Source organism: Acomys minous, assembly GCF_964271855.1.
Source record: "Acomys minous genome assembly, chromosome: 4".
In the NCBI taxonomy this organism is placed as follows: domain Eukaryota; kingdom Metazoa; phylum Chordata; class Mammalia; order Rodentia; family Muridae; genus Acomys; species Acomys minous.
This window is the reverse complement of record NC_140486.1, coordinates 31204701-31276789: the sequence shown is the minus strand read 5'-3', so window position 1 is coordinate 31276789 and position 72089 is coordinate 31204701.

The window sequence follows — 72089 nt, the reverse complement described above, 5'->3', positions numbered from 1 at the left end:
ACTACCTTTTTCTCAAGAGTGAATACAGATAGCTCCATTATTAAGCTTGCTATAAAAAAGAAATCTAAGCTATCAAGGCCAAACCCTAAGTACAGAGTATAGGCTTAGGTTTGTACTAAGATAGTTAAAGAAAAATATAATTCAATGTTACTGAAGCTTCCCCAGGAGATGCCATCAAAATAAACACAAAGAACTAGAAGATGGAATTAAACCCAGAGAGCAAAAAGAAATACTTAGACCCACAAGTAGGCTAAAGGGCTAAATTTCATTTTTTTTTTACAAACGGATATATTTTATTTTTAGTTGTATACAGGGGGTATATGTAAATGTGAATGCAGGTGCCCGTGGAGTTCAGGAAAAGGCAACAGATCCCTCAGAACTAAAATTATAGGCCGTTGTGAGTCATCGTCTGCTGTGAGTGTTGGGGACTGAACTCTGGTCCTCCAGAAGACCAGTGCCAGATCATAACTTCTGTGCCGACTCTCCAATCCCAAGTTAAACTTCTCTTGAAGACAGAAACTGAGGGAAAAAGCATGTTCGATCTTGAAGTGAGAATAAAGCTAGGAGTATGTTTCAGCAAGAGACTCTGGAAAGGGTAGGATTCAGTGCTTTTTGGTCCTTCTCTGGAGACTCCAGGAATAGCAGAAATGAGAAAGCGACTATAACGATGAAATCACACATCATGAACCATACACTTCACGACATGACCTACACACAGACACATAGCAACAACATGATAGTAGTTCAATCAAAATAGCAAACAGCCATCTCCTCATGGGGATGGGGAACGGGGGAACCCTCAGCTGCTTGTCTGACCGCTGCTCTGGTTGGTGGCAAGCCTCTGGGAGAGTGGGGTCCAAATATGAGGTGGACTGAAGTCTCATGCAATAGCCAGCTTTATTCAGATCATCAGACAATTTATTCCCTGAGAGTTAACAAGAGTCACCTGAGTAAAGTGTATAAGGACAAGCCACACATGATTTTAAAAAATGCTTTTCCGTAAAGGCCTGTGAACAACAACAGCTGAAGTAACTATCACTATCAACTACACCTAGGGGAAGCACCCAAGCAAATTCCAAGAACAATACTGTGTTTTGAAGAAACTGAGGTCACAAGATTCTTGTCTTGTTTTCTTGGCGTTTTCTCACAAACACGCAGAATTCACCTCACACAACTTCAATTTTGAACTATGTCCTAACATTTGTCCAAGTATTAGCTCTGCACTATATTTTTACATGAAGAAAAAAGAATAGGGGAGGAAAAAATGATCTGAAATCTCAAAGAGCCATAAATCTTTGGAATAAAGGGGCTTAACTGGGTGCCAGTCGGGTTCACGAAAAACAAGCATGTATCTTGCTTTTCGAATAAAAACTAATAAATAGAGGCCAGAGAAGTGACTCAGCAATTAAGAGCAGATACTCCTCTTCCAAAAGACCTGAGTTGGGTTCCCAGCGTTCACACCAAGTGGGTCACAACTACCTGTAAATCCATCTCAGGAGGGAAAAAAAGGCTCCAAAGAACAAAGTATCTGATACCCACTTTTTACTAACTTACTTAGCACAGTGAGGATGATCAGTTTACAGTGTCCAATGCAGAATGCTGGGCCATCTGTCAGATGATACTTACAACCTACTGCTTCCAAACCATGACAGATTTAGGCTGATGGGAAATTTTCAAGCAAAGATCAAAAATTAAATTTAAATTGTTTCAAGCGGCAGAAAATCAAGGGTAAAGATAATCGAGTGTCAAAAAGTTTTAAGCATTTGGGGAAAGAAAGGCGCTACGTGCACACAGGCATTGCCTTTGTGCATAAAGCTTTTTTAAACAAGCCTCATTCTTTTTTTTTTTTTTTTTTTTTTTTTTTTTTTTTTGGTTTTTTGAGACAGGGTTTCTCTGTGTAGCCTTGGCCATCCTGGACTCACTTTGTAGACCAGGCTGGCCTCGAGCTCACAGCAATCTGCCTGTCTCTGCCTCCCGAGTGCTGGGATTAAAGGCGTGCTCCACCACGCCCGGCTCTCAAGCCTCATTCTTGTTTGTTGCTTTCTGGGTGCCGTAAGGTGAGCAGCTTTCTGTTGGCATACGTCACCACCGAGTTCTGCCTCCACACCAGAAACAATGAAACTGAAACCGGGAACCAAAATGAATCATTCCTCCTCTGACTTGATCCTGTCAAGCATCCTACCATAGTAATGTAAAACATTTATTTTCTTTCACACCAGGAAACGTGAGGTAATTATCTATGCCAAGAAAATATAGGCATGCATGTGCACACATATAGCCTATAAAACACCATACACAGATTCTAATGGTGTGAAAGATACTCCGCTTGGACTTTGAAGCTAAACACATTCTCTATTGCTTTCTTTTCTCATTGCTGTGATCAAATACTTCACAGAAGCTGCTTAATGGAAAAGATTGTTCTAGCTCAGGTAACCAGCCTCAATGAGAATGTTGCCAAGAAACTCATATATTTGAATAACTGCTCCCCATGCAGTAGAATTATATGGGATGGATTAGTACATGCGACCTTGTTGGAGTAGTTGTGTCCCTGGTGATGGGCTTTAAGCATACAACAGACCCAGTCTCTTGCTCTGTCTCTCTGTTCACAACTTGCAAACCTTGTGAGCTTAGCTGCTGCACCAGTGCCATGCCTGCCCAGCACCATGCTCTCCTCCATGAAACTGTAAGCAAGCCCCCCAATTAAACGACATCTTTTAAAAGAATTGCCTTTGTCATGGTGTCTCGTCACAGCAATAGAACAGGAACTAGTACAGAAGTTGGTACCAGGGAGTGGAACACTGCTGTGACAGCACTGGCTATGCTGTTGTTTAGAAGATAAAAGACTTGATACTTTGGGCTAGAAAACTGGTTGAGTGGTTTAAGTAAGGCTTAAGGGGGGCATGCTAATAGGATAATGGAAGGTGATAGTGCTGGGAGCAATATGGACTATGGAGGCTACACTCAAGAGGTTTCAGAGGGCAATAATATTAGAGACCATTCTTCTCAGATTTTGGCAAATAATATGGTCATTTTATGCCCTTGTCCAAAAAGTCTTAAAAGCTAAATTCGAGTTTTAGAGTAAGGTCATCGGCAAAGAATATTTCAAGAGCCTACTATTGACTGTGTCACATCACTCTTATACGGATCTACAATGAAAAGGAGCAAGCAGTACAAAAAGAACTATAAAAAGTACAATTGGCAGAGGAAAGGAACCCCAGGAAATGTAACATTGGGGCCAAGTCTTGCGCTAAAAAGAGTGAAAACTTTTAAGAAAAGCCTGATGCTAAATGGAATAAGGGGAGTGGTACCCTCAGAGCAATACTTGACCCAGCTTATCCAGCAACCTGTGAAAAGGAAAGGGCCAGAAGGTTTCTTAGGCCTAACCAACAGCAAAAAAAGTTTGTGCAAATGTAATTCAAGGAAGAGATCAAGTCCCAGCCCTAGCCAAAAAAAAAAAAAAAAAAAACTGAAAGTTTTGGCCACAAGGTTGTGGACTTAATGATACAGGAATAAAGCAAGCAATTGTGAAATCTTTTTCCATGACTAAAGGAAGTCACTGAGTCCAGATGTGTGACAGGGGAGTTCCTGCATGGAGACCCAGAGAAATGTCACTGGGTTGGATTGTGTTGGAAATGCCAAGATGTTGGAGATGCCAGAGCCATGGGATATCTGCCAAGAAGAGATACAGCCAGGGTATGGAACCAACCCAAGTGAGAGAAGAATATTACAGTCAACAAGACTGAAAGGAAAGAGACATCTAAGTCCTTTTAAGTGTGCCCTGCTGGGTTTCATTCTTGCTTTGGTCCAGTATTTCCTCCCTCTGCACACGGTCCAAGATTGGAGTCATATGAGAGGAATTCTGAGAGCTCCTCAGGAAGGGTCAAGATAAAACAGAAGAAAAAGAAATAACAAATAAACAATACCAAGAATCTGTGACCTCAGTTTCTTCACAAACACAGATTTGTTCTTAGAATGTGGAGGGGGGGCTTCTATGCCCCCTTCAGATGTAGGGGACAGAAGTGAGTTTAGTTTAGATTATTCATTACAGCTGGTTATTTTTTATTTGTTATATTCCTCTATGGAAAAACATGACTTGTTTGTTAGTTTGTTTGTTTGTGGTTGTTTGGTTGGGTATTTGGTTGGTTTTTGACAAACACAGCTTGTCCTTGTGATTATATTCAGCTTGAACTCATGAGAACTTTACTTAGGTGACTTTTCTTAACCTGATTCTCTGAATAAAGTTGGACATTGCGTAAGACTTTAGTCTGCCTCATTGTTAGTCTCGATTCTCCCAGGTTTCACCTCATTTCTAGGCTCTATGCTCCCAGGTTTCACCACTTCTAGAGAGGGAAACTAGCGACTTCTGAAGTTGGCTATGAGATAAGAGAATGGTAACACTATTTAGAATAGCATGCCGCATATGCTGATACCCTATGAGCATATACAGGGGGAGGAGGTCCCCCTCAGGCACAGTCATAGGGGAGGGGAGTAAGGGGAAAATGGGAGGGAGGGAGGAATGAGAGGATACAAGGGAGGGGATAACCATTGAGATGTAATATGAATAAATTAATAAAAAATTTTAATTAAAAAGAAAAGAATAAAGACAAAGGTAATTAAATAAGGGTTTTACTCACTGGCAACTGCATCTGACGTCTCCTTCCACAGGCCAGCAGGACTCCAGCTTCACCTTTGCTCACAGCTATGCCAAAGGTGATCATTTTGTGCAGGCTTCAATTTATTTCACAATGGCTCTGTAGGTCAGGTGTGAGCTCCCCCTGGTAGCTCTCCATCTATGCCTCAGGACCCCTCTGACACCAGTATGAGGTGACCCAAAACACGGTGTCTGCAAAGCAACAAAGGAATATAGAAGTCAGTGGTCAAATGTATTTCTCACGCCAATTTTTGAACAGATCGTTTTCAGAGTATCCTATACACTAATGGTAAGATCCGTAATTGCCCACAGTGGGACCAATTCAACAGTGCCCCTTCGTAAATCTTTACGTTGTCACTCCTCATACTCTTTCCCCCTCTCTGTATGAACATTTCTCAAATAGGCTATTTTCTGCATGTCTTCATCTCAGAAACTACTTACAGGGAAATCGGATGAGGACATTTCGTCTGCATCCTTCAGTTTGGGGGTGTTCATATTAACACATCAATTTCCTTCCCAGCTACAGAATATTCACATTATTTATCACAGATCACACAATCCTCGAATAATTATTACATGCAAAACCAAGTCTTGACTTTCTCTTTCCTGGATCAATAATAACTGTCACTATACACTAGACATTCACAGTGTAGTTAAGATGATTTCTCATGCCAAAGAAAAATTCTGCATTTAGAACTACAACAGGGAATAACAATAATCCTACACAATTCTAGTCAGTAGAGTGTCACACTGGTAAATACAAAGACAAGAAATATCATTTGAAGCTGACAACACTCCCCTGAGGATTGAGCCCAAATCCCCTGCCCTCTTTTTTTACAAAACAGCACAATAATGTTTGCTTCTCAGAAAACTGAAATGGGTTTTTAATGATTCTTAAGTCCTTTTTAAGGGCTTTCCTGCTGAGATTTCACAATATTATAGATTTAAACTATCCACAGGTCGCAAAAGACTGATGGAAATAGGAAGTGCTCTGGGCAAAGAGTAGGAAGCTGCAACTCCTTGATCCCCCTCTGCTTCCTTCTTTTGTTTGTTTGTTTGTTGTACCTTTCAGGAACATCTCTTAGGCTTCAGTTTCCTTGTATATAAAAACAGTGGTGATTCTGTCGAGCTTCAGGAGTTATTATTTAAGGTTAATAAGCCAGTATGTATAAAAACCCTCAGAGGATTATGAGACACTGTGGAAAATCAGGGCATTCTTCCACCAGGTGAAGCCGACAGTAGCAGTCCCTGGATGGCTGAGTAATGTCTATTAGAAAAATAACAGCTGTGGATAGCTTTAAAGATTCGTCCCCACCAGTTTTTCCCAGCTGGTCTAAGGCCAGGTTTGTAAAATGCCTGTCCCCAAGGAAGCCAGTGAGAATACATCGCATGCTATCATATTGATTTTAAAAGTATGTCACTCATTGACACTTAAAGATCAAGGAAAGCTAACCTTAAGAAGTCAAACTTGCAGGTAGCTAATATAAAAAGTAAATGTCGTCAGACAGCCTGGGATGTAGGATGGCCATTATTCCCAGATTACAGTAGGGTTTTTCTCCTCAGTGACAGAGCATGTGCCCTATAATCTGCCACAGTCCCATTGCATCCCTGGCTTACTTTACATGTTTAGACTATCGGGTGGACACCAGTGATGTTTGGGTTTGAAGGCATTCTCCTCAAACAGAACACATATAGGGAGATTGGTTCCCTAATGATGAAAAGGGAAATTTTGAGTGTTGAAGAAAGGATGTCGAACTAAGGGAGACAAGAGTAAGGCAGTGTTGCTAAAAATATGGTTGGAGCCTAATGTGAAGAAAGAATGGAAGAACAGAAAAATCCCCATGCTTGGTAGGATCCTAAGGGCAGCTATTACTGTAACTGTTGGATGGCTTCTCTTCTGTACTGTGAGGTAATGTAACCCTGCACTATATGCAGCTGTATAGAAACCACCTTTCTAGGTAGCTCTTCTGGCACTGAAAAGAGCCCTTCAGGTTTGTTTTCATTTCTTGTTTTTGTTTTTAATGCCTACATGGCAATAAAAAATTCTTTTCAATTCTATTTGCAGCAAGGAATGTCATGAGACTGAGTTCTAACCAATGGGATGTGAGCATGTGTACTTCAGCTTTGTGTCACTATAACAAAGCACCTGGCACAAGCTACACAGATTTTTTTTGGCTCGGAGTTCTGGAGGTCCAAAGACAAGACTGTGTAATCTCTTTTGTGTGTGTCTAGTGAAGGATGTATACAGGTGTGTGGTAGAGTGAGCACTAACAAGTGTTCCTTCCTGACAAGACAGGAACAGAGTGTGTGTGAGTGTATATGAGACACAGAGAGAGAGAGAATGGAAGATTCAAAGACAGGGATAGAAACAGAGAATTGAGCTTCTATGATCTCTTCTTGCAAGGTATAAAGAGAAGAGCTGAAGGGCTTCCTGCTATTTGCCACCTCACCAAGTTACACAGCTCTTCACAGCACTGTCACCTTGGGCCTGTTGTGGTAACCTATCTAATCAGAGCAGAGGGGAAGTGACTGGTATTAGTCTGAAGACAAAGATTTGGAAAAAAGGAATATAGCCCATCCCCCTATTGTTCCTTCATGCTGATGCCTGTATTGTGTAAATAAGAGCAAGCTGTGTTTACCAGCATCAATAAGGCTAACAAAGCAGGAATGACTGAGTCACAATATAGACACTGGATCCTTGGACCCACTGAGGCATGAATAGTCAGAATGCCAAAATCAGACCACAATGATCAGACACACATAAATCAAGGGAAATACATTTTACCTAATATCTAGGTAATTGTGAATAAGAGGATCTCTTATATACAGCAAAATATATGCCCCAAGTAATATTTTTAAGTTTTTTTTTTCAATAAATACTGGTTACACCATAGGATTGACTTAGTGACTGTCTTGGTTTCTTTTCTGTTGCTGTGATGACATACCCTGACAAAAACAACTTCAGGGAGAAAGGATTTATCTTATTTCACAATTCAAGCTACAGTCCATTTTATCAGGGAAGTCAAGATATCAAGAGTTTGAAGCATCTGATCACATCACATCTACATGACTTTAAAAAAGACAAGCAAGCAAACCAACAGACAAAGAGAAAAGGATGTATGCACACTGCTGCCTGTCAACTGCTGCTCTTTGAGATTCCAGCCAGGGAATGATGCCACACACCATGGGTAGGTCTTCTTCCCTCAACTAATAGGGGTAGGATAATTACGCACAGGCATACCCAGAAGCCCACATCCTATATGATTTATGATCCTGTCGAGGCGACAATATGAGTATCCAAATATAAAACAAAACCAATTTATAACAGAAAAAAATCTTATTTAACAATCTTATATTCACTAGAATAGTCTCAGAAAAAGAATTCTGTCCACAAAATGGTAACTTCCCAATACAACAACTTTTTTTATTTAACTTATCTTTTGAGTTCTATATTTAAATACAAAATTTTCTGACCTTAAAAACAAAACAGTATCCTAGCCCAATAATCTTTTATAATTTTTCTTGAAAATAATGCTTTGGTGCCTTTCCAGAGAAAACACTTAAAGTAACAAATTGAAGTTCACTGCATCTTGTTAATTTGTTTTGCAAGGACAATGAAAACTGATACATTAAATTATTCATTAAATACATCTTTATGCATTTTCGATCTATATTACTTCTTGGGATGTTATCACTTTAATTATTAAAAATGTTCCTATGAAGTTCGTAGTAATTATTATTACCCTGGCATCATTATATAGAATGGAAATTAAAGTTCAGTAAATAGAGGGTGATAATAATGCACTTTATAATATTGAAACTAGAATGGCCTGCTAATGCTAATCAGCTAAAACATGCTTGCAGGCTGGCATCACTTCCTACTGCGTTGAGCATTCCATGGAAAAACAACATGATGAGACCAGGCAATGGCTGTCACATAGCCTAGATTGTCTTTGTACTGGCTGGGTTTGTGTCAACTTGACACAAGCTAGAGTCATCAGAAAGGAGGAAGCTTCAAATGAGAAAATGTTTCCAAAAGATAGAGCTTTAAGACAATTTCTTAGTGACTGATGGGGGAGGGCCCAGCCCATTGTGGATGGTGTCATGCCTTGGCTGGCTGTCCTGGGTTCTCTAACCCATGGTGAGAGAGCTATGAGAGCAAGCCAGTATGCAGCATTCCTCCATGGCCTCTGCATCAGCATCATTGCCCTGCTTGAGTTCCTGTCCTGACTCCCTTCTCTGAGAAACATTAATATAAAAGTATAAGCCACATAAACTCTTTTCTTTTCAACTAGCTTTTGGGTCATGGTGATTCACCATAGCAATAGAAACCTTAACTAAGACAGCATTTAGCCTTGAAAATTCATGCTTTTGTTTTGTTTTGTTTTCTTCTCTTATCATCTCACTAGGTCATTCCATCTACTCCAATACAACTACTTTGCAGACATGAACCATGACTGAATATTCATGAATATATTACCATAATATAATAATATTAGTGGAGAGCTAACAGGAGCAGACTAGAGAACACAAAGGAGATGCCCTGGACTTGAGAGTCTAACAAAGTGGATCAAGATGTTCGTTGCACCTGATCTGTGAAGGCACAAAACAAGGCAAACCCCTAACAGGAGACTTTCCAAGACTGAGAATCATTCATCTGATGAAAAATTTCTGTGTCATTTTTTTTCCAGAAACCAAAGTTAAATAGAATACAGAGCAATAAATCTTGCCAGTTAGTGGTTCTAAGTGCCCTGGAAATCTTAATTCAAACAAGAATTCACATGCCTTGGTACAGAAAGTATTTAGATGATAAATGTATTTATACTAATATGTTTACCAAAATATATGCATGCTTTTAAAAAGTAAGCTATAATTACATAGAAAAAAGAATTCTGAAATAACTTTGTACAGAATAATGACAGTTGACTAATAATAATATAATTTTTCTACCATCTTGTTTCTTATTTCTTCCAAATATGCTTGGTAAACCTTTGCTTCATCTAGGATCTTAGCTACTGTTCCATTGCTGTGAAGAGACACTATGAGCAAGGCAACCCTTCTAAAGAAGGCATTTCTAGGCTTGCTTACAGTTTCAGAGGGGCAATCAGAGGGATCATCAAGGCAGGGAGCACACAGGCATGTCACTGCAGCACTAGCTGAGAGCTTTACATTCTGGTCCACAGGCAGGCGGCAGAGAGAGAGAACCACACTGGGCTGCCACGGGCTTTTGAAACTTCAAAGCCCATGCCCAGTGACGTGCTTCTTCCAGCAAGGACACACCTCCACATCCTTTCCAAACAGTTTCACTACCAGGGAACCAAGCACTTAAGTATATGAACCTATGAAGGTCAATCTCATTCAAACCACAGCATCTGGGCAGTTTGATTTTTCAAAACTAACTCATACCTCCCTTCAAAAGATAAAGGGAAAGGACTGGCAGTGTCTCCTCAGGTAAAAGTGCTTTCTACTAAGCCTGATAACCAAGTTTTATCCCCAGGGCATGGCAGAAGGAAAAAAGTGAACCCTGGAGGTTGTTCTTGACCTTCACATGTACATGCATACACACATACATGCACATATACAAAGTAAGTGAATAAAATACGAAAAATGATTTTAGGTTGAGGAAAAAATTAGTATGTTACACTGTGTTACTTCTCAGTTGCATGTTATGGGGCTGATCTGTCTATGAAAGAGATACCAGCTAAACAACCTTCCTGACAAACATACAGAATTGAGAAGACTGTGTTTAGAGTTTGCCTTCCCTGAAAGGAGCTAATAGGCAATTAAATGATATCCATGGAGGTGGAAGAAATGGTTACTTACATAGAAATACTGATGATGGGTAATCGAGCCTATCTTTGAGTGATGCTGATGTTTCTACTCAGGGAAAGTGGGCATAGAGACTGGACATTAAAAAACTATATTAATCCTCCATGATTCGTGGATCAGCTTTGCTCTCCTGTTCACAGTTACCTGGTGTTTTCCTGGTGTGCTAACAGGCATATTCAGAACCCTGCTTACTCCCCTCCTCCCCTCTGGAGCAGTTTCTTTTTGTTGTTTTGTTGTTGTTGTTGTTGTTGTTGTTGTTGTTGTTCTTTTGTATTTTCCTTAAGCTGTAATTCTCTTTCAGATAGGAGCTTTGGAAATAATTATTTCTCACATTAAATGTTCCTTATTCCAAAAGAGCTCAAAGGAGAAACACATCAGGAAAATGCAATTCTGTATGTCTTCTGGTGACAGCCAGACCTTTTCTTAATTTCCCTTTAGGTCATAGCAACCTTGAGAACAAGAACAATGTCTTCCCCACTCACATCAGATCCCTTGAGTAACAGCATGATGTCACCCTCTCAATGGATGAATTCTTATCACTTAGGAGTTTTCTCAGAATCTTGCCTTTTTTCCCCTAACAGTATTATAGTAATTTCTGTCCTCAATGCTGAGAGAGAAAAACATCATTTTAAAGCTTCTTCTAAATGACTTTTAGAGAAAATATAAACTAACCAAAGCACAAACAATAGACGCAATGCTGTGCAGAATGATCCAGTTCTTTTCTTTGTTACTTTCAAGAGAATGTTTAGAGATTTTTTCCCCACCACATTCTTTAAAAGACAGGAAAGGAAAAGGGGAGTAAACACCAATCCAGAGATTGTGGTTTACTCTGATGTTTGTACTACATAACTGTATGAACCCAAGAAGAGCAAGTCTCATAAGTGCTAAGTCTTTTAGAGAAGTGAAATTCCAGCTAACACTGTTGAAATATATATGTATAATTTAGAATATATATGTAGAGAGAGTGTGTTATATATACATACATATATGTGTGTATGTGTGTATATATATATACATACATCATACATACATACATACAATTTTTGTTGGTATAATAACCTTATACTATTTTCCTTTGAGTCTACTCCACCATTGTATTTCTTTTTGGAGTTTCCTTCTGTGTTTTACCACATCCTCAGAACAGAATCATCAGTACAGGTTTATGGGTCTCTTGTTTTATTTCTGTTTTGTTTTCCAGCCCACTAAGTCTTGCTTTTAAACTCACAGTCAAAATGAGAGTAGTCAGCCTCTGGAACCAGGTGTCCTTGATACTCTGACGGCAGCACACGGGAGAGCCTACTTGTTACTGAAACTCAGGGCTCTGTTTATGTATCTGACACTGTGTCCTCAGTTTGCCAAGATTTGCATACCGAAATTAAAGTGTTGTGAGATTCTATCTCAGGTTTTAATGGTTTATTGAGATGTGAGTTTTCACTTCAAAGCTCTTCAAAAAAAAGCACTTTTTTTTTTTGCACTTCAAAAAAAAAAAAAGTACCACGTCAGGTACTATTGCTTGAGTATTACCATCAGCCGCTGGCACCATCGCTTTGGGTGACTTACCTCATTTAACGTACAGTATCACTTAACCTGTGTTGCAGATGGGGCAGTGCTCGCATAACTTAAATGACTTCTCCAAGATCACACGTGACCAGTAACTGTTAGGCCTGGGATTGAAATACAGACATTCTGGGCCCACCCTCAACGTTTAGAATGATTTTATTCTCTTCCCCTTTGTGGTGCTTTTGCAGGGGGGAGGGGGAGAGGGCGCAGACTTTTTACTGTGCTCCGATATTTCATCTTAACAAATCACAAAAGGACCTGGATTTCCCATAATACCCATGGCTTCCCGCTGCTGCCCTTTGAATTGCCACAGTTCCTATCACACTCAGCCTCTGACAGAGACTGTCTTGGTCTTCTTGATGATGGGATAATGATGTGCTGTGCCTTATTCCTAGTCTGCATAGGATGCCTTGAATGTAGGAGCCCGATCAGGACAGATGTTGGGACTCCCTGTTGGACTCCGGCTGGAGCACTGAGAGTGATATGGAAGAACAGGGGGATGGAAGGACCCAGAGAGTTCAGGAGCACCTTCGGGAGACCATCAAGGCTGGCGGATCTGGACCCAGGAGGGACTGAACAAACTGTTACACCAACCAAGAACAATGCATGCAGTGAACGTAGACCCCCCTGCTCAGATCTGCCAACGGACAAGCTCATTCTTCACTGTTGTGGGGAGAGCGGGACTGCCTCTGACACGATCGCTTCCCCTGCAGGCACACAGAGGAAGGGGAAGGAGGCTATAGGGATGAGACCTGATAGGCTGTGGTCACATGGTGGAGGAAGAGGTCCCCTTCTATCAGAGGTCTAGGTGAGGGGAATAGGGTGGGAGAGGGAGGGAGGGTGGGAACGGAAAGATAAGAGTGACGGGGTAACAATCAAGACGTAATATGACTAAACTAAAACAATTTTTACAAAAAAGAAAGAAAGAAAGATAGTAGGAGCCCTCCTTCCTGTGTTCTCAGCCCCCCGCAAGGGCATTGGTTCACTTGCTGAACCCAATTTGAATGTTCAAAGTCACTTTGGCTTTTTGCTTTGTTTTGTTTTCCCAAATATTGCTGTGATGGTTTAATAAAAACAAAACTTGACACTTCAATGGGGAAAAGATTTAATTTGAATTATTCTACTAAAAAGTACTTTTCTGTTGTGCTGTATTTGGGGTTTTGTTTTGTTTTGTTTCAGCTCAACATGGCTGGAACCCTCCTGCCTCAGGCTCAAGTGCTAGGATTACAAGTGTAAGCAACCTCACCTAGCTCTCCATGGTAACTTTCCATTTACAGTTATATCGATGTGGGCCTATATGGAGTCCTCTGGGAATGTTGCATCCACCAGTGACAGAGGAAAGCTTTCTGTGGACAAATTGCACCCTCCCTTTCTTTCTGTTGCTCCTCCCCTCTCTGAGGATTCCTTTCTGAATTCCAGCATCCCAATTCCAAGGCCGAGTTGGCAGGGTTTTGTTTGTTTGTTTGTTTGTTTTTATAGACAAGGACTATCTAAAAACTAACTAAATAAAAAAATAACAAGTATAGTCTTAATTACTTGAGGTTCTACCTAAGATGCTGAATAGGATCCCCAAAACAAAATAGTTTAGACAAAATAAAAGCTGTTTCCTTCTTATCTAAAAGTCCAGAGCAAGAAGACAAAATGTAAGTAGGGGTCCCGTGACCTGTCCTACTCCCTACACAATTTCAGATTGCTCTACTTGTGACTTTGTGGCTAGTGGTAAGATGACAGGAAAGCAAGAATAAAATAAGTCATTTCATCCTTCACGTACAACACAGAAATTGTACGCATTTCATGACTTGGCCATATTATTGGTGCAAACTTAATTATATCACAATTTGAGACTTATCAATGTCACCTTTACCTGGGCAAGCTTACCCACAACAAATAATCAGGGTTTGTTTGTAAAGAAAGAGTTGTGAATAGATGGGAATAATGTCTCCACCAGAGCCAGAAGGACGGTGTCTCAATGGAATGCAGTACCAGGTATCCCAGTGAGGCTTTGGTGTTTCCCGCTTAGGCAGGTTTTCTTCTCCACAGAATAGGGAACCTGAGTTTTCAACCCCAAATATAACATACTACCCAAGCTGTAATAGATATACGTAGTCATCCTTTCAAGTTCTCATGAGGAGAACATAAAGCCTCAAAACAAGGCACTAAACCAAGAAACAAAGAAGATGGTCGTGATCTCAGTGTCAAGGGCATCAACACTTAGAACCAGTCAACAAAAACAGTCAACGGAGATTAGTACATAGCAGATTTGGAGAGTAAGTGAGTCAGACCAAAGCATGTCTGTGATCTCTGAGAGAAGTTTCTTCCAGAAAAAAAAAGTAAACTGAGAGGACATTAGAATGTTTAATCATACAAAAAGTAACACCAAAGTCCTGAGGTTTACTTTGTGATATATACACCCAGACCAAAACAAAACAAAACAAAACAAACAAACAAACAAACAAAAAATACCACCTACCTAGGTCTCTAGATTTAGTAATAAACACAGAAAATGCCTTGGATCTGTAGTGCATTAACATTGTAATCAATGTTAACTTTTAATATGGATTTAAAAGAATTATTGAAATAACAGATGGGGGCTGGAGAGAAACCTCAGCAGTGGGAGAGTGCACTGTTCTCCCAGAGGACTAGAGCTCAGCTCCCAGCACCCATGGCTCACAGCCCTTTGTATCTCCAGCTTCAGGAAGATATGACATCTCTGGCTTCCTTGAGCACCTGCACTTACGTGAACACACTACACAGAGGCATGCATACACATGCACAATTTAAAGGTAGCGCCATCGTGTGGTTTTAAAAGAAAAAGAAAAGAATATATAACAGAGAAGCAGAGAAGCTAGAATTATGGGTAGGCAGTGGAGGGCAGAATACACCTAGGGAACAGGCTCACATGCTACAACTTCAATAACTAAATTTGCAGCATGCATGTGCTATTTAGGGTTAATAAGTTCCTACATTAATAGGTAGCAATTGGTGGTGATTGCTGTTACCAGAATTTGGGGTCACAGCCTGTGCCCCAACAAGGCAGGTTCAGCCACCTGTCTTCAATAAGCCCATTCAAAGAGCCAAATCAATAGTGAAAAGCAGAAAAGAGATTTGTTGGAAAGGATGGAGAGATCCAATTTCAACCCCCTCAACTCATCACTGGGGCACTGAGATGAGGGAAGGTTTTAAAGGGAAGCCAGGAGTCCTTCATAACTGGCCCCTGGGCACCACTGTTTCAGTTCCGAATCTCTCCTGCAAAGTCACCTACAAATTGTAAACCTTTCTCCAGGGGATAAGTTCCTCTGCCGGTTGTCCCTCGAGCTTCAGCCATTTCTTCTCCCACAAAGAGATTCCTGGGCAAATTGTAATTTCTTAGAGTCCGTTCTTTCAACTGTCTAATAGCCCATGGAAAATGTGCACATGTGTTTCTTTGTGTGCAAGGTAGTCCAGCTACACTGTCTCTTCCTGTTTAAGAGTAAACTGCAAATCAAATGACAGCAGTTGTGCCCTTAAGAGAGAAATTAATAAATACCACTGAACTTTGACTCCAGAGTCTGTGACTGTGTAACACTGAAGGAAAATAAAGAGAATATCACAAACACTTCTCAAGGTACCCTGCAGGATGACGCTTGATTAAAGCCACCAGAATCCCTTATATAAAACAAAATAATGAGCTCATCGGTTTTTTCTAGTGAAGGCATAACTCTGTGTGTCCTGACATAAATCAACAAAGTTTTTCCCAGAGCTGAAGGGCCTTCTTCAGCCTTCACTGCAGAAAAAGCTTTGCCTCTGAGTACCTGTGCCTGTCCCAAGTCCCCCACCAAACCCAGAGACATTTGGAAGAAGCCAATTCAAGCATCTTTTTGGAATAGTTTTTTGTTTGAGAGAAGTGATGCTTGCTTTGGAGTTTGAATGTGTCTTTTTGTCTTCATTTATGGTGACTTGCATCTTTCTCACTGAGCCACCTTGCTTTACTTGTATATATTTGACTATAATAAACATACTTATTGATAACTCCAAAAATAAGTAAATAGATGGAGAAAAAAAGAGAAATGTGTGGGAAGATCCAAATGAGTTGGGCCAGGGATAGCACCCAGATTCCATCTTTAGTCCAGGAAATAGATTTCCCTCGGTAGTACTTGGCAAAGCCCTCCTCCTACCTCCAGGTTTGAAAATGATATTTTAATCTTAAGGTGGGAAGGACCACTGTAAACCTTCCTTTCTAGTCTCACCAGGGGAGCAGGAGGTGGGTCCAAAGCCAAGCATGAGGAAAGGGACCATCCTTGACAGCTTCTGGGCTTCTGGTACCCGCCTAGCTACCTAACATACATAGAGTCACCAAGTTTTAAAATGAGTCATCAAATTTTTATGGCTCCCTCCTTAAATCTCTGCTGTAAATTCTTGCCCCTGGTGAAGGAAAGAATCAGCCACCAATCTGCCTCCTTCTCTCCCTGGCTCTGTTTCTGCCTCTAATCAATTAAGGTGGGGGTGTGCTAATGCATGTCTTTAACAGCAGTAGTTGGGAGGCAGGTGGATTTCCATGAGTTGGAGGCCTGTCTGGTCTACGTAGCAAGTTCCAGGCCAGACAGGCATGTATAGAAAGACCTGGTTTCAAAAGAGAAAAGTAACGACTAATAAATTTCTTTATTTCAAGAGACCAAAACCACCCCAAGCCATGGTGAGCTTCACAGGACACACCTTACCATAACAAGTTCCCTCCTCCAATGATCAGGACAGGAACTGTGGCTACACCCAGAAGCAAGACTGACTACTCAACCCTGGGTGGCCACACCGGAAGCAAGACTACTCAACCCTGGGTGCAGACCGCTCTCCTTCGGTGATGACAATGACATTTGCAGAACCAAAACTGCGGTGCTCACTGGTCAGACCACCAGCCTGACCAACATCACAAGCCCGGGCAGCTGCACGATTTCATCCTTTCTGCGTTTCTCTTTTCCATAAAATATCAAAATTCCCTATTGCCTCTCAAAGGTAGACTTGGAATGGCTGAACTTCCTGGTCTGGATTTCCTATCACAGTGATACTGATTAAATATGCCTTCTCTATCACGATGTGTCTGTTTGATTGGCGTACTGGGACAGGTGGCCAAGCTCACTACACTGGGAAGTCTCAGAGCCAGAGCTGTTGCCCTGAAACTTCTGGGGCAATAGAATTTGGGGGTGACACTTGTGGGAACTGACTAGGCTATAAGAGTAGAGTCCTTGTGAGTGGGCCTAGTTTTCTTGTCAAAGAGATCTACTACTACATGAGGGTAGAGTGGGGTATATGGATGGGATTAGCACCACCATTGTCAAAGAGGCCCATTGCTACATGAAAATAGAGAATATGACAGTGATGAAAATGTCCTACCCAGACAAATCACATGTGTTGTTTTTAATAAGAATAAAAACCCAGACGTTTCAATTTTTTTTAACCTTCCTTAAGAACGTCAGTGGTAAATTACTGACATTTTGACATTTTCAAAAAGATTTTTCAAAAAATAGTGACACAAATGTGTTCTCTCGGGGGTAAAGGAGACATTTTTTAAGTGGGTAAAAAAATAAATATATACTCAAAGGATTTTAAAGCTATATAGAAAGCATTTTGAAAATAGATGTCTGGGAACAAAAGAGACCTATCAACTTGCCACCAAAATTAGACTTGTCAACCTGTTTTTAAAATTTCATATCTATATTTTTAGAAACAGGGAAATATAATTTTCAATTCTGTTTTAAAGTCATCTACACAATGAGTTTTTCTGGAATTTTTCATTTTTTATTAGGCTGACACACTGTACTCTAGGCTGAGGAAGTGCATTCACTTTGAGTTAATGTAAAAAGGAAGCGTGTGTGCTAGCTCACTGACATCACAGACACAGAAATGAGTCAGAATTAATTTAAACAAAATAAGTTAACCAAAACCAGATCTGTGAAAAGTGGCTAGAATTCATGAACAGTATCAGGTAGGTATACACTCCAAGTATCTGAAACTACTTGTCTTCACAGATTACTTTTCAACCAAAATTTTTGAAGGCAATAAAATATATTCAACCAAGCTTTGTTCACTAGTCACTTGAAGAACAATCACAGCAAAGGTTTATTTCATTAATGATGAAATTAAAATGTGGTTAAGATGGTTGTTTTTACATAGGCCTTTTTTGCATGTATTTAAATAAATGCATTAGAATTGAACTGTCTTTTTTTTTTACATTTTTTATTAATTTATTCATATTACATCTCAGTTGTTAGCCCATCCCTTGTATCCTCCCATCCCTCCCTTCCTCCCACTTCCCCCCTACTCCCCTCCCCTCCCCTAAGTCTGTGTCTGAGGTGGACCTCCTCCCCCTGAATATGCTCATACGATATCAAGTCTCTCCTTGGTGACCTATTATCTTTCCTCTGAGTGCCACCAGGCATCTCCATCCAAGGGACATTGAACCTTCTTTTTTTTTTTTTTAAACTGGTTTTTTTCTAGACAGGATTTCTCTGTGTTGCCCAGGCTGTCCTGAACTGGCTTTTAGACTAGGCTGGCCTTGAACTCACAGATCTGCCTGCCTCTGCCTCCCAAGTGCTGGGGTTAAAGGTGTGCACCATCACCACTCGGCTGCTCTCGACCTTCTAATGCTGTGACCTTTTAATATAGTTCCTCATTTTGTACTGACCCCCAACCAAAAAAATATTTTTGTTGTTACTTCATAACTGTAATTCTGCTACTGTTATGAATTGTAATGTAAACATCCGTGTATTCTGATGTTCTTAGGTGACCCTGTAAAAGAGTCATTTGACCCCTCCAAAGGGGTTGCCACCCACAGCTTGAGAACCACCGTTTTAGCAATTACTTTTCTAAATCACTGAAGAACACTGAGACAGAAAAATTTTAAGAGTCAGATTACAACTTTAAAGAGTAGATTTCTTATCCCCTTTTTACCTAGAAGGTCTGGGTTGCATTTACTCAGATTTATTTTTAAAATCATGTGTTTCTTTTCATCAAAAATTGTGGAGAAATTTTTGCATACTGTACTGGCTCTGCTATGAACAGTTTTTCATTGTAACTATCTGGATAGAAATCCAAAGATGGAATTTGTTCGTTTTTACACAAAGACAACACATCGTGTCCTTGAGTGAATCCATATTAAACCCAGCAAACATTTATTTCTATTTTCCCTAACTCATTTGAAACTCTTAAGTCCGTCACCTGCATGAACATGGAAAAGGGAGATGCGCAAAGGCGTCAAGACTCAGCCCAGTGAAGCAAGTATGATCCCCGTCAGGAACGGCATTTTGGGCAGGATGGTCTCATGAGGAAACAAAACCTGAGCAGCCAGAGAAAAGAACTCTCCACGGAAGAGGACCAGTGTCCAGTGCTGCTTCCTCTCCTTCTCCACAATGTCTCCGTGTCGGCCTTCCCTGCACACAGCTTCTAAATACTCAGGCACTAACCTCATTCACTGCCTCAGCCACCAACAAAGCCATCTTCCAAAAGACGGACTCCCACCTCCACCACATGATGTCCCGCCCAGGGCACTGTGCAGCTATTCACTCGCAGCAGCGGAGTTAGCAGAAAGGATCGGTGAAGAGGAATTACCTTCCTCTCGTCTGCAGATAATCATTCCCCTTGCTAAAGCATAAATTTTGATTACCCAAATTATTTTAGCTTTCAGAGCCACCAGGGTTATTAGTGGTAATAAAAATCATTCAGACTTATAAAAAAAATTTTAAGATTCTAACCACAGTATTTAAGGATCTGGCCTCATACATATTATCCACCCACTGTGTAATTTTCTCTTTCTGTCGGTGTGGTCCTTCCCGCCCCACCCCCAACCCCAGAAGTTCAAATGACGTACCAAGTGATAGAAGGACCTCAACAGTGCTGAGATGGTTACAGCAAAAAGGGAGAGGGGTTTTATTTTATTTCCTGCCCAGAGCTTGGTCTACACACACAACAAAATCTGCAGTTTGCCTTCATTCTCAGAGTCCTTATAGACTCCTCAGTTTAATGATCTGGCTGCGTGGGACACTTCTGCTCACTATAAAGGAGAGAAAGTGAAAGCTTACAGCCCAGCTAGCTCTGTCATCCTAATCACTGATGAATCTAGAAAGGAGGCATCTTCTTAGGGACTCCATCCTCACGATCTAAATTTTGGTCTGCAGATCTTCAACAGTTGTTCGCTTCTAACACCTAAGCCTTCACCAATCAGTGGATACAGTTAACGTTTTGAAGAAGCAGCCCACATTCCTCAAAGGATGTGTTTGGTGTGTCACTGACACAGCAACGTTACTGTGGGTTGGTGTCTGTCTCCAGAAAGGAAAGAGAGGTCTTCAAAGAGTCCTGAGAAGTCCAGAACACCAGCAGGCACTGGGAGGAAACAACATATTCTTAGAACAGCCTAGGAAATTGTATGTACATGATGTCACTTTTTATACATACAGAAAGTGAACATTTAAGGAACAAAATATTTCCCAGCACTCTGACTTATATTTTTCATCTGCTTTCCTTACATGGGTTTTTCTTCCTCTCATTTTCTCCCTGAAATATCTTTCCACAATTTTGCTCTTTTTATAATCAGATTATTTTTAACACAGAGTACTGAGGAAGAATTGTCTCCCATTACAACATACATTGTCTAGATTTTAAAAATTTTTGTCCAGAATGAGCCTCTTCTTTCCTCAAAGTAAGTCTGTAGTGTAAGCAAAAGGAAATTACATCAGCTTCATGTGAGGATTTGCCTTAACTAAGCCATACTGAAAACCACTTGCACTTAGAGTCAACAAATCACTTTTGTGCTTGAATTTCTCTTTTGTTGACCGTTCATACTTGTATGCGACAAAAAAAAGATATAGCAAAGAATAGCATACCACTATTGCCTTGAATATTTTGTTTAATAGGAACTTAGGGAAATGCAATTTTTTTTATAATTAAATCATTCCTAGATTTTTTATAATTACAGAAAATGATGATGCATTTATGACACAAAATAATAAATAAAACTTCCTGAGGGAAACAAAGAGTTTAATAGGAAGGGAGAGGGAGGGGCAGAAAGAGTATGGGAGGCACACTCAGTGTACAAAACATTCTTGTATGAAATTGAACATAAAGCAAAAAATATAAACATATAGTTAATGTACACCTAAGCTGCTTAGTATTTATGGTCATACACTACATAGAACAAGTAGATGATGCTATTGTATTTTCTTCAGCTAAATATGCTGGGAATGTTCCAGAGATGGTAGATTGAGGACATAAAAGAAAACAGGGAGCTAGCTACCTGTGATCACACGTGTCACATACACTGAGGACAACAGGGTAAGGAAGGTTGGTTTGGTTGAGAAAAACAGGAACATAAATAACCAGAGTTGTTTTGTTGCTTTCAAAAAAAATGGGATCTATTCAACAGCTGAATTTGAAAAGCAGTTTACCAGTTGTTACAGTAAATACGCTCAAAGTGAATCATATAACCACTAATTAGGTTTGAATCACTCAAGTGTACATTTGCTGTGACAACAGTTTTCCCTCTACAGATCATCCCTCTATTTATAAACGAGCTGAAAATTAACATTTCCTGCTTTTGTCAAGCTGAAGCATCCTTCAATAGCTCTCAGCAAACATCTGAAGGATTCTTGCATCCTGAGATCATCTGGTCTCATGTTTTCAAGTGCTGTCTCTTTTTAAGAACTGGGTGAGACACACGGAATAAAGTGACTGCAAATTCTTTGTAAAATAGCAACAAGAACACAACAAAAATCCCCAACACAGAAGAGATCAGAGGTTACCATTCACGGCAGATGGGAATCAACGTAAATTGACAGTGGAGGTTTCATTCTGTTTTGCACATGACTAACCACAAGTAAAGCCTAAGCCCCGGGGAAATAAAAGGCAAGATTGTGAAGCTGTGTTTGTTATATAATGATTATTAGTAGGCCCAGATTTAAACAGATGTTTTTCCTGCTAATTAAAATCGCTTCCTGAGGAACATAGTTTTAAGAGCCTGTACTGTCCCTAAACCACATAAAGTCTAACACCCACTCATGCTCACAAGTGAAAGGAAACCCATCTGCGTGCAAGTATCAATGTCTTAGTCCTTAACCAAACTTCACTCACACTGCAATGCACAGCTATCAGAGAGGGGTGCTGGCTTTCACTGGGTACTCTTCCTTGAAGACAAGGGCAAAACAAGAATGGCTTTGTTCCACCCCGAATCTTAAGTTTTCTGCTCTCTGATGTGCACATGTGCTATTCATGGGGCCAAAATTCGCTGCACTTTAAAGAATATGTTAAGGTCTGTAGTGCACTCTAGCTCCTAAAGGATTGAGTAAGGACCTGTTTATCACCGGTCTTTGCTCATGTTAGGTAGAAGACACACAGGTGCCTGTAAATGCCAACAACATGACATGTGAATATTTCCTACTTTTTTTTTTCTTGAGCAACTTCTTGGCTCCACCATCACTCTCATTCTTTCTTCCAAGTTTTCGTTTACTTGCTGTTTTCCCCCTTGTTTCCAGCCTTCATTGTCACCCTATAAACTCTCTGTGGCTGCAAATTCCACAAATTAACTTCTCGCCTATGAATTATTCCAAAATTCTTTAAAAATTGACACATTCCCGTAGTGAGAATTTGGGAGCTTTGGTTTCTTTAAAAACACAAAAAATATTATCAGAGTGTAGTTTTTGTTTTCATCCCAAGTGTGGAGATATGAAACTGCTTTGCAGCAGTTGACTATGATTTGCCTCATGCTCTAGCAGAGGGATGATTTTGCCAGCTATAGATAGTTTCTGCTATTATGTGACCTTTGGAATTCTGGGGGCTTTTCAGGGGGTATTTAAATGCTAGGGCATCGAGAGGCTGGGTAGGTTGTTAGTTGGTGGTTGGTGATTGTTGGTTGGTTGTTGGTTGTTGCTGTTTGGATGTTTTTGATGTTGGTCTCTGTTAGTCTTGGTTTGTTAAACAGTCATATGCAAAGAAGACACAAGAAGAAGAACTTGGATATTCTGATGGTCACAATCAAATTTTCCCCAAGGAATGCGACACCCATGATCAGCTAATGATAACATTTTCCCCTTTCTGACTCCTGACTTTATTCAGAGATCTCTTTCTTTCCTTCTCTATCCTTTTTCTTCTTATATCTAGTGTTAGGTGATAGAAGGGATGAAAGAAAAGGGCTGGAAAGGGTGGGAGAATAGAGAACCCACAAAGTAGCTAAGGTTGGCCACACATTTTTATGTCACTTCTTAATAAAATGATGCCACAGTCATTTCTACCACTTAAACAGTTTCACCTTCTGAAATCCTTTGTAACCTCCTACTGAGCCTCTGCTGCCCTTTGTACATGGAAACTTTTATCCATGGCTTCATCTTTCCCAGTCAAAATTGCTTCAAAGCTTCTGATTCAAAGATTTTTCTCAAGTAACTTTCCTTGGTCTGACCTTACAATACCTTATTAGAAATTAGATGTCTGTCTTATGAGTAGCCTTATTCTAATTAGAAGGTTTGTCATTTGTGATAAGACTCTAAAGGCACAGGAGCTGGAAGGTGAAGGGGAATACTACCCTACTCAACTAGTCCAGTCACACCAATTAATGGGCTGATCAACACTGTCACTAAAATGCCCTACAGTTAGTGCCTCTCCACAGCCTTGTAGTTTCAAGTCTACTCTCCTACTGTCATGTGTATTTTCAGAGCTCATTCCAAGTTTTAACTCTGAGCACCAAGGCAAGACCCACTGTTTATCAGTGTTCAGCAAATATGTGTTGAAACTGGCTGCATTTATGAACTTCATATATTGAATACAAAAGAATATTTTGCCTCAAAGTGTATACAAATAAATATGGGGAGTTAAGAAAAGTAACAGGAAAGAGAGTGGTCTTAAGCTCTAGGTTGTGTAGCATTGAGCATATAACTGTGAGGAAAAATACTTCTTCACTGCTCAAATAAAACCAACAGTAATATGAAGCTTACCCAAGCGTTCTGTAAGAGAAAATCTAATTTTGTATATTAATGCAAAATAAGTTTAATTTTGATACATTGGTATAGAATTCAAGTTTAAGATTATTCTTCACATACAATATATATTTTGTATACACACATACAATTGTGTACATATTGTGTATATATATATACACCTACTCTAATATGAGGTACTGCATCCATACAAATCAAGTAGAATACAAGGTTTACCTCCAATACTTTGAAAGTGCTATTGCAGGCTGTTTAGGATAAGTAAGTTATACAAGTTAATTGTTAGTTGATAAAATCATGGTCATGTCAATTACTTGTCTATTTATATTACAAGAATATACATCCTAGGTTTAACAGATAGATATGATTCTATAGATAGATAAGGTAAAATAGTTAAGATAAGGTCTTCAAAAACCCCAGAGACCTACAGAATAACATTTAAAGATGTTTTCACTATTTTAAAGAGTCATTGACAATAAGACAGGTTAACTCCTGGCAACACCCAGCCTACCTCAAAGAAGATGATGAGCATCAAAGAACCTCCTTACAGAGATGGCTTCAAATGTGGCAAACCAGCCACTTGGTAAAATGTTCTCATTTCAGTCACTGACAGAATTCTGCCTAAAAATGGGCAAACTTGGAGGCAGGCAGAGTCGATGGCCAAACTCTAATAAAACAGGGTAAGCAAGTCCTCAATAGTTCCTGCCTCACAAATATGTATGTCAGATATACTGGGTCAGAAGGATGAAGATGATGCTCCAACATTATAGAGTTTTGAGTGATTGTTCAGGCAGCAAATTGTCTCTGTCATTTTTTTTCACTTTGGAAGCTGCTAACCTGCACTCTCAGGTAATTATTTGTATTCCTTCTCAAGTCTCTGATGGAGTTGAAGACCAGATAGTTTAGTTTTACTAAGCCTAGTTGTTTAGAGGGTTAAGATGTTTTAAGGTCTATATCAATGTTTTAAGTTGATAGAGATGAGATATGATAGATATTGATTTACATTCAGAATTTTAGTCTCACCAAAATAGGAAAGATGTTTTCTTCAGGGTTACCAAATACAAATACCCAAAACACAGTGAATGTAACATTAATATAATTCCTGTTTTTTTGTGGTTCTTCTTGCTGTATGTAGTTTATTTTATATATGTATAATAATATATATGTAAATATAAGAATAAGAATAAAAATATTTTAAATGGGAAACATAATTGTATACATCAAAGTATTTTTAATACTCTATTTCCATGTAGGGTAATAATTGAAACACTGGAACGAAAAACGTGTCATTCTAGGAAGTGCTAAATAAGATAACTGTTTACTCTTCCAAGGTTAGAAATATGTAAGACTAAGAATGGAAAAACTAGTGGAAAATTTAACCGTAACCATGGGAGGCTTCACTACAGCAAAGTCAGTGGCCAGATGTTTTACATCTTTACAGAAAACATGGCAGGAAATAATAGAATATTATTCAGAGAGAAAGGCTGTGTTCTTTGTGAATATAAGGCATATTTCACATTAAGAATGGATAAGCTTCCAAGAGGACAAATTTCCTCGAGGGAAATTGTCCTAAATAGACTTGACCATCGATCACCATGACAAAATACAAGCAGTAGCACATTGCTCATCAAAGAACTGAAATTGTTGAAATCTTGTCTTTGACCACTAAAGCCATAAAAGAATAAGGATGAAGCCTTATATTGTTGGAAATTCAAAGCAAGAGTTTACAGAGAAAATATCAGTTTTTTCTAATTAAAAAAAAAAAGCTAAGCCCCAAGCACTCACCGCCTGGAACCTAGACCCTCAGGCCTTCACATTTCCTCGAAGAGACGAGCTGTCGTGTTCCTCGGCTTGGATGCATAGTTCTGTCTGTTCATTAAAAAGCAGTATTTGTTGGGGTTTTTTAAACTTTTTTTATTAATTCATTCATATTACATCTCAATAGTTATCCCATCCCTTGTATCCTCCCATTCCTCCCTCCCTCCCATTTCCCCCTTATTCCCCTCCCCTATGACTATGACTGAGGGGGACCTCCTCCCCCTGTATATGCTCATAGGGTATCAAGTCTCTTCTTGGTAGCCTGCTGTCCTTCCTCTGAGTGCCACCAGGCCTCCCCAACACAGTTTGGATGATTTTAGCTACTGTACTAAGCCCAAGAGCAATACTAACATAACTAGTATCTCAAGTTTTAATTGTGCTTATTTCAAAGAAGAGTCTTTCAAAATCACAGATTGAAAATAAGGTTGAGTATCAAGCACTGAACAGAAGAGAACTAAGAAAACACAAGTTTGTGTAATTAAGGCTGATCTCTATAGATGAATATTTTATCATAGAAAGTTAAGCACATTAACACATCCTGCCCCACAAAGAGCAGTCTTTCTATAGAAACCGTGTGTTACAACTCTCCTGTTCAACCAGCTCTCTTTCTATTCCATGTATCTAACACCAGGTATTCATCTGAAAATCAGTTACTACACTCAGAGGTAATAAGCTAGTTACCACAAAAAAATGCGTAACTTGTTTCATTTCAAAGGTTTATCTTGTTAGATTCTTGTGTTAAAAAAAATTAGGAGATACCCAAACTCTCTAGTGGAATTGTGGGCTGATACAGGCCTACTACAGCATATTAATTTCTTCCCACTATAATGTGTTTGTCATTAGATGAAAACTGAGGAGGAAAATAGAAAAGAAAAAGAGGAAGAAGAGAGTGTAGGTGGAAGAAAAGGAAAGTAAGAAACTGAAAATGAAAGGGTGGAGTGAGTACTCCAAGTCAGTTACTTACCTAGCTTGCTGCTGAAGGCTGGAGACATCTTGTTTTAGAATCCGTGCATGTGTGTGTGGGTGACATGTGTAGTATGTATGTCCTTCCCTACGGAGCCATTACAAACTACACAAATAGTTGGTTCATGCCAGTAGTGCCTGCCTTAGAGGGTACTCTTCCTAGACATGAGTACATAGTCTCAATGACAGTGACTCATAAGTAAAATGAAAGTGAGCCTGTAGAAACGAACTGGGTCTGTAGAAATTCACTCAGTTCTGTTCTGTTTCCGTGGAGCATTTACTTAAGATTGGCTTGTGACTGGACCCAACATGAAAGTACAAAGACATTCTTAATGTATGTCAAGGGTAAATCTCTCAGAAACATGTGAATAATCAAAGAACTGGTACGATCATTGGAAGCAGATGCAGGACATGAGGAACCTGCTTTCCCCGCACATACCCTGAACGTTAACTGTTGGGGATAGCTGTCCTTGGTGGCGTCCTGGTTAAGACTGACCAGCTCTTGCCTCCCAATACAAGCCCACTGACAGTCAACAGTTTATCCCCATTGAGAATGAAAGCATTTGCCTTTCATTCTCTCCTCTGGCTTACTGTTCTTGAAAAAAGCCCAAGGTTTCTCAGTAATGTACTCAAAAAAAAAAAAAAAAAGGTTGTGGGCCTTGATAACCATCTAATGAACTGTAAGTTGGTTATAAATAAGAAATGATGTACAATGATGTGGCTAGACCCTCAAATTTAAATTCTTCAACCCAGAAGGGGTGTGACTCCAAGTTCATCCATCTCTCACCCTCTCCGATTCTGCTGTTCGCATCATTAAATGAGACTTCGGCCTGCTTCTCCTCCTCCGTGACAATTAAAGGATCCTCATCGAGCGCACTCTGCATTCAGTACTCATGACACACACAGAACACAAAACACACACCCACTTGGCCGTCTTTATTTTTCCTGAAAATATACTCACAGTGACAAACACTCTAAGTGATATGTAAGATTGAACTCACTTCCACAGTTATTTATAGTGGCACTTGAAGTTTATTTTCAAAAGTTAATAGGTACATTTAATTTAAAATTAATAAGACCATTCTCATATAGTCATTAAAATTTCATATAATTGGATATGATTATAAGGTATGCAGTGGACTCGTATAAAACATACAGTAATTAAGGACCAATAAATGGAATTTTTAATAATCACTTATAAAAATGTGTTATTGAATTTGAGGCCTGCTATTTTTAAGTTAATCTGTAATCTGTATTTACTAGAGACCACAAAGGAAATCATATCTTTTTTGTGAGTATTTAAACAAATAGAATTCATTTGAGAAATGAATGACAAAAGATAGGCCTTCTCTTCAGAGACAGGCTTCTGCCTGCAAGGAAACCACAATGTAGTTAGGAGATTGTACTGGCACGGACATTATTAGTTAGTGATGTCAAGTGAGTCACCTCCCTCTCCTGCAACCATTGATTGTAAATGGCAGGCTTGGCCCAGGATTGTCACAGAGGCCAGCGTATAATTGGCAGCACTCATAATATCTGGGTGATTTAATTTGATCTGCGAGTAATTTATCTGCTTTTTTCCCCCACTTCCTTTGTGATTTTTTTCAAGAGCAGCAGCAATTTTTTTTTTAAATTAAACACGTGGTCACTCAAATAGATTGCCCACCACCAACTCTTAAAGATACAATGATTATCTTTTCTAATTTTCTCCAGATGCCTGAAGCCTAACAGGGACACATTTACTAAAAGTTTATCTATAGACAAATGAATGAACAAAGCAAGGAAATGGTACAAATTATCTTCAACAATTACCAAAATTCACTAAGAGTGAGCTTGTCTCTAGCAAATGTCCTTCACTTTCCTCTATAGCACCTCTGTAATTCAAGACATCATGTACATTGTACTGTAATGAATCCGTGCCTCTGTCACCAGGTGCTTTTAATTCACCTGCTATCCAGGGCCAGGAGCAGCAGACACTTCATAACTACCAATGAAGGAAAAGGTCTTATTTGGGCAGAGGGTATTTAACAGCGAACCTCAGGGTAGGACCTTAAGACACTACGTCCATTCTGTAAGAAAACCCCATTTGATAAATTTTGACCATCTATTATACAGATTGAGCTAATAATGCAATATTCTTAGTTGCCCTCTGTATTTAAGTCTCTCCCTCTCTGCCTCTCCCTCTCCCTCTCTCCCTCTCTGCCTCTCTCTCTCTCTTTCTCTCTCTCTCTCCCTCTCTGCCTCTCTCTCTCTTTCTCTCTCTCTCTCTCCCTCCTTGCCTCTTTCTCTCTTTCTCTCTCTCTCTTTCTCTCTCTCTCTCTCCCTCCTTGCCTCTTTCTCTCTTTCTCTCTCTCTCTCTCTCTCTCTCTCTCTCTCTCTCTCTCTCTCTCTCTCTCTCTCTCTCTCTCCTTCTCTCTTTCTGTATCCCCCATTTCCCCAATTTTATAGCTTCTCCTTTTCCTTGTTCCTGTTTCTTTGTTTTTGAACACAAGAGAACAATGTGGGAAACTCTTAAACACAAACTCATATCTTTTGTACAGGATTTTCCTCTTCTTTTTCAAAGGTAAAGCAATGACAAACGGAACATTGCAGAAGCTCTCACTTCAATGTAAGACTAACGTCACACAAAGTAACAGTAGCAGTTAACTTACATGCCTATTCTTTCTCTAACATTGTTTTAACTTCCTATTACTAACTCCCACCATATGGAAGTGTAAGTCCTGCTTTAATAATTTTCTCAATAAGTCCGACAACAAGGCGCAAACCTAGAAGTTAAAGCTAAGTGCATGGGAATACAACAAGATTTCTTAGCCTTGGCATGACTGACAATTTGATCTAAATTATTCTTATTGGTGGAGGATATTTCGTGTTATTACCACTATGATACCAGTGCCCTCCCGCCAACTGAGATAACCAAAATTGTCTCCTGGCATTTCTAAATGCCCCTGAGGTCAATTTTCATTCACCAGCATATAAGTTCTCCTGCCCATCCTCTACTACCTGGCCCCTGTACCTTGCTTATGTTAGTCATGCTAAGCAGAAAAGTAAACTGTCCTCTGTGTAGGATCCCAAGCCTTGTTGGTGACTGCTATTAGCAGGTAAATTTTCTTCATCTTTGATACTGAGTGACAGAGTTACAGTATCAAGTATGTGAGTACGTATTAAGATCCATCTTTACATTGAAGTGAAACTTGACCACGGCCAACTCATGGCTGCCTCTTCTAAACATGAGTACATCTCTACAGCTCTGAGAGTGGAATCATATATCTTTGAAGTAAATTAAACCTCACATGTTACATTTCAATATCAGGAATTTTTTTCTTTCTGATAACAATTATGTAAATATATTTGATGTTGATTTACCTCCTAAGAACTCTAGAAGCACAAAGTATATATGGCAACTGATTTTCAAGAAATGGACAGCAGAGCACCTGCTGAGAGAGAGAGAGAGAGAGAGAGAGAGAGAGAGAGAGAGAGAGAGAGAGAGAGAGAGAGAGAAGCATACAAAACTGGCTGGCAGACTGCTGCCTAAAACGTCTCCCCTAGCTGCGCACTAAAAGGTTAGGGCAAGCACAGGATGGGAGATGAGCTGAGCTGAGACCTAAGGCTTGGCTTTGGGTCTGCAGAGACAGCTGGATTTGTATACTAACACAGTGAACAAGAAGGACAGCAGAAAGCACGGGCAGAAGGTCATAGAAGTCCATGTGAGGGTTGCGCTGGGTCCATGGCAGTGAGCTAGGTTATGGGCAGAATAAATAAGCTCCATGTTGCCCACAATACAGTCCCTTCTGGAGAGCAAAGAGTAGAATGGAAACTCTGGTGAGGCAGTTGCCACAAATGTCAAGGTGCTCACCCTGCCAAGGAGCAAAAAATGCCACAGTGCAACATTCATCGTGCAGCTGAGACCCTAAAAGGCCACACCGTACAATCTGGGACTGTAGCCAGGTTCAAAGACCAAGAGCAGGGATTTGAGACAAAACTGAAATAAAACTGAAACCAGGGCCATGGGATTGAGAGGACTCACTATCTCTCTCCACCCTCTCCCCAAGAAAGGAGGGAAAAAAAATAACCAGTAATGGACAGCATAGCTATCTGGGGAGGAAAAGAAAATCTTACACATATAAATATCTATCAAGAAAATTAAAACGCAGAAATAAAAACTAGACAGAATTAAGGTATCAGACGGATATAACGGATATGATATCTTAAAAGTAGTACATAATAAATTGCACAGAATTTTGATAGTGACTCTACCCACTGTGCCTCTCACACACAGCATTTTACTACCCCACAAATAGCCACACTCTTTTGCAATCAATGTCCCTAACCTCATGCAAACAGAATTCTGATTTTTTTTTTAAATCACAGAGCAGTACTGTTTTCTGCTTGTTGAATTGAATCATATAGCATATACTTTTGCCTCTTTGTTTAGTTGTTATAAGAATGATATTTTTTAATCCAACCATCTTGGGGATGGAGAGATGTCTCTGCAGCTAAGAGCACTTGTTGCTCTTGTTGAGGACTGAGTTCAGTTCCAAGAACCCACGTAGTAATTCAGGGTCATCCAGAACTCCAGTTCCAGAGTATTTGACACCATATTCTGACATTCATGGGCATCAGGCAGGTACATGATGCACATACATAAGTGTAGGCAAAGGACTCATACACATAAAAAATTGAACAAAAATATTCAAGCATCTTGTTGTGCATGTCATCATCCTTACTTTCATTGCTGTATGTTTTTGTCTATGTGAGCACAAGCTTGTCTGATACATTTGATGGCTGTTTGAGTTCTATCCAGTTTTTGCCTAGAGTGAGCAAAGTTGTTAGCTATAGGTTTGTCACACACATCATTTATTGAAATGCGAACTACTCATTGCTTGTCTTCAAGGCTATTTTCATAAATGAATGGTCTTCTTAGTCATGGCCCTTTTCTCCATCAATTGAGTATGATTATGTGGTTTCTGTCTTAGATCTATTTGTGTGTGGAATTATGCTTATTGATTTGCATATTTCGAGCCAACTTTCCATCCCTGGACTGAAGCCCATTTGGCCATGGTGTACAATCTTCTTGGTGTATTCTTGAATGCAATTTGAAGGAATTTTATGGAGAACTTTTATGTTTATGCCCACTGAGGAAATTGGTCTGTAGTATTCTTATCTGATGTGTTCTTATCAGACTGTGTGTAAGGCAATGGTGGCTTCAGACTAAGATTTCAGCACTGTACTTTCTCTCTCTCTCTCTCTCTCTCTCTCTCTCTCTCTCTCTCTCTCTCTCTCTCTCTCTCACACACACACACACACACACACACACACACACACACACACACACACACTCTTTTTTTAATGGAGCAGTTTGAAGAATGTTAGCTCTTCCCAGAATTTGGCAGTGAACCTGCATAGTCACTTTGATCTTTTATTTGGCGGGAGTTTTCTAATTGATTCACTCTCGATGATTGCTAAGGATCTGTTTAAGTTGTTTACATATTTTTTATTCCATTTTGGTGGGTCATGCACGTCTAAAAGAGTTACATTTATAACTTATAATATCCATTTCTTGTAGATTTTCCAGTTGTTTAGAAGGTAAGTCTTCAAAGTGTTCCCTCACAATTCTTTGTATTTCAGCATCATCAGTAGTAGTGTCTTCCTTGCCTTTCTCATCTCTTATGTTATTAATTTAGGTCTATACTTTTTCTTCTGATTAGTATGGCTAGGAGCTTATCAGCTATCTTTATTTTGTTTTTTTAAAAAAAAACAACTTTGTTTTAAAAAATTGAATGTGTTGTTCTTTTAGCCTCCATTTCATGTGTCTGCCATGATCATTACTATTTAATGCTGTATACTATTTGAGACTTGTGTTGTTCTTCTCTTAATAGATCCTTGTGGTCCAGCATTCAGTTACTGATTTGACATCTTTCTGGTTTTATTATAAGCACTCATAGCTATAAACTTTCCTCTTAGACGCTCCTTTGCTATATTCCAAAAGTTCTGAAAAGTTGTGTTTTCACTTGGCTATAAGAACTCTCTCATTTCTACACTAAATTATTCAATTAAAGAATGTGTTATTTAGTACCTGTGTACTTTGTAGTTCATATAGGTTTTTCTTGCTACCGATTTCTAATTTTATGCCACCATGATCTGATAAAAATACAAGTAATATCAATTGTTTTATATTTGATGAGACTTGAGTTGTGCCCTAGACTGATCTAATTTATAGAAAGCTCTATAAGCTGCTAAAACAAATATAAATTCTGTTTTTTCTGGATGCAATGCATTTGTATGTACCTGTTAAGTCCATTTTATCTAGGGTGTAGTTTAATGCTGAGGTTTCATTATTAATAGATATGAGTGAGATAGTGAAATCACCTACTATTATTATATATTAATGTCTTTCTCTTATGTTTATGAGTGTACATTTTATAAAATTTAGAAGTCTCAATGTTTGGTACATATACATTTATAATTGTTATATTTTGCTTAAGAAATTCTTTTTTCAAATATAGTGCCTTTATCTTTTCTGGAAGCTCTTTTTTAAAGTCTACTTTGTCAATATCTGAATAGATACAACCAACTCAGTGTCAGCTTCTGCTTGTTTGAGGTCTTTGTAGTTTGAGTGTCAGTCTGTGGGTGTCTTTGCTGGTAAATTATAGTTCCTAGACATAAGATAGTTAACTTTTTTGTTATGCACCAGTAACTTAGTCTGCAACTATCTGTGTATTTGTACTTAAAGTTATGATTGGGAGACATTTGCAGGTTCTGTAATTGCATTCTTTTTCCGGTTCATTGGGTTATTGTTTGTTCTTTACACAGTCTCCAATTAGTGATGGGGGTTTACAAGTTAATTATGTTAAACATACTTAATTTCTGCTTAACTTTCCTTCATGAAGCTTTCCCTTTCTTGCAGTCTATTCTCTATTCTGATGATTGAGATTGTTTGGGTATTTTTTTTCACCTTTATGTTCTCTAGTATCTTCCACAGTGAAGGCTTGGGGATCATGAACTGTATTCCTTTATGTATGTGTTGAAATGTCTTATTTACCTATCCATTATAAAGGATAGCCTTGCCGGGTATAAAAATCTCTATTGTCGCCGGGCGGTGGTGGCGCACACCTTTAATCCCAGCACTCGGGAGGCAGAGGCAGGTGGATCGATGTGAGTTTGAGGCCAGCCTGGTCTACAAAGTGAGTCCAGGACAGCCAAGGCTACACAGAGAAACCCTGTCTTGAAAAAACAACAAAAAAAAATCTCTATTGTCAGCTACTTTCAGGGATTGAAATATGTCATTCCATAAAGCCACACCTTTGAGGGTTGCTAACAAGTTGTATGATGTATTCTGATGCATCTGCCTTTGTGAATTGGTATTATTCCCTTTCATATTTTAATATTGCTTCTTTGCTTTGAGTTTTTGACATCTTGACTATAATATGCCATGGAGAGATTCTTCTCTATTCTATTTGAGTTTCGAAGTGCTTCATCTGTTTGAATGTCTGTTTCATTCTCTAAATTTGTAGAAATGTTTTGCCAAATTTTCATTGAATAGACTGCCTACACCACACCTTTGGTGGTTTTCTTAGCTCCTTCTTCTAGCCTGTGAATGCTTAGGTTTAGTGTCTTGACCACATCCAGAGTTCTTTTTGGAGGGAGAGAGGAATTTTTACTTTTGGGGTTTCTCTCTCTCTCTCTCTCTCTCTCTCTCTCTCTCTCTCTCTCTGTGTGTGTGTGTGTGTCTGTCTGTCTGTCTGTCTGTCTGTCTTTCTCTCTGTATGTCTCTCTGTCTGTCTCTGTCTGTCTCTCTGTCTCTGTCTGTGTCTGTCTCTGTCTCTCTCTCTCTCTCTCTCTCTCTCTCTCTCTCTCTCTCGCTCTCTCTCTCTCATTCTCTCACTCTCTTGCTCTCTCGCTCTCCTCTCTATTTATTTACTTTAAATTCCAATCGCAGCTTCCCCTCCCTCTTCTTCTCTCAATCCCTCCCTCTCATCTGCCCTCCCCCCTCCCCCAGCCCTCTTCCCATGAATATCAAACAGCCTCGGCATATCAAATTTCAGTAAGACTAGGCACTTCTTCTTCTACTACTGAGGCTAGACAAGGCAGCCCAGTTAGGGGAAAGGGACCCAAAAGCAGGCAACAGAGTCAGAGACAGCCCCTACTTCTTCTTCCATAGTCTCACATGAAGACATAGTTACACAACTGTTACATGTGTGCAGAGGGACTAGGTCCACCTCATTCACACTCTCTGGTTGACAGTTCAGTCTCTATGAGCCCCTATGTGGCAGGTTAGTTGCTTCTGTAGGTTTTCTTGTGGTGTGCTTGACCCCTTTGGCTCCTTCAACTCTTCCTCTCCATCTTCTACAGGATTCCCCAAGTTCCATGTAATGTTTGACCGTGGATATCTGCATAAGTTTCCATCAGTTGCTGGGTGAAGACCTTCTAGTAACAGTTGCACTAGGCTCCTCTCTGCAACTATATCTAAATATCATTACTGATATCAGGAGTGGGCTCCCTCTATGACATGGGTTTCAAGGTGGGCTACTCATTTGTTTGTACTTCCCTCAAATTCTGCCCCACCATCTTTCACCCCTGAACATCTTACAGGCAGGGCAAAATGTGGGTCTAAGTTTTTATGGCTGGGATTGGTGTTCCAGTCTCTCCATGGAAGTGTTGCTGATTACAGGAGATGGCCAGTTCAGGCTCCATATCCCCCATTGCTAGGAGTCTTAGCTAGGGTCATCCTCATAGATTCCTGGGAGTTTTCATTGTCCTGGTCTCTCAGAATAACCATTTCAGAAAATGGTTTGGAAACATCTGATACGCTTAGACACATACACTAATGAGCCAGAATTCCCAGATATTAAAAATATAAACCCATTTTTACCAGGAAATGTCTTCAAGAACCAGCACAGAGGCATATTTATTCAATAGCCTAAGCTGGAAACTGCACCACTAGACCCAGCAGAAAGGTGAATCTACAAACTACTGGACATTTATATTAGGGGATCCTATTCATCAATAGTACAAGCAGACTAAGTACACAAACAACATCATGAAGTTAAAAACAAAATACTATTCTGGCCAAAGAGAAGCCACATATAAGAGCGTATACTTCTTGAATCCATTTCTGTGCATTCAAGAACAAGAAAAAAATAATTTATAGTGCAAGATATCAGAAAAGTCACTCATTTCAGAAAATATAAAAAAGCAAAAAAAAAAAAAAAGAAAGAAAAAGAAAAAAGAAACCTGAGGTGGTTGGAATTGTTTTATATTTTGTTAGAATGCAGAAAATTCATCCTTAAAGTTTATTTTACCACAGCTAAGGATGTGTCTCAGTGGTGGAGCACCTATATGACCTAAGCTAACACTCTGAGTTCTATCCCCAACATTGCCAGAAGAAAAACAATGCACACATATATTTCACTAATAAAATACACACAAAATATTCTGAGTCAGGAAAAGCTAACCTATAGCGGTAAAACTCAGGATAGCGGTTATCCAGACACAGCAAAGGCCACCATAGTGCCGATGACGTCTTGTATCTTGACCTGGGCACAAGGTGTGCTGGTGCTACTAGTTTATGGAATTTCATCTACACTTACGCTGGACTCACTTACTTAAATTACTGCACTTTAGCATAATTAGCATTTTCAGATTTTTGACATGGGAAATCACAAAGGTCTCTCATGAATTCCTAAGCAGAAATTCTCCCTCTGCATCATGGACACAATGGGATGAAAGGGAGCTGTCCGCCGCACCATCAATGGTGCATACTGATCTCCTAGCAGAAAAGCTTTAACCTGTTACTATGACAGCATGCTTTGACTGTGGCATTCACCAAGAATAAATCATTTCAATTGAATCTGTCCGGTTGCTTTGTGATTAAAAATGACAAGGGAGCAACAGCGAGCATTGCTGGAGAAATCACGGCAATGCACTTCTGTCGCGTTGTAACACGGAGGGGACCAGAGATCACCCAGGAGTGTCACATTTGTAATTTCAGGAAACCAGACACTGTTTATGGGATAGCAGCCACCTGAATCTCTTTAGCTTGTCTTTTTAATCTACTGCCTGTTTGTATCCAATCAAACCTGAAGCATTGCATGCCCGTAAATACAATATAAATGAGTTCGGTGTGACCAGAAAGGATCGGAAGCTAAATGGGACTTTTCACTATCTTGGGTCAGAAATTCTATTTTAATAATACCCAAATGGTCTTGGAGGCATAACTTAAGTGTTTTGATAGATGTGCTAAGATTTTCATGCAGAGATAGATTTCAATGCTGAGGAAGCTATTGCTCAGTGAAAGACAGCAAATTAAAGGGCATGTCAGTGACGGCCCTTCAGCAGCAATCTATGGAAACTCACCCTGGTGATCATAAGCAAATAAATAATTATTCCATATTGATCTTGGAATTTGCTCACTGGGTTTAGATGAAGAAGGACGTGAAGACACGAAATTGAAACTGCCGGAGGTGTGCAGTGATGGTGGCTTGGCCTCATCTCACATCTTTTTTTTTTTTTTTTTTTGGGGGGGGGGGGTCAGTTTTTCTATTCATTGCTTCAGGAAGCAAAGGCAGGTGTGAAGTGGCAGCATTCTCCACAGGAGCTCGGCTGACTCACAGGATGCCTCTTGACACCATGGTGCACAAAAATGAAGTGTGAAGTGTGAAGCAGATAGACACTCATGTTGTAACCAGAGGGGCATGAGCCAAAGGAGAGAAAGGGGCTCTGTCCTCCCATAAACAAGATAGGACAGAGTCCTTAGAAAGATCAGAAGCTTAGGACACAAATGTTCTAGAGAATGCCAAGCTAGGTGGCCACTCCTCCTGCCCTCCCTGTACTTGAAACCAGTACCCAAAATAACCATCCTTACCCACAATTCCTTATAGCAAACTCTACTTTGAGGGGGGGGATTATCTAATCAAAACCAAAGTCCTTTAAAGTCCTAGGCAACCAGCATGGATAAACTTGCAAAGCCCTTGGAGCACAGTTCAAATCCTAGGGTGGCACATGCAGTAAGGACCTGGCTTGTGCCCTGTGCTCACCTTCACATGGGAAAGGATAAGGGCTGATGGGAGTTATCTTCATAGTTTTCTAATTCTTTGTGTGTTTGTTTGTTTTTACATTTTTTTCTTTCACTAGAAGTTGATTTTTTTTCCTGACATGATATATCCTGATTATAAATTCTCCTCCCTCTACTCCTCCCATCTGGATCCACTTCTTTTCAGTCTCTCATTAGAAGACATTCAGGCTTCTACATGATAAAAAATATAATATAATATAATTAATATAATATATAAGATAAAACAAAAACTTACCCATCATAATTAGACAAAACAAGCAGATGAAAAGGAGCCCAAGAGAAGGCACAAGAATCAGAGATTTACTCATTCACACAAAAGAATTCCATAAAGACATTACATTGGGAGCCACAATATATACACAAAGGATCTGGTGCAGACCCACACAAGCCCTGTGCATGCGACCTAAGTCTCTGTGAGTTCATGAGCACTGATGGCGTTGATTCAGAGGGCCTTGTTTTCTTGTTGTCCTCCATCCTCTCTGACTCTTAAAGTCATTCTACCTCTTTTCTGCAGAGCTCCCTAAACCCTGAGAGGAGGAATTTATGGAGACAGGCCATTTAGGGCTGAGTGTTCCAAGGTCTCTCAGGCTCTGTATAATGACTGACTATGGGTCTTTATATTCCTATCTGCTGCAGAAGAAAGCTTCTCTGGTGATAGCTGAACTGGCAGAATATCATTAAAAGACATTTTCTCACCATGTTTTTTTTCCTTCTTCCTTCCTTCTTCTCTTCTTCCTCTTCCTTCTTTTCTTCTTCTTCCTTCTCTTCATTTTCCTCCTCTTCTTCCTCCTCCTCTTTCATCTTCTTTTTTTTTTTACACCAGTATTACCTGGTTTTACCCTGGGTCCCTAGACTAGATAGTTTCTGGTTCTTGGTCACCCAAGCAGTATCAGGCATAGGTTATATTTTTGTAGAGTGGGATTTAAGTCAAATCGGATATTGGTTGGTTACTCCTATAAGATTTGTGCCACCATTGCCTAGCAAATCTTGCAGGCAGGACAACATTGTAGATCACAGGGCTTGTGGCTGAGTTCACGTTTGTAATTCTCTTTTGGAAGTGTGCATCCTGTACCAAAGATGCTAGCATGTAGGGATGAATTCTAATTTTAAAGAGAGAGAGAGAGAGAAGAAGAAGGAAGGATGGAAGGAAGGAAGGAAAAAAGGCAAGAGTGAAGAAAGATTGCTAATTTTTGTATCTTTATGTGTTCAAAGGATTATATATTATGATCCCAGGAAGCTTACTTACATAAGATGAGATAGAAATTATAATACTAAATTAACAAATTTACTATTTCATATTTATACACTTCTCAGTTCATAAACGATTTGAGTTTGTGGTTTGCTTTTCCTTTGGTTAATTAATTTAAAACGAATCATGAGTGTGAAGATAGTTAAGTTAAAGCCTCACATCCCACTCACTCCTTTAACAAGACTGACATAACCTTGACACCAGAAGAGTCACAGCTTCTAAACAGCTGCTGTGAGAACATCCCACCCTCATCATACTAATTACAACTAACTATCCAGGTCAGGATATACAAAGCTAGGTGCAGATCGTCATTATTAAAAAAAAAAACTATGAATGATAGAGAAAAACCTGCAGACTGGCTAGGGACCTCTAGACTAAAAACAGTTGTGTATAAGGCTGTCTCGCCAAACAACACACTAGATACGCAATGATCTCCCATAAGATTATGACTAACTTGACAAATGGCTCTCACCTAGTGACACTGTGGCCACTGAGACATCATCATTCAATGACTAAGGGTCAGCAGTGCCAGAAGGAATCTCTGCCCACTTACGGAGTGCACATAATTACGTACAACACCTATGTCAGAACAATAAATGAGTATGCCATTGGTTTACATATTTGCAAAGCTAGATGTTGTGCCACTATTTTATGTTGCACCACTGCTTATATTTTTAAAGTCTACTGCAAAACAGTACTTAGAATGATGCCAACAGCAGCTTCATGCATTTCCTGTTCACTTTTCTTGATGGCTTCAGGGAACCACTTCAAGTCATCAGCTTAAACCCTGTAAGTCTGTGGCAGCATCTGCCATGATTTACACACAAGGACAGAATTGCTTAGCAATGTGTTTCTCCGAATATATGCCCATTGTTAAGTGATACATAGCTGTGTCTGAAGATAATAGCTGCAAATAAAAAATCCCCTAATTAGCTAAATAAAAATATAAATCGTGAGGAAAAAATAAACAATTTCAAATGAAGTAACACAAAGCAACACATGCTGTGCTGTGTCATATCCGTAGCTGTGAAGATGAAAGACAAGCAGCGTGCCATTGACAAGCCATAACAACTCGGATTCCGAGGGATTTCTCACTCAAAATGATGTTTCACAAAATGCTCACATACTTGGCTTTATCATCCGGCTGAAGTCTCAGCCTTGAGGCTGAGTCACGTGCTCTGTTTTGACAGAAGTACCTCTTGTTTCCTCTTGTGTTATTTCAAATGTTTACTGTGTCTACCTGGCTGTTGCAAACATGTGTTTAAGACACCCAGACTATATTCTAAAATTTCCCAAACACCTGAAATGAAGTAATGGTCATAGGCCCCCCCAGAAGTGCTCCCTCCAAACAACGTTGCCTAGCCAAGTCTATGGCTTATTGAAGAGACTGGCTTAGAAGGCAGGATATAATTCTAACCCCATCCACATTAGAGCTGCTGACAAGCCATGTTTTCTTGTATTGGCTTTCAGTAGAAATGCCTCCTGGGTATTCACATGTATTTGCTGGATTGTTGAGGAGTGTTGGGTCATTCTTTGGGTAAGGAGGACAAGCATGGCAGCAGGAGCAAAGACGCATGCTGTGAAGTGTATTGAATGGAAATAAAAAGAGGAAAGACCATGCAGCCATCAGAGATTCACGAAGGACGAGCTTCTGTTTCCTGATTTTAAGAGTGAATTCTGACCGAAAGGCTTAGCTCCTCCCATTCTATGGCACTAGCCCCTTTCCCAGTGTAATTGCCGGCTCTGTTCCTTAGCATATCTGAGTTAGAACACGAACTGAGAGGTATGCATCAGACTACGTTTCACACGTGACTGAAGTGCTGAATGTGAGAAAAGCCGTATTGCCCATAGAGTAGTGACCCCCAGAATTCCTATGTAAAAGGCAGGCATCTGGAACGTGCCCTCCGCCCCCCGCCCCCGGAAATTGACTCAGTATTTCAGAGATGTAATTAAAAGTGCATCTCTACTGTTAATATGCTACTGACCGCACAAGTCTCATTCCAACAACATTTTTGGTAATTAAACAATAATCGTGCTTGTCTAGTGACATGAAGGGTAGCTCTCTATACTAATTTGTGTGATTTATTTTAATCGCTCATATGTCTGCTTTTGCTAAGTAGTTCCTCATTCCTTTCCTCGTTTTTCCTAGTGGACTATCTTCTTTTATTCATTAGTAACTCTTTTATTATTATAGTGTTGAATATAACTTCTTTGGCTTAACTGTATACTTTATATTTTATGATACAGTGTTTATTTTTGTCTTAAATTTGTTGTTCTTTTATTTTACAATTTAGATCTTTTGTTTTGTCTTGTTTTTCAAGACAGAGTTTCTCGGTGTAGCCTTGGCTGTCCTGGACTCCCTCTGTAGATCAGGCTGGCCTCAAATTCACAGAGATCTGCCTGCCTCGGCCTCCCATAGTTTAGATCTTATATAATATGAATTTCTTTACAGAGATATCATGAAACTAAAAAAATAAAAAGAAAAAAGAAATAAAATGTACCTTTTTACAAAAGCATTTGCTACTCTGACATAAGTTCTCAACTAACATTACACTGAAGATTATTAAACTATCGGACATGACAGACTGCCGTGGTGAAATAAATAAAAACGAGCTTTCTAGCATCCCGAAAGGCCCTGAGAGGTGCAGAATTAGTTCTTCTATAGGACATGAATGAGGCAGTAGGTAGGGTGGAGAATTTACTGGTACATGTATGAGAACAGTGTGGAATGCAGGCAGGGAGGAAGGTCTCTGTGGATGGGGATTGCCTTGCTCAGCCGTGGTTGCTATGGCTGCCTCCGTACCATGGCAAGAGGATGAGGAAGCAGTCAAAACGGACACAGAGTTCTGTGCCCCAGTTTGTCACGCCAGGCACTCAGAGCTCTGCCTCTTGTCTGACTCATTCTATGACACTTGTTCTTTCAATGAGTATTTATTACATGCTATTGTTGAGCTTAACTGAACTGGAATTTTAAATAAATATTTAATTTGTTTTAAACTAAGTATTACTTTCATACAATTTTTGCGTTGTTGGAAATAGCTTCGAATTATTAGGGATTTTTAAGTTGAAGGCTTTTTAAAGAAGAAGAAAAAGAAGAGGAGGAGGAGGAGGAAGAAAAGAAAAGAAAAGAAAGAAAGAAAGAAAGAAAGAAAGAAAGAAAGAAAAAGCAAAACCGTGTTTAAATTGAACAATAGTTTTCTAGGTAAATTCATCATAACTGAAGTAAGCAGGTTAACTTAATCTTTTTTACTTTGGTTTTATGAGTGAAAATTATGTGTAGTGATCTCCAACTCTGCTACCATATAGCACTAGACTTAAAGCTACTTGTGTCAACTAAAGGTCCCTGAAGAAGCCACACCCATATTAAAGATCCTTCAGACTTGGTGAATATTGGGAGCTACGGATCAAGAGCCAAAATTATCCTGGGCTATCTTTAGTCTCCTTGGCAGCTATGCAACACTGGCCTCTGTGTCTAACATCCTCTGGATTATGAAGTAAATCCTTTGGAGTGTATTAACATAGCAGATCACTAACTTCTACACACCTGCCCAGCAGCTAAAATGGTCGAGCCAGCATCTGAAGCCGATAGTACACTTCCAGCCTCTCTATAACCTGCCATCCTTTAGTTTACTACACAGTGGGGTTTTCTGCTGTGCTTTGTGAGAATTCTTGTAGGGTTTTTTTCTAACTTGCTCTTGTTCTGGGACTCTTAGAAGCTTATGCAATATCACCTACCGTGGCCTGGACATGGTCACTCATATTTGGCTCAGATGAGGATGTACCTTATGCCCGTTACAGCAGGAGTCCTGTTTCATATTTATACTACTTATGTGTACTAGCCTCAGCTTCAACATGACGTCATCAGTTTAAATGCTCAAGCTTTAGTTTCTGGAACCTATAATCGACAGTTTGAAATGTTGGATATTATCTGCAATAAAAAGGCATTAATTAATTAGAATTCTTTTATTAATCTTTAAATTCCTTGTCTGCTGTGCCATTAAATCTATGAGCATTTTGCATTTAAATCCAAATTTTCTCATCTCGTTGCCATTCAAAGAATTCCATAGCTAATCCGAAGTACTATAAACATTTATACACTAAATAAAGGCAATGGTCTTCTTGCATAGGCCTTATTTTCCCAAGTTTTGAACAGTAGCTCACACAAAAATAGCTGGCTTAATAGTGAAACAGATGTAAAATTTACTGTCTTCTTTATATGTAAACCCAAGGAAATAGTAGCTGAGTTCAGTACAAAGGGGATATTCAAACACAGTAAAAATATGCACAAAATGTAAGTGTGTGCTGATCCAGACTTAACTTACATGAATAACGTAGGCTCCAGTACTTTGATTTTCCATCTAATAGGCTATGAATCAGGAGGGGTAAAATGTGTACCTATAACTAACACTGTTCTGAGCCTGATACAAGCAGCTACTTAAAAACTCACAATCTCACCTAGCCTGACACAGTATGTCAGTTTTTGGTCCTGCTAAGTAAAGCAAAGGAAACAAATGGCCACCAGAAAATAATAACTTCCTATCTTACAGAGCCATTAAAAAACAATTAAGTATAGACTTATAGAATCTTCTTTCAAATTTGGTATGCACATTTTTCTGCTTCCTGCTATTTATCTTCTCATAAAAGCTGCAAAAAATATCAAAATCCTTTCAAGTTCTTTACTATATGAGTGAAAAGCATGTCCCTAATCTCACCATTGCCTGTGAAATGAACTCATTTTCCTAAGTGTCAAGATTGTATCTTATCAGAGTAGTATCTTTTCAAATCTCTAAAAGCCTTAATTCAGAATCTTTACTACTGGATTTTTAGTAATATGTGTGTAAAATAACTTGTATTTTAAAAATAAGCTAGGTACTTATGTTCCAATTTTGTAAAATCTGTAAACCTAGACCTAAATCCTAGGACTTTTTTTTATAAATGATATACTGTAAGAGACAGTGAAAACCCATAAAAAAGTTGTGGTGAAGGATTTTTCACTAAAAAAATGGTCACACTGGAAAAAATAATCAACAGAAAATATGCTGAGACTTGTTTCTGGCCTCTGAGGGCACCTGTATGCACATGTGCATAAACTAACACATGACATGAGTAAAAAAATAAATAAATAAATAAAAATCTTTAAAAGTGTTCTTAAAAATAAAGAAATTGTTATGTCCTGGAGCGATATAAGAATAATTGTTTTTATAAGCAAGCAAGGGTGGGATTTTGAAAAGTATGCAAACTTGTGATGCAACCATGAAAAACCAAAAATGTTTACAGATTGAGTGAAAGACGCCTCCTAGAATGTAGGAGAAAAGACAGAGTAAGGATTCCACTGCAGCACAGGCTTAATCTAGGGAGTTGGAGGACCCTGGAGAAGGGAGAACCCATAGTTCAAGGAATGGGAAATCTCTGGTCCCTTATAGGCTCAGATTGTTATAGGGAGTGGGGACAGGCGGGTCTTGAAAAGGTTCTGAAATGACCTAAAAGCGGCCAGGGACCAACAAATGATCAATCAGTAAGGCCCTCTGGGGTCACCCTTACTGGAGGTGGATGAGCAGGAAGAGCAGGAATCTGGAGGAACAAGTTGCTTTTGTTATGGGAAAACAAATTTCTTTAGTGCCAAGAATTGTCTCAGTTCAACCAAAACGGAGGCATTTTACAAAAACCACATGGCCCTGGCTAATAGTCAGAAATGAAATGTGCAGGAATAAAAACAACAGAAAGACACAGGTAAGATCAATTCAAGAGGTCCAGCATCTAATGAGAATCCCACAGAGGGAGGAGTGAGGTAGTGAAGGGAACTATTTAAACACATGACACAGAGAAACTAGAAAACCACATACATCTGCTAACAGAAACTTCTACGTCAAGCCACACCCAGCATCTGCCAACAAATGCAAAAGGGACCCAAAGTACACACAGCACTGTGAGATTAAGCATGTTGCAAACAAAAATACATAGTCTCAAAAGCTCCCGGAAAAGTAAAACTGTCCTTAAAAATCAATAAAATTTCAATAGTAGCACTGAAAACTAATAGATCAAAATTTTCTAAATTCTGATTTAATATCATTTTAACCTAGGCTTCTGTATCCAGAGAATCAACGAAAGCGTGTAAGTTGTCAGTAAGTGTATTTCCTGCAGTCTCAGAACATCATTTTTTAAAATGTCATCTTCCAAAATGAGGATGCAACCTGAGGTTGAAGCAGAAATAGTGGCTAGAAAATACCTTAAGGAGACAAGCGTGTGAGCAGGAACTTAGCAGGGTTTGTCTTCGTTGTTAGCTAGAATGAATTTAGGATCACCTAGGAGTCACAAGCTGTATCCAGAGAAGATCAGCTGAGGGAGGAAGACCCACGCTGAGTGTAAGGGGCACCATCCCAAGGGATGTGGGTGGGGTTGGGGTGGAAGTGAGCTGAGCACCAGGGCACATCTCTCTCTTTGTCTCTGCTTCCTGCCTGTAGATGCAATGTGACCAACTGCTTTACACCCGAGACCACGCCTTTCCCATCATGATGGGATGCACCCTCAAACAGTGAGCGGAAATAAGCCATTCCTTCTTCAAGCTGCTTTGACCTTGTATTTCATGACACAATGAGAAAGGCACCTGACACAGGTGGCCAATGTAAAACTGGACCAGGTGGCCAGCCCCTGACACAGGTAGACAAGTGAAACAGGAAAGATGTTTACAAGAAAGGATATAAGGCTAATATAAGACAGGCTTACCTCTTACAAAAGAAAATTGTTTAAAGGAGACATTGCCCACAGTTCTTAGCAGGTTGACCATTTGACCATTTCATCAAATACTTCAAAAAACGCAAAACCAGGCCAATGAAAAAAATGAGGTAATTATTAATTCCATGACAAATAAAACTTTAAATGGTAAAATGAAACTATTCAGCAGTATTTTGCATACTATGGTGGCTAATTTTATGTCAACTTGACACAAGCTAGAGTTATCTGAAAGTAGGGAACCTCAGTCGAGAAAATGCCTCCAAAAAGAGCCTGTTGTAGGGTAATTTCTTAATTAGTGGTTGATGGGGGAGGATCTAGTCCATTGTGTGCAGTGCCATCTTTGAGCTGGTGGTCCTAAATTCTATAAAAAAAAAAAAAGTAGGCTAAGCAAGCCATGTGAGCAAGCCAGTAAGCATCAGCTCCCGCCTCCAGGTTCCTGCCCTGCTTGAGTTCCTGTCCTCAGTGCTCTTGACAATGAACTAAGAGATGGAACTGTGAGTGAAATAAACCTTCCCAAGTTGCTTTTGGTCTTGGTTTTTCACCACAGCAATAGTAACTCCAGCTAAGAGACATGCTATTAAAAATAATTATTATTAATCTAATTTAATTTTTACACTTATTTTGGGTGGTGGGCCAGGGAGCATGCATGCCAAGGTTATCATATAAAGTTCAGAAAACAATACTCAGATGTCAGTTCTCTCCATGTACCACATGGATTTCAGGGATTGAACTTGGATGATCAGTCTTGGCAGCAAACATCTTTACCATCTCACTAGCCCCGGTTTTTAAAATGAGATGCAATTACAGTGGATGGACAAGACAGAAGAAAATTAAGCCAAAGGCATCAACTACTGTAGAATAAAGTCAGCTGAAAATGAATCAGGATACGGAATTATATGCGTATCTTCTTAGAAATGTGGAGGCAAAGTCGGAAAGAAATAAGAGAAATTTTAATTTTCTTTTATGAAGAGGAGAAAGGGCAGGAGTTATGCAGGAAAACTGGATATATAAAAAAAGGACAAATTATTCTTGGTTCTATTGTAAATCTATGTACATACAATTTGCATGTAACCTTTGCCCTAGTAAATATTATCTTTATAAATGAGTACAGCAAAGCAACCAAACTAGACTACTCCATAGATAAAGAAAAATAAATTATTTATTAAAGAGTTTCTTGAGGAACAAACTGCAGGACTGTCTCACGGGTATAGAGGGTAGCAGCTCAGTGGGAAAGCAAGTTATATGATAGTCATGAGGGTGGGGCTCATTAAACTGATGCAAACTGTTCTGGTTAATCTGGAAGTATATATACTTTGCCTGTGGTACTTGACCATCAAGGGTAGAAAAAGGAAGTAGTGAATTTCCTGACAAACAGAAACCAGCATTACGAGGCTTCAGAGAAATACTGACTTAAGTTCTGTTTGGCTGGTAACAACTCTTCTGTTTACCAGGTAAAAATCCCACCCAGATTGGACCCCGGCTACCATCTTAAGGGATTGTCAGCAGCAGCAGCACTGCTATTTTGGGGTCTACTTTGTGTAGGAATGTTTAAATTCCTAACAACTCTAAAATAGCAGTTTGTCAAACCTTTCTTCTGTTGATTTGCTCTTGTGTTACGTTTTTAGAGATTCTGCCAAGAAGGGATGGGAATTAAGAAAAAACTAAGGAAACTAAAGAGTCGGGGGAAGGGAGAGAAAACCTGTAGATCTATAGCCAACACATTGTCATTAGCGCCACTGCTTGATAAAACCATATTTTGAATCTTAGTATTTTGATTCATAGGCTTGTAGTCATTCATAATGCAAAAAAAAAAAAATGCATTCAGTCTAATTTCACAAGTCCAGATAGTCTATCACAGTCTAAACACTATTTAAAAGTTCAAAGTTTCTTCTGAGGCTCACAGCAATCTCCTAACTGTAATCCCTTATAAAATCAAAAGCAAAAAGCATATCATATATTTCTAACATAAATGGCATAGAATATACATTACCATTCCAAAAGGGAAAAGAGAGAGCATTGTGGGGAAATACTAGACCAAAGCAAGATCTATAAAACAAGTAGGGCAGACTCCATACTCCACATCTCCATGTCTAATGTCAAAACACTCTTCAGATCTCCAGCTCCTTTCAGTTTTGTTAACTACAATATACTTGCCTCTCTTTTGGGTTGGTTCCACTCCCTGTTAGCAGCTTTCCTCAGCAGGTATCCCACAGCTCTGCCATCTCCTACGTCTTGGTGTCTCCAAGGCAATACAGGCTTCCCTCCATAGCGTCACACAAAGGCCTCTCTCTTGGCCTCTGAGTAGAAACACCCTAACACAGGCCTGGCCTCAGTGGCTTGCCTCAGCCGTGGAGGGAGATTCCACAACTCCTCTCTTGTACCCTTGACTCTAAAGCCAGAAATCCATGTGGCTGAAGCTGCCAAGTTCTACTTGCTCAGTCTGGAACTTAGTTCCTTCATTCAAGTACATTTTTATTGGTTTTCTGGTTTTGATAGTTTCTCTCGCTGCTTAAGCTTTTTAAAATTCTTTTTGACGAGTTCAAATCTTAGCTGATGGGGTCTTGCACTAAGGCCACCACTCCCTTTATTCCATTTAGCCTCAAGCTTTTCTTTCTTTGTTTGTTTGTTTCTCTCCTTTAACACACGATTTAGCTCCATTACACTTTCTGGTGCTTTTTTCCTCAAACTGTACATTGTGTATTTGTCTTTGATCAACTTTTTTATTATAAATCTGCATAAGAGTGGCCACAAATGGCACACAACCCAGTCAATAAAAGGCTGTCTTCACCATTAATCTGAAGGTTTTTTTTTTTTTAGCCCCAGGCAGATTTTTTTGTGACAAAGGCAAAAAGAAGCCACATTCTTCACCAAAATATAGGCCATTTACTAATATTCTCCTATGAAACCTCTTGAGCTAGGCTGTCATACTATACATTGCTCTCAGCACCACTGTTTTCCATGTTCCTAATAGTATAACTCACTAAGCCTCACTTAAGATGTTCAGCTGCTTTCCTAATTCAAAGTCCATGTTCTGCCAGCAAGAAGCATGGTCAGGCCTTGCTCAGCAATAAGCCTCTCCCTGATACCAACTTCTATCTTGGTCTGTGTTTGATTGCTGTGAAGAGACATGATCAAGTCATCTCTTTTCAAGGAAAGCATTTAATTGGGACTTGCTTACAGTTTCAGAGGTCTACTCCATTTTCATCATGGCAGGGAGTATGGTGGCATGCAGACAGACATGGTGAAGCTGAGAGTTCTACATCAGACCTGAAGGTAGGAGAGAGAGAGAGAGAGAGAGAGAGAGAGAGAGAGAGAGAGAGAGAGAGAGAGAGAGAGAGAGAGAGAGGAGAGAGATTGGACATGTCTTGGGCCCTTGAAAACTCAAATCCCACCCTTGTGACACACTTTTTCCACCAAGGCAACACCTTCTACTCCCTAATAAACCTATGGAGGCCATTCCTATTTAAACCACCAGAATTACACACATATAATGAAAATCTTTCTCGAAGTTCTAGCATAGACATACCTCAAAGCATGTCTCTGTGTGGTTCTAAGTACAGTTAAGTTGACAATGAAGTCACTGTATCATTGAACATTATAATTATATCAGTACAGTACTAGCTTTAGAAATAGACACATAAACCCACAGAATAGCACAGAACTTAACCTAATTGTTCACTGCCAATAGATTTTCAATAAAGGTGCCAAGAACACACAATGGGAAAAGATACTGCCTCACCAACAAATCATGTTGCAAAAATTTTAACCCACGTGCAGACAAGTGAAACTGTATTTCATATGTTAACAAAAAAGATAGTTCACAATGAAGAAAAAAAATGTAAGCTTAGAACCTGAAACTATGTCACTAGAAGAAAGAAGTAGAAAAACTTTGTAGTATGGGCCTGGGCAATGGCTTCTTGAATAGGACTCCCAAAGAATGGGTAACTAAATATGAATGAATAGGATTGTGTCAAGCTAAAATTTGCACATAAAAGGGAATAGATTATAGCCAGAACCTGAACACTGAGAAATAAGGTGTCAAATATCCAAAACATGTAAGAGACTCACACAACTCTAAAGCAAGAAAAACATCCAATTTAAAATTAAGAGGGCAATCTGATTTCTGATCATTAAGGAAATGCAAATTAAAGCTACACTAAACCAGTACCCACACACAAACATATGTTAAAATGGCTGTTATCAAAGATTACTTAAACTCTTGATTAGGAAATAGACAGGTTGATAAAGGACTTGAGACAACAAATAGAAAATCTGAATAAATGCTATTGTTTAAAATTATTTCACTAAAGATAAGAGCTTAGTCTTGGCTGCACTGTAATCACACATGATATTAACATTAAGATAAGTAAAAGGTATCTGAGGCTTTGATTACCTTTAAAAAGTCTTTAAGTATAAAAGCTGCTTTAAAACAAAAAGTTATTTTAAAAACCTGTATGTAAACACACACTTACCTGTCTTAAGCATTTGATTTGAAAAAAAGAAAAAGTCTAAGTGACAAAAAGGAAACAAACTGTTGACATAGATAAATCTTCCCAGCTGAGACACGTATGAAAAATATATCACATTTGATACAAGACTAATTATTATAATGGGTGTTTCTAGCAAGATTAATATAGAGTGTCCTGTACTAGATCTATCATTTTCATTTTTTATGTGCATTGGTATTTGTCTGCATGTGTATCTGTGTGAGGGTATCAGATTCCCTGGAACAGGAGTTACAGACAGTTGTAAGATGCCATGTGGGTACTAGGAATTGAACCAGGGTCCTTTGGAAAAGCAGCCAGTGCCCTTAACCTCTACACCATCACCAGCCACATAGATCCGTCTTTTTAAAAGCATCATCAAATACTGAATGCTCCTGGGACTAACAAAGAGAAAAGACACCTGAAATACAATCCCCTTCAATAGCTATGTGAGTTCTCATCACAAATATCCAGAGATCACTCTGAGAAATCTTAACTGCCCTCTTTCTCACCACAAATTACTCAGGTACTTTTTAATGATTCCTAATAATCTAATTACTAACATTAACTCAGAAATGCCAGTTCAAACAAGTTTGAAAAGAAAAAAAAATTGTTTCTCTTAATTTAAAAGAGAAGAAACAATATGGCCTCCACTGAGGATTAGAGTCGGAGCCCAGTGATGTCATCACAACTTGGCTCCTCTAAAGTTCTTGGCTTCTCCTGTACTGAGCTGACTTCAGTTGCTGGCTTTATAGCCTGGCCTTTGGCAGGTCTAGGACCATAGTCTCTAGAGATTACCCATGCCTGGATGAACTAGCTTGGCTGCAACATAGAACACTGACTCACAATAGCTGTGAAGAGAAACTCCTCTGATGGGAATAGAGTTCCACAGCCCTGGAACTCTTGGAATGTAACCTGTACCCCTACTACAAAATTTGTTATTTTCAGCTGAGTGCATTTTAGCTAATACAGATTTTTTTATGCAAGGCAATAAGACACTATTAGAAAACAAAGACAATGGATAGTCTTACTATTTTCATTACCATAAATTGGCACTCATACCACATTGAAGATGTCAAACTTTGGCCTCTTTTGTTTTGTAAAACCAGTCTTCCTGCCAAAGCTGTATATGTCAGGAGCTTGGTAAGAAGTATGTTTAACTGAAGCCAAAAATGAAATAATATAAATAAAGAACAAATGGCAGAATGTTTCCCACTGGGACCACAAAAGCAAAGAAAATTAGCTTCTATAATCCAAAATTATGAAATCACATATGCTAAACTTTTAACTGTTTACTGTAGCAAGTTTTAATACTAACGGAAGTGAATGGAAAGGTGGGTAACTTGGAAGGATATACTAAGATATAAGATAAACACAGAATGAGACAATTCCTATAATACACATTTAATATCCTAAAAGGAATTCAGAGCTGTTTTCTAATTCGTGTGATCTTCTCCTGGGGCTGGGCAAATATAAAGAAAAGCCATTAAACAAAGATTCTAGGAAAGAGAAACTTGTTGCCAAGGAGACCACAGTGCCAAACTCAAAGGCCATGGCCACAGTAATATCTCTTGACATGGCTACTATGCAAGGTAAATTGCAAATACATGTCTCCTAAAATTGAAAGGACATAATAAATTAAAGAGAACCCAAGCATATTCCTGGAGGACTCTCACTTAGTCTTAAATCCTTCTATCCACACATAAAGAGGAAGTTATTTAAGCTGGTTTTTCAGAACGGCCACCCATCTTGCATGAATACCGTGAAAACATGGGATAAGAGATTTCCTACGGTGTCTTCATATGTTATAATAGAGGAGATTGGAAAAATGAGTTTATTCCATAGAACCAAACTAGATGTTGCTGTGTGTAGCACAGAATGTCAGTGCAATGCCTGGTGATGAAATCCTACATCTTGGCCATAGACTATTGTAGAACCCTGCTGGATAAGTTTGACATCTCTGAATAGTCCTTTGCACTTGGTCTATGAGGTTGGACTCCTTTTTCTCAGCGGATTTCTCACTCCACCTGATCTGGTAACCCCAGATCTAAGGAGTGTCACATAGCCCTCCGGGAAGATCTCAAATCCACCCCTTTCCTGATAAGAAAACTGGTTTATCAAACCCTATCCTATGCTAAGGAGATGACCTTTACAAATGACCTTTAATTGTACCTAGAAGTTATTCCCTCACCCATACAATAACTACTGTGTTTTCCTTCTTGTAATAGGACCCCATGTTGCTGCATTTAAATGAGTTACTGTACCAACCACTATATGTAATTAAGTATCCTGGCACCCTTTAACCCTATCAAGATTTATAAGCAGAGGTTGGCTGATGTGCTCACTCTCATGGGTGTTCACCATTCCTCCACCATGACTATCTGAGACTTCATGTACTCTGGGGAAGAACCACTACTGGACACCTGGTGGTCAGGCAGCCATGGCAGATGGAGCCTGCTCCAACACTGCCACCAACTCAGTGCTGACCCTGGTGAAGCACCACTGAGCCTGCATCTCACTGGACCTGCCCGCCAGCTGGCTTCAGACATCTGCCTGCTTCGTCTGCTGTTCTTAGCCCAGCAGCTTAAGAAAGGGTTATAAAACTTTTGGTATCCTCACGGGCTTGTGGAGCTCCCCGTTCTCCACTGCTTTCTAATACCAGCCATCTTATTCTAAAAGAGCTAAACTATATAACACTTCCCCTAGTAAGACTAGGTACCTGGCCTACTGAGTGTCCAGGTCTCAGGCCTCACCCTGAGTGCTCTAAGCTACCTCGGAGCAAGAAACGGGATGTTGGGACCTTCAACCTTGAGGTCTGTCCATTCTTGTCTGGAAGCAAGCAGCACCTGGACCAACCAGCGAGATATGGATCCCAGGCTACCCACCTGATGCTGAACTACTAGACTCTGGTTTCTGCTACATATGAATAAGCCATGTGTGCTACTGCCCTATTCCCAAAAATATCTTCCATGTGCTTACACTGTTCCTTCTCCACCATGCCAGGTAAGCTGAAAGTAGATAAACCTACAGGGTTAATTCAAGAAGATTCTGCATCTCGATGGGAGAACCAGCCACCCAGACACAGACCAGTATCGTGACAATGGACAGTTTGAGGTGTCCCAATTGAGAGGAGAAAAATGTAGTTCCTGTCAGTGTGACCAAATAAATGCTTTGCATTTATCTCAGAAAGTGCTAAGTTTCGATAGTGAGTAAAAATATAGATTTTTATCTGATATCTGAATAAATCTTTAATATCTATCATAAACTTTGCTTATATTTAAAAGCACTAGTGTTTGAATATTGATCCCATGTTTCTCAGTTACTCTAGTTAATGAGGACTTTTGTTCCTATTTGTAGTTGTTAGCTCACACAGCAGGATCAAACCAATCAACCAATTGTCCCTAAGCCAGTGATTGGGGATGAAACCAGTCTGTCACTGTCTCCACAAGAATGAAGAAGAACATTTATGCTTATTATTCAGTGGAAGGGTGCTTTATTTCCCACTGAAAATAAACAGGAAGGAATTAAAAGAGTGATGGCAAAACATGAGTAAAAGAAAGGAAGGTAAGCCAGTCCCCAGTATCCTTGCTCAGCCCTTGGAACAAGTGATCTTGGAAGTGATTCTGGTTAGGTAAGACGTCTTTGAATTCAGTTTGAAAAAAATCTTCCCTTTATTTGCCACTGGAGACACCCTAACTGATAGTCTAGTTCTAGTAATTAAGAAGGAATGCAAGTTTCTCTAACAGTGGCCTAAAGACATTAGGAGTTCAGATTTCCTCAGGAAAAAACATTAAGAGGTAGACACAGCCTGAAGATAATATAATAACACATAGTTCAGGCTTCTCCCGCAATACCCTTCTGCAACATTGTTTTCTTCTTGTAACCAGCAGTTAGTGGCATCTATGCATCAATCAAGAAGAAAGATGACTAGTCAAAGGACAATGATAATCTTCCTCACTAAAGCAGCTTCTCCTTAAGTACCAAATAACAATCTATACATATGATGCACTAGTCAGGTGTAGTATTTGTATCTGAACACTTTTATACTACTAAAACAATCAGAATTATTTTCATGGCTATAAAGAGTAAAAAGATACTCAGTGGCAGGGGACAAACCATCTCTCTGCCACAATAGTACTTTTGCTCACATCTTTCCTTTAATCATTCAACACTGAACACATAATTCAAACTATTCATATTTATCAAATATCAAAATCTCCAACAGAATATATATATATATATATATCTTTTTTTCTCTCACCCAGAGTCCCAATAGAATGTCTTCCCCTCTGTCCCACTTTCTTGGTAAGTGAAGACTTTCATAGGACATGCCCCTTGGGCTACTGTCCAGATATAAGTGAGTATATAACATTTGACTCTTTCTGTTTCTGGGTTAACTCACTCATTATGATCATTTCTAGATCAATCCATTTGCCCACAAATTTCAGAAATTCCTTGTTTTTAATAGCTGAGTAGTATTCCATAGTGTAAATGTCCTACAGTTTCTTTAGCCATTCTTCTACTGAGGGACACTTAGGCTGTTTCCAGGTTCTGGTTATTATGAATAAGACTGCTACAAACATGGTTGAGCAACTGTTCTTATTGTGTGCTGGAGCATCTTCTGGGTATATTCCAAGGAGTGGAATAGCTGGGTCTTGAGGAAGCCCTATTCCCAGTTTTCTGAGATAGTGCCAGATAGATTTCCAAGTGGCTGTACTAGTCTGCATTCCCAACAGCAATGAAGGAGTGTTCCTTGCTCTCCACATCCTCGCCAGCATGTGGTATCGCTTGAGTTTTTGATCTTAGCCATCAAATGCAGATCTTATGGTGAAAAAAACAATACTTCATATGAACAGTATAGTCTATACTAGACCAGCACTGAATTCTCTGGAGAATACTGACTACTGTAATCTCCCCCAATGGTTCCATCTTCCTTACCTATTGCACCCTAAGCACATCAATCTCCTACGCTTCCCACACAGCCCTGTACTCTCCGCAATGCCTACCTTTAGCTTTTGTATGTGGCTGATTTATTCTGACAACTCAATTTTCTGATTGGCTTTGTCCATTCTCTCCGGTCAGTCTTTTATCATTAATCAAAAGCCCTTCATAGCAGTTACACACAACCTATAATCTCAATGTGTATTTTTCATTCACCACTGTCTCAATCCCCAATGTTGCATCAGAACAAGGAACTGCTGTTTTGAGCCAATTTATATAATATATATATACATTTATATAATTTATATAATATATATATATACACACACGCATATATATATGGCCTAGCTCAATAATACCACATCGTTCATGCTAAGGAACTTGCTGAGATGTTCACTCATTCATTCAGCAAATACAAAAGGCTCACAGGAAACTGTTCCAAACACTATGGGTTGAAAGAGGCATGGTGACCACCTCTATGGAGTTTATCCTCTAAGACAGAAGATACAAACAACAGTGTGTTAGAAAGCGAAGGTTATTTTTCATGAATAGAGACCACTGGACACCTGCTCAGAGTTCTTTCTCTTTCTCAGGATTTAGTTGAGGAAAAACACCAGGGAGTCCATCACATGCCATCCATTTCAAAGGTGCCCACAGAGTTTGTGAATCTTATCATACATCCTTGGAAACTGATTGAGGTGTCAGTTACCCTGACATATACACTACACAAGAGGCTAACATCATCTGCGGAACGCTGGCCTAAATGCATGTTGGCTGTGTTCATGAGCAGAAAGACAAATACACAGAAGTCAAACAGCAGAGTCATGATCTTGATTCTGCCAAGTCCAAAAGCCAACAGAATGAGAAGCGATGTACTAATTACAAATGCCAGAATGTTCAGCCAGGAGGAAGCTAAAGTCGTGTTGAGAGCACAACAATAAAATACATGGGATGTCAGCCTAGGTTACTACTTGTTAACAAAGCTTATATAGCACTGGCTGCCAGTTGAGGAAATGCTAAGAACAAATGGTGTGTTATTCCAGAACATCACATGCACACCCTGCCAAGGCTATCTGTGTACATGCATAAGAGAGAGCAGCATGGGGGAGAAAAGAAAAAACTAGGATAAACTTACCCAAAAACTGAAATGCTTACACAATAAAAAAAAAAAAAACACTTTAACACCATAAGGAAAGAAATTGAGAAAGATAGAAACACCTCCTGTGTTCATAGATGAGAAAAATCAGTATTGTGAAAATTACTGTCCTCTCAAAAATCAATGTATGTTGTGGGGTATTTACAAGAGGAGACTGTACGGACATTGGTTTAAGCTATAGAAAGTCATTTAGCTAGCCAGAGATGGCACTCGTGTTCGAAATTCCAGCGTAGCCCTGAGCCTTTCCCAGGATGAGCTTTTAGGTACAAAAACCATGGTCTGGGCTGACATACTTCACTTAACAAGAACAGTTAGCCAGAAGCAGAACTACAGAATCCAAAAAGCAAGGTTAGTACATTTTGAAACTGTATGGACTTTAATGTTTTACTGTTGGCGGGCGGTATGGTCTGTGTGCTGAGTTTTACAGCCTGAAGCCTGTTGTGCTAAGGTCTAGGGGTTTACTTAGGTCTGGGGCCCTGTTATAACTATACATTAAAATATGATATCCATCAAAATTCCAACCCTAATCTTCACAGAACTAGGAAAAACCATGGTAAAATCCATATGGATCCACAAAAGACTTAAAATAATTTTTTTTAATTCTGAGTAGTCAGAATAATGCAAGAAATATCACAATACCTTATATAGTTATACTAGAGCCATGGTAATAAAACATGATGTGTGTGTGTGTGTGTGTGTGTGTGTGTGTGTGTGTGTGTGTGTGTGTGTGTGTGTATGCGCGCATGTGTGCATGCCACATGCAGGTGCCCATAAAGGCATGAAAAGGGCATTGGGTCCTCCAGAGCTTGAGTTATAAGCAGCTATAAGCCTTCCATCACAGGTGCTGAAGGTGAGCTTGGGTCCTCCACAAGAGTAGTATGTACTCTTAACTCCGGAGCCATCTCTTCAGCCCCAAAAGAAATGTCTCAGAGTGATAATTCTTGGGTGGTTGTGGTAGTTCTGTTCCTACATCCTCGTGTCAAAGCATGCCAAGCGGTTTACTTACACTGTTTTCTGTGAATTGCGTCATGTAGCATCTCAAATAAAGCTATGTCCAAAGGGGAATAAAACCTAAGAAACTTCTGCCACAAGCTCAGCACCTTACTAACTTCACCCTGCAGAGGCGTGGAAAAGAATTAGTGCAAAGCAGCAGCAGTATTAGTGCTAACCTAAGTTGATCAAAGGCATGCTTTGCTGGCATTATCTGATCACACACACAGAGAGAGAGAGAGAGAGAGAGAGAGAGAGAGAGAGAGAGAGAGAGAGAGAGAGTTTGGATCACATATGAGTCACCTCATTGATTCTCATCCCCTGGATTCCAAATTCATTCCAAACCCAGAAAATTATGAATCTCAGCAATTGTAGGTTTAGCATTAGCTATGTAGATATTTAAAACCAGTGCATCATGAAATCATCACCACCAGCTGCTGGATAGTTCCGCAGCTCTCTTTATTGCTACTGAACGTGTAAAGTGCCCATCAGAAAAGTTGCATCCATGCCAGCCTGCAGTGGATTTCCCACACAGCCCACACTGACCCTCTTGCTCCTGGAGGAGTAATATGGATGGCCAATGCCTGGGCCATGCAGCTTCAGATTTTCTGAACTGAGCTGTTGAACATAGACGGGGCTCTGCTCAATGTATGCGCCACAGGGGTCAGGAACGTGGATAGAGACTTTGTGTTGTTAGAAAAAGCAGGGAGAGATGACTCAGTCAGGGTGTCTGACATGCCAACAGGAAAACTTGAGTTCAGATCCCCACACCCACAAGGAAAGCCTGGTGCTCTGAAGCATGTCTGGGGCCTATTGCTGAGGAGGGACGCACAGACAGATTCTTGGAGCTCCTTGACCAAGCCATCCCAGCAGAACAGGTAAGGGTTGGAGAGTTATCAAAGACTTCCAACCTCGATCTCTGGCTTCTCTGCACAGGCGCACACATGCACCAGGACACACAACATACCTCCTTGCTTTTCAGCTATTATTACTGCTGTAGGAACAGAACAGTGTGTGCCTTTGCTCATACGTAAGGCTCACAGCCTTCACTTCTGTAATGAAAGACCAGTTAACAAGGAAAAACAGCAAGCCTACTTATCTACATTTGTATTGTTTGGTTTGGGGGGTAAGTTGTTGTTTGGGGTTTTGGGGGTTTTTGTTTGTTTGTTTCTGTCTCTGTCTTTGTTTTTGTTTTCTGTTTGGTTTGGTTTGGTTTTTAGTTTTGTCTGTTTATTTAGAGATAGGGCCTTACTCTGTAGCTCAGGCTGATCTCAAATTTATGGCAGTCCTCCTGCCTCGGTCCACAACATGAGCCACCACATTATACTCAACATAAATACTACATGGCACAGGAGTACCCAGAAATAAAGTCCCAAAGACTCAGGGAGCACATCTATTGTGTTTGGATTCAGGGAACAACAGGCAAATATATAAAAGGATAAGAGACTGAATGGTCACAGCAACATGGACACAAAGATCTGCCAGGGCCTGTCTGTCCCTGTGTGGCCTCGGGGGAAGATGCTTTCTCTAGCACGGAGAGCGGGACCCGTCCGGAGGGAAGGTCCTATTACTTGCTGTGGTTCATTATCAATGGCCAGGCTCACAAACAGACAGTCAAGGATGTCTTTATGGGCAACTCCTACACAGAACAGAGGGGAAGGATTGGGGTAATGAACAGTTTCTATGATCAGTCTTGGAGAAGAGTAATTTGAAGTGTCTATAACTTGCTTTAGCAGGAGAGGGTCAGAGCATAAGGCAGGGAAGGTCAAAGTGGCTTTGTGATGACTTTTCAGTGCCTGACAGTGTAAAGTCCTAGGGACATACATGAGCAATACCCCCAGCTCACTCCTCTCTCTGTCTCTCTCTCTCTCTCTCTCTCTCTCTCTCTCTCTCTCTCTCTCTCTCTCTCTCTCTCTCTCACACACACACACACACACACACACACACACTCTCTCTCTCTCTCTCTCTCTCTCTCTCTCTCTCTCCTCTCTCTCTGTCTCTCTCACACACACACATACACACATACACATACACACAGAAAAAGACAGATATGCACACACATACAGACATGCACACATATAAGTACACATGCATAATGCATACACATACACACACGCATACATACACCCACACACACGACAAGGCCTACCAAGCATACCCTTGAACTTGTGGTCATCTTGTTTCTAGAGGGATCACATTCTCAGCACCAAAACTGCTTAGACTTTTTATTATGCAATACAGTTTAACCAGCCTGAAGGTCAATGCTTAAAGACTGGAAAAAACATGAGAGGACTCAAAAATGTTGCAATAAGAAATAATTCTTCTAAAGGAGCAGACAAAGGAATACAGGCTCTCCCCCACCCGAGACAAAGCAATGTGCAGGCAAAGGTTGCTTCCCTGTGATTAAGAATCAGTACAATTAAAAATTTTAAGTAGCTGATTGAAGGATAATGCAGCAGATTTTATTCAGCCTCACATACCTCCAGGGACACTGAGATCTCCTTTATTACTTTTACTGCATGTGCACATTTTCCTTTAGAAATAAAAATTAAACCTCTATACAATTCCTTCCAAAGGCATTTTCACTTCATGCTAATAATGGTTTTCATGAAACATCTGTAGCAAATTTAAATGCTCCCTTTTTTATATTTACAGCATCAAAGAAACCAGTGTAAAATATGAATATACATAGGGATAAATAAACATACGCTGCTAGCCATCCACCTTGTATGGCAAGCAGCGCTCACCTCTGCTTATCTGTTTACCTCAGGGTGATTATCATCGTCAAGAACATCCATGAATATGTGGAGAGATGGAAGTTAACTTCAAAAAGTCATTTTTGCTCTCTTTTATGTTCAATCTTTTATGACATAAATAATCAGAAATTAAGATACATTTGCTGTAACTCTCCCAGTTCTTGAAGAGCCCAGTTTTCGTTTATAGAGCTTGACATAGAAGATACGAATGACAGAATTGAAAACTATTTGTGAGTCCAGCAGTAGCACTGACAGCACTGTACAATTTCCTCCTTCTCAAGGACTGATTCCACTTAACACAGCCCCCTTCAATGTGAACAATGCACACCCAGGTCCTCACCTTGGGACATGTGCCCTAGTTGGAGTTTGATACTGTCAAGCAAACTTACTAACAGCCTTACTATCAGTGAGCAGCAGTCAAAGACCAAATCCAGGTCTTTAGGGAAAAAAAATCCTATATTCCCTTACAAGATAAAAAAAAAATGGCAGAGGGACTGGAGAGAAAGGCTCAGAGGTTAAGACCACTGGCTGTTCTTCCAAAGAACCCAGGTTCAATTCCCAGTACCCACAAGGCATCTCACAACAGTCTATAATTCCAGCTCCAGAAGATCTGACACCCTTACACAGACATACATACAGGCAGAACACCAATGTACATAAAGTAAAAATAAATTTTTAAAAAGAAAAAGAAAAAATGGCAGGATATTGAATTGAAGCAATCTCTCAATGTGTCCGTTATCATTGAGAAAGTGGACTTGACTCAGCTCTATGGATCAGCTTTTACCAGCCTACCCCTTCAAGTGGGTATTTTTATGCCTCAATGGCACTTAATTTCTCCAAATCATCCAGAGAAAAGCTGTCTTTTCCTCTATTTCCATGATTGATAAGACTGACTGCCCATTGCTTTGGTTACTATTCTGCCCAGTGTTCTATGTAGATGTGTGGACAACACTTAGATGTTCAGATCTTGAGTAGTAATGTAAAGATCTAGAAACATCTCTCTAGGAAATCCCATGCTTCAACCTTTTGAAGAATGACATACACAATATTTTCTACTCAGTTCTGCAACCCTGAAGTCATTATCCTCTTTCCTGAACTTTCTTATCCTCCTAGCCACACGTCATCTTAATCTATAACCCCTGCTCTGTAATTTGCTCATGTCTCACATGTGCCCACTGCACGTCTTTCCATTCCATAAAGAACATTGTTCTATATTTCAAGGTTAATAGTTAATTTTATGAAATGGAATGTTATATATTCATGTATGAGTACCTATAACCACAGTTTGCAATTTTGAAGTTTGGGAAACCCATACTATTGTTACAAAAAAAAAAACCGAAGGTTGAATTTTTGAAAGTTAAACTTCCCAGTAAAGCACAGAAACTATGTTCCAAACAACATAGCATCTAACGCCCTGACAATCTTCCAGATGCTTTACACACATTAGTTCTAATTATTTTCCTGATTTTGTTGATTAGAAAGTAGACACATGTTTTGTTTTTCTTCTAACAGAGTTAATGTGTCTGGTTTGATGTTGAGATCTTTAATCCACTTAGACTTTAGTTTTTGTGCAGGGTGATAAATAAGGATCTTTTTGCATTTTCTACACGTAGGCATCCAGTTAGACCAATACCATTTGTTGAAGATGCTATCTTTTTTCTATTGTATGGTTTTGGCTTCTTTGTCAAAAATCAAGTGTCCATGGGTGTGTAGGTTTATTTCTGGGTCTTCAGTTCTATTCCATTGATTTACCTGTCTGTTTCTATGCCAGTACCGTGCAGTTTTTATTACTGTTGCTCTACGGTACAGCTTGTGATCAGGGATGGAGATACGTCCAGAAGATCTTTCATTGTATAGAATTGTCTTAGCTATTTGGTGTTTTTTTGTTTTTCTATATGAAGTTGAGAATTGTTCTATCAAGGTCTGTAAAGAATTGTGTTGTCATTTTAATGGGAATTGCATTAATTCTGTAGATTGCTTTTTGTAAGATGGCCATTTTTACTATGTTAATCTTACCGATTCATGAGTATGGGAGAACTTTCTATCTTCTGATATCATCTTTTGTCAGACTTGAAGGTTTTTTTTTCACACATGTTTTTGCAGCTAATGTGAAGGGTGTGATTACCCTAATTTCTTTCTCAGCCTATTTGTCTTTTGTATACAGGAGGGCTACTGATTTTTTTTTACTTGATTTTGTATCCAGCCACTTTGCTGAAGGTGTTTATCAGCTGGAGGAGTTCCTTGGTAGAATTTTTGGGGTAGTTATACATACTATCATATCATCTGCAAAGAGTCATACTTTGACTTTTTCCTTTCTGATTGTATTCCTTTGCTCTCCTTTAGTTGTCTTATTGCTCTAGCTAGGACTTCAAATACTATATTGAAGAGATATGGAGAGTCGGCAGCCTTGTCGTGCCTGTAATTTCAGTGGAATTGATTTAAGTTTCTCTCCATTTAGTTTGTTGTTGGCTATAGGCTTGCTATATATTGCCTTTATTATGTTTAGGCACGTGCCTTGAATCTCCGATCCCTCCAAGACTTTTAACATGAATGGGTGTTGGATTTTGTCAAATGCTTTTTCAGTATCTAAGGAGATGATCAGGTGGGGGATTTTTTTTCTTTAAATTTGTTTATATTGTGGATTACATTGATGGATTTCCACATATTGAACCACCCTGCCTGCGTGCCTGGGATGAAGTCTACTTGGTCATGGTGACTGAGCATGAGGAGTAGGGACTGCCTCTGACAGGGACTCTGGTGCCCACTTTTGATCACTTCTCCCTGGTAGGGCAGCCTTGCCAGGCCACAGAGGAAGAGGATACAGGCAGTCCAGATGAGACTTGATAGGCTGAGGTAAGATGTAAGGGGGGAGGGCTTCCCTTCTCTGAGGACTAGGAGAGGGGCCATAATGGAGGTAGGGGGGCCTGGAAGGGGAGGAGGAGGAGGCTACAATTGGGATGTAAAGTGAATAAATTAAATTTTTAAAGTAGATGCATGTGGAGAAGTAACTGCCTCAAACCATATGTATTATCTAAGAGCCACATCCTGTCTTAAAGGTCTAGTTCTAACACACCCTGCTATTTACTGCTTCTATGGTTTTCTGCCCTTTTTCAGTAAATCAATGTATCCTAGATCTATTTGTATCGGCAAATGTTATGATTCATAAGTTTGATAGATTTGTCGATGTACTCTAAATTTTGTCTACCTCCAGCTTGGCTCTCAGCAATCAGCATTCCCCTCTGAAATGGAATAGTTACAGAATTGAGACACTTCCCCCAAATAAAGAAGACAAGTCAAAAAGATACAAAGCCTTGGAGCCTTCACACCTTTATCTGTTCAGTAGATTTCATCCCATTCTTTGAAAACTATGCCTGCCGAGCCCACATGTAAAGGATGATAAAAGAGAACCTCCATGGAGAGAAATTTTAAAACATTATTTCTAAGGATGTTGCTGTGGGGAAAAAGAAAAATAAACTGCTCTTTGGCTTAGCCTTTCCACCCACATGAAAAATGGCCCAAGCACATGACGTATTGGCTGCAGACTAGCTGGACCCTCTCAGAATCTGTCCACAAACCCTCAGTGGGGATCTGATTCATGTTCAGAGCAAAAATAAATAAATAAATAAAAATTAACGTGACCCTTTGAGCTCCCAAAATGGAAATTCTTGATTCCTAAAGTGTCCTAACGACTTATGGCTTCCTGAGTTTTTACTTGTAATGTTTTCATTACCTACAATACTGACTCACTAAAAGTTTCCTAATCTAAAAAGATTTCCCTCTAACGATATTAAGTCCTGATAGTTTCACCAAAATCCAATACTCTGAGCACATACATAAGTTATTGTAATTGGCTATTATACTTAATAACAATAAATATAATATAATTTCTACATTAAAGAACTTCAAAATTATATAATGCAGGATATGGGGGAATCATATTAAATACTATTAAATAAATATTGTATCTAAAAAGGTACAACCATGGATTAAACCATGATATTGTCATTTTAGTAATAAAGCTGTGTAAGTTGCCTTGGCTGATAGGTGGTCACACATGGAAGTGGGAGGCTGGTCACCTCTGAACCCCCAGGAGAAACAACACTTAACATTCTACCATGTTGGGACTCAGGAAACATACCAAAAACTACAGCGCTTTGTCCTGTTTAGAACTTTGAACTACAGTGGACTACACAGTCTTTCTTGCCCCTCTGTTCTCCAGCCTTCTCACCTCCCTTGAAGGAGTTACAGAAAACAGAATTCTCCTTCCCTGAAAGAGCAGACCAGGAGCTCTATGGTGACTTTTGACTTTTATCACTGCTATGACCAAATACCTCACATCAGGCAACACTTTTGCTTATTGTTCAAGAAGGGCCACAGCCCATCACGTCAACGAAGTCATGGTGGCAAAAGCGCACACAACAGCTGGTTACACTACACCTAGAAAACAAGAGAACGGACAGAAAATATGGCCAGGAACACCCCCAAGGCCCAGCGCTAGTGATTTAATTCCTCCGGTAGGACTACTGTTTCCCTAACCTTCTAAGCCACATTATCATCTGGGGACCAAGTGTTCAAACACATGAGCCTATAGGGGACACGTCACATGCAAGCCACAACAGTTACTGCTTTCTTTTAGCTTTGTCCTTAAGATCGTCATTCCAAAAGGGTCTAGTCACATATCTAAGGGGAGGAAATATCCCACAGACGAGACAAGAAGAATCTGAACAAACTGATCTTGATTGGTTTCTCTCTCCAAATGCATGGCTGCCATTAACTCAAACCCTATTTATTCAACTTTCTGCATGGAAATACATACATTATTGAATCTACGCATATACAGTTCATTCATAAGGCAGTTTGATAATTATGCTAAAGTTATTTTTATAAAAATATTCTGTATGCTTTATAAAATATACTCTTTATATTTTATAAACTATATATTTCATAAAATATTTAAAAATTTTTATTAAAAATTTTTTTCAGTTTCTCTCTTAACTCAGATATCACCCAAATAATTGAGACTGTATTACATTTTTTCATCAAGCTTTACATCCCAAGAACTGAGCAGTTATTAGTCTATTCTTAACCCTCTAACGCTAACTTGGTTTCCTCCCAGCATACATCCCAGAGATACTTGCACTTTGTAGCTTTCCCTGATCCAGCTCCTCTCCTGATGTCACCTGGAACCTCTCCTGTCACTGAACTCTCTCCTTCCTCCCTGTGTACATCCCAGATACACTTCCATTTTGTAGCGTTCCTGCTCCAGATCCTCCCCTGATCTCCTAGACCTCTCCTGTGGCTCCACCTCCTGCTGTCCCCTCTAACTCCTCCTCCCCTGGCTGGCAGGAAGTCCAGCCCTAGTCTCTCCCCCTGCTCAGCAATTGCCTCCTGTAAGCTGTTTTGTTGGTCTATCAGGGGACAACTGGGAGCAGTGTTTACTCAACATTGAGACAGGAGATTCTCAGAACAAGGATTACAACCAGATATGGGGCGGGGTATAGAAATCAGCATTTGAATTACAGAGTAACCTTTTGCCTACCTAACTGTGACTGGCCTTCATGACAGCAGTGTCTTCCTGCAGCTTACGGAAACTCAGAACTGGCCAAAATGTCAAGAAAAGGTAGTGAGGTGGAGTAAGCACTCAGCCCTGAATAGGACAGCTATGTGACCACCACCTGCTCCACTAAGGCTTAGGGAACATAGGTGGAAGTGGGAACAGAAAGAATGTAAAAGCCAAAGGACGGAGAATACACAGCCCCCCAAAAAAATACGTGTTTTTTTTAATGCGGTATAAGCTATTACACTCATGGACTTACTACAGAGGTCATCGTCTGCAGAAGACTGTGCCTGTGAATAATTCATTGTGAGTGGGGAAGGGATCTATGAGACTTCATCTCTCCCTGAGAACAATTGGCAGCTAATGCTTATTTCCAGGGGTGGGGTGGGGGGTGACCACTGATAAGTTGCCCTGGTGTCAGGAAATTACCCTCACCCATGCTCAGGCAAGAAAGTAATTGACAGTTCAGTGGTCCAAACACACACAGAAGATATGAAAGGAGTGGAGGTTGCTGAGGAGAAGAGGTCCAGCTCTCTTTGGTAGCTTGGGATGCTACCTGAACTTGAGCCATCAGCCCTTTGGGTCTGGGGTTTGGGGAAGACCCCCTTGCATGTGTGACCAAATGTGAAGCTTGCTCACTAATCTGTCAAATCGGCAGTCCAGCTGAAGAATCTAGAATAGTAAAGGGATGACATTTTCCCTCTCCTACAGATTTGTGTAACCTTATTTTCTGGATGAATCAGTTATTTTTATGGGGTCACTTACAGTGACATGGGAATTTATGGGCAACTACACCACTGAAGAAAAATCTCTGTCTCTCTCCTCTACAACAATTTGCTGCCTAAATATCCTCAAGGACAGGGAGAGCCTGCTGAGACCTTATATAGCAATTATTGCCTTAATGAAAGAAATTGTCTCCTACCTCAGCCTTCATATTCTTGCCAGGGTCTGTAATGCCATCGGAAATGGTTACGTACTGGGAATATAATCTGAATACCTCATGGCCATGAGCTTTCGCCTCTTTGCCTAAGCACGGCTGTCGATCTGCAATGCCAGTGTAACACATAAGGCAGTGTTAGACCGTGCCAGGCCTTCGCAATCACTCAATTCACGGAATGAAGCAATTTGTGTCCAAGTCATACAGCTTAGATTTATTTACACCAATTGAACCATTGAGTGTCATTTCATGTCCCAGCCTTGTTCTGATGATGGCACATAATTCAGGAATGCTGAATTGGAAGAGCCATCTCCTGGGAGTAGTTCACAAGAACCAGAATAACATGCACCTGCTTTGTCAATTTCCATTTAAGCAGAATTAGAGGTTACCTTAACAGATGCTCTGAGCACTAGTAATGAATGAGCATTTTCCCTCTGTGGATATTATAATAAATTCAGAAAAGGTCCAGTTCTGACACCTAAAGGGCAGCAACTTTACATCACTGACAATATGCTATTAGCAGTCATTTTCATGGCTGTTCTTCAGGCTTGGAGTAGGGAGGCTTGTGTTTTTGTTTTATGGCACCGCCGTGGCATTTTCCAATTTGGGCTGGAGCTCATTTGATGTGCAGAAGCACTGCCATTTTTCACATAAAGTGTAACGGTGGCTATTCATAGATTCCATGCATTCAGGCGCTCACCACACACTGGGGTGTTGTATTCATAACCAACTACTATACAATCAGCAATATTCTCAGTCTAACAGGCCAGGATTAGATCTTCATCTTTTTTCCCAAAGTGTGTCCCCGCACAGGATTTCCCAAATGTAGCCCTTGCTCCTCTTATCATTCACGTGTTTAGCTCAGCCCTAATGTTTGTATCAGAGCAGGATATTTTTTTTATTCCTTTAACGTTCTACCTTCAGACATTTTCTGAGCCATTCTTGCAAAAACAAAAACAAAAAAACAAAAAAACAAAAAAGCAATAAGAAATTCCAAACTCTTGCATATATTCCAGAGCAAGCTTATGTAAATAAACTTTTAAAAATTATAAAGGCTCAAATGAATTGGTTATAACTTAGCTGAAGAGATAACGTTCAACTTGTTTTTTCTAAGGAATAATGGAGGAAGGCGGCACGAGACGGGGAAACTAAAGAAAGAGAAAAGACAAGGAGAGAAAAGCTGTTTTTGATTTAATCACCTGGGGATGGAAGAGGTGATCACAACAAAGTGGAGCCAGACCTCCATGACAGCATTAAGCTAGAATAAAGAGACTTTAAGTGCCTCTGTGGATAAATTCTCCACCACAAAGCAGAGTGTCTATTTGCTAGACTGTGTTAAGATGGCATAGAAGGAACTTGGAGAGATGGCTCAGATGTTCAGGGCATCCGCTACTCCCTTCCAGAGGAACTGAGTTCAGTTCCCAGCGCCTGCCCTCGCACACACAGACACATACACAGATGCACACACAACCACATAATTAAACCAAAATAGATCTTGAGGTTTGAGGTTGGAGAGATCACTTGGCGGTTAAGTGTACTTGCTGCTCTTCTAGAGGACCCAGCTTGCATTCCCAGCATCCACTTGGTGGCTCACAATAGCCCACAACTCCATTTCTTGGAGATTCATTTCTCTCTTCTGGCCTCTGTGGACAATGGTCTCACATGTTGTACATACACAGAAGCTAAACACCCATACACTTAAAACTAAAATAAAGATGAATTTAAAGATAAATAAGATAAATCTTTTAAACAATGTGATCTAGAAGGCACTATCATTTCAGGTGTCTTGTTTAGACTTGGGGACAGCTACATAATTTTCATCTTGGTTGAGGGGACAGTTCAGAAGTCCAGAGTTGTTTAAAATGACAGAACTCACTGGAGTGTTTCAAGCAAGCTGGGCACATACAAGCTCTTGCTCAGCCTTTGAAGTGAAGGGCAGTGTGCAAACAGGTAAGAGCTGTGAATTCCCATGCATGAAGGACTGACAGCACCAAGGAAATGCAATTCACAGGAGGTGGGACAGCTCTGACTCACAGGTGACAGCAGCAATTGCTTACTAGACATTGCTTTGGTCTAGTTTTCACATTTTTTTTTGTTTGTTTCTCTTCATATTGTCTCCCTACTGGTTTGGAGGCTTTAAAGCTCCTGTGATTCTCCCAATATAAGCAGGGGTTGAGGGGTGTTCCACAGCCTCTGGTTAATGTCTGGAACTATGAACAGCACCAAGTCTGACAGATTCTGCGTATGTATCTGACAAATTTGGATTCCTAAATTGGGCATAAAAAGAGACTAACAATAGTAAAATTAAACAATTATAACAGAATATGGCATTAGCTGCAAAATGACTAACACTTTATTCCCAAATCTCTTATAACATAGTACACCTTTCTTGTTGTAAAGAACAAAATATCAGAAAGGAGCCACTAAGTATAACTACTGTACTGGCTGAATGTTTCTACAAGGCTGTGTCAGTGACAGGCTCTATTAATCTAAAGTAGGAACTGCACTTGCATATGTATATATCAGTGTATATGTACACACATACACACACACACATATATATAATTTCTGATTTAAGCAGAAAACAAATTTTATTTAAAAAAAATATACAAAATCTCCCACCATCTGGTTTATCTTTCTGAAATTTTACCTGACCTTGCAAAATTCCAGTCTGTAAATACTGAATTGAAAACTCCAGAAATAATGTATTCATCTTAAATTGCACACTTCATTGGTTACGTTTCTCACCGCTGTGACCAACTGCCACCTCACCCTTCTAAAATAATACAATCAGCCAGGGGACCAAGTGTGTTATACAAACTTGCATTTCACATCCAAACTATAACATTCTACCTCTAGTTCCCATTGACTAATGTCAAATCGTAGTGCAAAATGTATTCAGTTCAACTTCAACCGTTGCTATAATGTTACATTTCAATGCTGCTCAAAATTCTAAATGCTTCTGAGACTCATCAAAGCAGTATTTTACCTGTGGGCTCTTGTAGCTTTTTTTTTATAGAGTTATGTATTTCCAGTATACAACAGTACAAAGTAAGCATCTCCATTCTCAAATAAAAGAATGAGGGAGCTGGGCGTGGTGGAAGCAGAGGCAGGCAATCGCTGTGAGTTCAATGCCAGCCTGGTCTACAAAGCGAATCTAGGACAGCCAAGGCTACACAGAGAAACCCTGTCTCAAAAAAAAAAAAAAAAAAAAAAAGAATGAGGAATCTAGCAAGTAAAGATCAAATTAAACTAACCAGGGCAACTGCAGCTCTGTGTTCAGCATCTGGGGCTTAGTATAACACAATCCAGGACCTAATTGGGTTGAGTAGCCCTCCCACCCACCACATCCCTCAGTCCTGTCTCTTGCAGCACATGTGATCTCACTTGGGCCAGCTACACCCAGTGCCTTCTTCAACCGATACCACACGCTTCTGACATCTCCAGTATCAGCAGTCTGTACTGCAGCTTAAGGCTTCAGCTTCACAGGCAACAACCTCTTAATGGAGTAGGAAGGAAAAGTGGAGCTGCAGTCAGTACCACGTTCTAAATCTCAAGGCCGTCCTCCAGCCAGACCCCACCTCCCAAATGGTCCACAGTCTCCTAACACATAAGCCAATGGTGGATGTTTTACACCCAAACGTCAACACACACCACGTTAAGTAGCATAACAGCATCTCATACTGCCCTATTCTCCCAGGACACACATAATCACTTTTATCTAGTGTAAACATGTCATATCTGCTATTCACCCCTTACCTACTTACTAATAGCCTTCTCGCCTATCACATGGGCTATCATGGTTTCATGGTGCTTGTAAGTAATCCTTAATCTACCCAGTTATGGTCCTAAAGCATGAGTATGTTATTCAGTTTTTGATTACCATTTCTATTACTTATCATTCCCTTACTTGTAATAATCATAAATTAGTTATAATTAGAAATTATCATTTTAAATATTTTAATTTATTTTAAATTCACTATAATTTTAAAATAAACTTTATTGCTGTATAATAATAATAATAATAATAATAATAATAATAATAATAATAATAATAATACATTAAACTTTACAGGAAAACATCTAGTATATACAGGGCTAAGTATCATCCATAGTTTCAGGCCTCCACTTGGGCTCTTGGAACACAATCTCTATGGATAAGGGATGAGTTGCCATTATCTTTTCAAATCCATCCACTTAACAATGAGACAATACGACTCAGATGAGTTACAAGACCACTGTGGCTCATTACCTAACAGAGCGGATCAGGGATTAGAATATGTCTATCATTTCAATGTCCTTCCTACCATGCTGCATGTACTAATTATTTTGAGTATTATTTCTATTATAGCTTGACAATTTTTTGTCAACATTTTTTAAAAAGGTTATTCTGGGTTATAGTTAGTTACTTGACAGTCTTATAACTTGTTCTGTCTAAGGTAGACAGACCAGGCTGTGAGGCTTAGGAAAAGACAGTGCGAACTAAGAGAAACAGCTCAAAGATTAGCACGTGAAGACATGACCAGTTCATGCTAAAGGATTCTCAGGGAAAACTGCCCTCCATTACAGCAACATCCTTTTGAATAGTATTACACAACTGGATTTCCCACTCAGAACCCCAGGACTTTATTAAAACCCAGCTCCTTGATACGCATACATACTCTACAAAGAAAAAGATTTCTTTAAAAGACTCAAACTTAGTTTACAGCGATGACTTCATATTACACAATTAGTTAGAGTAACACACAGCAGAACTTTTGACCCACTTGTAAGTGGCAACTTCTGTCTGGTTCCTTGTGGTTTTACAAACCCTTACAGTTGAGACTCTGTTTTTGGTCAGTTTGAAACTAATTTCTTCTCAAACTGTCCAAGCACTGTTGATGGTCCTCTGTGTGGAATACATTTGCTTCCCTGGCTTCATGTCACATTCACATATCAGATACAAGATTTTCTTTCTTTATAAAGTAAACCATCCTGACCTACACCCAACAATTGCTGACACTGTCTGTAGGATGTTTGCACTTCACTGGGATTTCCCCAGACTTGCTTATCATCCATATTGTGTCACACCTGACACTAATATATCAAATATCTTCCTAAAACAGCTTCACTGATTTGACCATTTTGTGCTCTCTCTAATTGAATTTTTAAGTTTTTAAACTTTATCTTCAGGCATGGTGTAGTGAAAGGAGGTCTTTCAGAGCCATTCTTTGACATGTTGCTGCCTACCTTTCATTAAGATTCAAGTTGAAATCCAATCCACCACTGAGGTGATTTGCATGAGAATAGACCCCATAGACTCATATAAAGCATTTTAATACTTGGTCCCCGCCAAGTTAATGAAACTGTTTGGGAAGGATGCGGAGGCATGACCTTCTTGGAGGAGGTATATCACTAGGGGTAAGCTTTAAGATTTGAAAAGACTCCTACCATCCGCAGTGCACTGTCTG